The sequence below is a fragment of the Lathyrus oleraceus genome, chromosome 3, assembly GCF_024323335.1.
Source record: "Lathyrus oleraceus cultivar Zhongwan6 chromosome 3, CAAS_Psat_ZW6_1.0, whole genome shotgun sequence".
Classification (NCBI taxonomy): domain Eukaryota; kingdom Viridiplantae; phylum Streptophyta; class Magnoliopsida; order Fabales; family Fabaceae; genus Lathyrus; species Lathyrus oleraceus.
In genome coordinates, this window is record NC_066581.1 from 179,953,080 (window position 1) to 180,025,168 (window position 72,089).

General features: G+C 36.7%; 3 protein-coding genes across 3 annotated transcripts; 2 read left to right on the forward strand and 1 right to left on the reverse strand.

The window, feature by feature from the left end:
* The first annotated feature begins 14,704 nt into the window (after positions 1 to 14,704).
* LOC127129041 (calmodulin-like) lies at positions 14,705 to 15,700 on the forward strand. Its single transcript, XM_051058367.1, has 4 exons — positions 14,705 to 14,850; positions 14,970 to 15,127; positions 15,256 to 15,333; positions 15,442 to 15,700. The coding sequence occupies exons 1-4, from the start codon at positions 14,775 to 14,777 to the stop codon at positions 15,583 to 15,585; spliced, it is 456 nt and encodes a 151-aa protein (XP_050914324.1). The 5' UTR covers positions 14,705 to 14,774; the 3' UTR covers positions 15,586 to 15,700.
* Positions 15,701 to 43,684: 27,984 nt separating this feature from the next.
* On the forward strand, positions 43,685 to 50,942 carry LOC127126117 (uncharacterized). Its single transcript, XM_051054976.1, has 2 exons — positions 43,685 to 44,640; positions 50,399 to 50,942. The coding sequence occupies exon 1, from the start codon at positions 43,956 to 43,958 to the stop codon at positions 44,589 to 44,591; it is 636 nt and encodes a 211-aa protein (XP_050910933.1). The 5' UTR covers positions 43,685 to 43,955; the 3' UTR covers positions 44,592 to 44,640; positions 50,399 to 50,942.
* An 8,068-nt stretch (positions 50,943 to 59,010) lies between these two features.
* On the reverse strand, positions 59,011 to 60,317 carry LOC127130307 (uncharacterized mitochondrial protein AtMg00810-like). Its single transcript, XM_051059339.1, has 3 exons — positions 59,595 to 60,317; positions 59,233 to 59,250; positions 59,011 to 59,073 (listed from the first exon to the last, which is right to left on the reverse strand). The coding sequence occupies exons 1-3, from the start codon at positions 60,315 to 60,317 to the stop codon at positions 59,011 to 59,013; spliced, it is 804 nt and encodes a 267-aa protein (XP_050915296.1).
* Between the last annotated feature and the right edge of the window lie 11,772 nt (positions 60,318 to 72,089).

Here is a 72,089-nt window from a genome sequence, read left to right on the forward strand (position 1 = left end):
TTGGTGTTGCACTGAAGTGGACTTAAGGAAAGGTCAATGATTTGAGATCCTTCTAGAACCCGGTTACTATTCTAAGACAGGTTGAACCAACCAAACTTCAGTGGGGAGGGTATTTACCTATGGAACTCACGCAAGCCTTAAAACCTAGGAATGATTGTTGTGTGACTTGCTTGTGCTTGTTATTTATCTAACAACATAACATCATAACATCATAACATCATGGCATTGTACTAACCATTTCAAGGATTTAGGGATTTAACTCTGCTAAAAAAAACAAAAACAAAAGCAAAAACAAAAGAGAAAAGAAAAAAAAAGCTCTTTTTGTTAGTTTATGCAAAGTTAAATCCCGAAAGTCCTTGAAAACATTTCATACATCGCATTGCATCGCATAACAGGTATTCTAAAGGATCAGTGTTCTCACGATTTTCCTATCAAACAGATTCCAGCAGATTCAAACAGATTGAACAATGGCTCTCGAACAAACTGTCAAAGATCTCCAGGCCCAGAATGCTCAATTCCAGGAAATAATGCTGAGCTTATCTAAGGGGCAGGAAGAACTGAAAGCTCTTTTGATGGAGAAGAAGAAGGACCAGAAACCTGTGGGTTACATCAACCCGGGGAGAAGGCTTAAGGGACAGGTTACAGGAGTCAAGATTAGAATTCCGAAGGATTCAGAAGAAGAGACCGAGAATGATTCGGAAGATGAGAATCCTAATCTCGTCAATTCTGAGGACGACGATGAAGATTATGAACATGAACAGTACTCTCCGAAGGATGATAAGTACAAGTTGCTGGAAGAACGTATGCTAGCTATGGAGGGGCAGAAAGTGCCCGGTCTGGATTTCGAAAACTTGGGTCTGGTCTCTGATGTGGTCATTCCCCGCAAATTCAAGGTTCCCATTTTCACTAAGTATGATGGTGCCTCTTGTCCTCAGATGCATCTAAGGGCTTATGTGAGAAAGATTCAGCCGCACACTACTGATAAGAAACTGTGGATCCATTTCTTCCAAGAGAGTCTGTCTGGCACACAGTTAGAGTGGTATTATCAGCTTGAGAGCTCTAACATCCGCACATGGACTGATTTAGCAACAGCTTTCTACAAGCACTACCAGTATAATTCTGAGTTAGCGCCTACTCGGCTACAGCTACAAAATATGACTATGGGCTCTAAAGAAAGTTTCAAAGAATATGCTCAAAAGTGGAGAGATTTGGCTGGCAGAGTCAAACCCCCTATGACTGATCGAGAGTTAGTGGACATGTTCATGGGTACACTGACTGGCCCATTCTACAGCCATCTACTGGGAAGTTCCTCGTCAGGTTTCACTGAACTTATCTTGACAGGTGAACGGGTTGAAAGCGGCATTCGAAGTGGAAAGATACAGGCAGCTACTTCTGCAAGCACCAAAAAGTCCTATCAGGGAAAGAATGAATCAAATGCTGTGTACAGTGAGAGGAAGCATAACAAGAAGAATCGTGACCATACTGTTGGGGCAGTTACAATTGCCGCACCGCCATCTCAGAACTTCCAACACAGACAAGACAGGTCGAGAAGACAGTTTACCAAGATCAATATGACTTTAACCCAAGCACTGCAGAGTATGTTAAAGGCCAATTTGATTACCCTCAGAGGCCCTCCTGCAAATCCCAACACTACTTCTCCTCGTTATAATCCCAACGCCAGGTGTGCCTATCACTCCGATAGCCCCGGGCATGATACGAATGATTGTTGGTTGTTGAAGAACAAGATTCAGGATATGATCGACGCTGGAGAAATTGAATTTGATCCTCCGGCGACCCCCAATGTCATCACAGCGCCTATGCCTAATCATGACCAGAATGTTAATGTTGTGGACGACAATTCTCACGTTACTGACGTTGCTGATTTAGCATCTCCTCTCCTGATCGTTAAGAAGAATTTATTGCAAGCTGGTTTATTTCCAGGTTGTGCTGAAGATTGCGATCTCTGTGTACTCCGACCCAATGATTGTTTGAAGTCGAAGAACGGCATTCAACGGCTGATGGATGATCGTACAATTCTATTTGAAAGGGTTCCTAAGGTGGACAACTCTATTGAAGAGGTATCTGTGATTGCTAGGTCCAAAGCTCCAGTGAAGATTACCGCTACTAGAGTGCCTGTGAAGATTACCGCTGAGCCCAAAGTGGCTCCCCTGATTATTACCGCACCTGGCCCCGTGCCATATTCCTCCAGCAAAGCTATTCCGTGGAGCTATGGAGGCGACGTTTACATCCATGGCATAAAGCAAGTTGGTAGTTCTGCTAATCCTAATGATATTGTGGGGACTAGTAAAGTTACTCGAAGTGGAAGGATCTACTCCCCAGAAATCTCACCTCCCGCTCCCGAAATTCGAGGAAAAAGACCAGTCAATCCTCCTCAGTCAGAGACATCGGTCGAAGTTACTTCTGAAGATGTTGCCAAACAGGAAATGGAAGAGATGCTGAAAATCATCCGTAAGAGCGATTTTGATGTAGTGGAACAATTGGGGCATACTCCGTCTAAAATCTCAATGTTGTCCTTGTTATTATCCTCTGAATCCCATGCCAATGCATTGATGAAATTCTTGAAGACCGCTCATGTGCCTCAAGAAACATCCGTCGATCAATTCGAACATTATGTTGCTAATTTGACTGTTGACAATGGCCTAGGCTTTTCCGATGCTGACCTGACGCCAGCAGGAAAGAATCACAATAAAGCTCTGCATATCTCCATCGAGTGTGAGGGGACCACCCTGGCTCACGTGTTGATCGACAACGGCTCTTCCTTGAATGTGCTCCCGAAAGCTGTACTCGATAATTTTGACTACAAAGGCATTGAACTGAAACCTAGTGATGTTGTGGTGCGTGCTTACGATGGTGCGAAGAGTGTTGTCTATGGTGAAGTGGTTCTCCCTATCAAGATAGGACCTCAAGTCTTCAACACTACCTTTCACGTGATGGACATTCGTCCCGCCTACTCCTGCTTGTTGGGGCGCCCTTGGATCCATGGGGCAGGTGCGGTAGCTTCGTCGCTTCATCAAAAGCTGAAGTATCCAATAGCAGGCATGGTTGTCACTGTATGTGGAGAAGAAGAGTATATTGTCAGTAGTGTGCAAGCCTTCAAATACGTTGAGATGGATGGTGAATTCTTTGAGACTCCTTCTCAGTCATTTGAAGTGGTTCCTCCACCCAGTCCTGTCCTTAAGCCAACTCCCCTTGTGCCCAAGGTTGTTCGTGCTCCCCCTGTCATGATCTCTCTGAAAGATGCTCAAGCCGCGATTGAAAATGGTGATCGTGCTGGTTGGGGTCAACTGATCAATGTACCGTACAAGTCTGATAAAGCTGGCCTGGGGTTTAACTCTGGAAAGATAGTCAAAAATCAGATTAATGCTATGGAAGATGCTGATAGTGATTGCGACTTGGATAGCTGGATTTTCCCAACAATTGGTGACGGACTCAACAATTGGAAGACTGAAGACATTATCCCGATTTCCTTTAGTCAGGAGTAATTGTTATTGTTTATTCTAGAATTGCAAATTTTAATTTTCTTTTACAATCAAACTTCTTAAAGCATTGTGTCTATGCCCGAGGCACAATGGCTAATTTGTTAGGGGTTTGTCATTTTCATAAGCATATTCATATTCAATAGATCAATGGACTTTTTGCATTCAAATATTGCGCTCTTTATCTTTCCTGTCATTTTTCAAACAAGCTATGTTTCTTGCACACACTCACGTAACAATTTGCCGATCCATATCCACTCTGGATCCTGTTGGTAATGACTCTGCTACTGTTCATTATGACTTTGAAAATCCGATCTACCAAGCCGAGGATGGAAGCGAGGAAGATTGTGAAGTCCCTGGAGAACTTGCCCGACTACTGCAAGAAGAAAAGACTATACAGCCGCATGAGGAATCAATTAAAATTGTAAATCTGGGTACTGAAATAAACAAGAAAGAAGTCAGAGGTTTCTTGGGGCACTCGAATTACATTGCCCGATTCATTCCACACTTGACTGCTACCTGCAAACCCATCTTCAAATTACTGAGACAAAATCAAGAGATGGTATGGAATGATGAATGCCAAGAAGCTTATGACAAAATCAGGAAATATCGCCAAGAACCTCCAGTTCCGATGCCACCAGTTGAAGGAAGACCTTTAATTACGTATTTGACCGTGTTAGAAAATTCAATGAGGTGTGTTGGGGCAACATGACGAGTCTGGTCGAAAAGAGCATGCCATATACTGCCTTAGCAAAAGGTACCGACTGTGAAACAAGATACTCACAGCCCGAGAAAGCTTGCTGTGCTTTGGCCTGGGCTGCTCGCCGACTAAGACAGTATATGTTGAATCATACCACCTTATTGACTTCTAAGATGGATTCTATCAAATACCTATTTGAGAAACCTGCTGTCTCCTGAAAGAGTTATCACTGACAATGGTACTAATTTGAACAACAAGATGATTACTGAACTCTGCACGCAGTTCAAAATAAAACACCATAACTCTTCTCCGTACCGGCCAAAGATGAACGGCGTCGTGGGGACTGCTAACAATATCAAGAAGGTCATGCGAGAAATGACAGTAACATACAAAGACTGGCATGAGATGTTACCCTTTACTCTTTACGGTTATCGCACTTCAGTGCGCACTACGACAGGGGCAACTCCGTTCTCTTTAGTCTATGGAATGGAAGCCATCTTAATAGTGGAAGTTCAGATTCCCTCTCTAAGAATCATGAAAGAGGCGGGCTTAGATGAAGATGAATGGATTCAGACTCGACTCGATCAGATAAATCTGATTGATGAGAAGAGACTTGCGGCTGTTTGTCATGGGCAGATATATCAGAAATGCATGACCCAGGCATTTAACAAAAGAGTTAAGAGACAGGTGTACCAACTTGGCGACTTGGTGATCAAGCGTATCATTCTACCACAAGGTGATCCCAGAGGCAAATGGACTCCCACATACGAAGGGCCATTTGTGGTTAAGAAGGTATTCTCTGGTGGAGCCATGATACTCGCTACTATGGATGGTGAAGACTTCCCACATCCCGTGAACGCGGACATAGTTAAAAAATACTACGCATAAAAGAGACCCGCTAGATCGACGTATCTAGGCAAAAGTAAGGGCATCCCGGCGAACCAAAAGGGTTCGGGCAAAAATTAGGGATATATAAAAAAAAATGTACACCCGGCAAGTCGAAAACCTGAAAAGGCGGCTTGGGCAAAAAAGGGTATCCTGGTGGACTGAAAACCTGAAAAGGCGGTCCAGGCAAAAATTAGGGATTAAAGCGTATGACTATGTCCCGTTCTTAGTCAACTTCATCCAAGTTCAAGGGACTGAACAAGCCAATCACTTCCATCCGACAGCAGGGGATGAGATGCTTGAAGACATAATGACAGTAGTAGACTTAAAATCAATAGGACTTCTTCCACATAGTTTCTCTTTGTTTTCGACAATTTCCTCTTACTAGGATTTCTGTCTCCTTGTACACAAATTGCCTGTTTATAGGCCTCCTTTCAAAATCAATACAACCCTCTTTCAAAAAAAAGATGCTTTTGTTTTTACTTTTCTGTTTTGGTTGTGTAAATGTCCATTGATTTAATTTGAATTAATATGTGCATTTGAATATGATAAATGTTTACCAAAATATATGCGTAGAATAGCAATAGCAATTACTACCCGACTTCAGGATCGAGGAGAAGGTCTAACCATGCTTCCAATGAATCCGCTACCAATTCTATTCCCCCAGCAAGTCTGTTATTCCTCAGAAGAAATTAGCAGTATTCCCCGGCACAGCCAGTTACTCCCCAACAGAGGTCGGCATCATCAGACAGATTGATCATCTCATCCATCCTCAGCCAAGATCTGTGGAATATTTCTACCATCAGACAGAATCAAGAACCCCCTGCCGAGAAAGGGTCATCATTACAAATATCTCCAATCAGTAGATGGGGATTTATTTTCCCCAGTAGAGTCCCCAAGCAGAACTTCTCATACGCATAACTCATTCATTACATCATTTCACAGCATACGCATGCATACAACATTCGCATTTATTTTAGCATAACACGAAACATCTCATACATCATGACATAGCATGAAGCTAACTTTTCTTTGCAGGTTATTTATCCTCCTGATATAGTCAAAATAAAAGGTTCATTCAGACAGACACCTTTATCAATCACATTCAAGATTCAGATACATATTTCAAATACAGTTCATGGGAACATTCATTCTGACAACACTTCGATATCCTCCTAACGATGGCATCTTTAAGCCCATCCCAGACATTTATTGCAAGTACAACATATACAGGTTATCAGATACAGCCTAACGTACGGTTCATTCTGATTCAGCCCAACATATGACTTCTTCAGCAACTCCAATGCGGTCTAACGTACGACCCATTTGGACCTTCAAATCCTCAGATGCTGCCTAGCGTACGGTACATTCAGGGGTGTAGTCTAGCGTACGACTACTTTCTTTTTCAGATGCAGCCTAACGGACGGCTCATTCTACAACTCGGATACGATCTAACGTACGATCCATTCTGAACTTCAACAACCCCAACGCGGTCTAACGTACGACCCGTTTGGATCTTACAACCCTCAGATGCTACCTAACGTACGGTACATTTCTGAAGTGTAGTCTGGCGTACGACTACCGCTTTCATCATCAGATGCGGCCTAACAGACGACTCATTCTGCGACGGTCTAACGTACGACCCGTTCGGATGTCCATCCCCTCAGATGCTACCTAACATACGGTACATTTCTGAAGTGTAATCTAACGTACGACTACCCCTTTCATCATCAGATCCTACCTAACATACGGTACATTTCTGAAGTGTAGTCTAACGTACGACTACCCCTTTCGTCATCAGATTCAGCCTAACGTACGGCTCATTCTGCAACTCAGATACGATCTAGCGTATGGTCCATTCTGATCCTTTATCCCCAACAGCATATGACACACTCCGACTCCCCAGCGAAGTCGGCAGCCTAATGGATGACTCATTATACGGTCTAACGTACGACCCAGTGTGGCACCCATGTCTTCAAATTGGCCTAATGTACGGCTCATTCTGAAGCTTTCGTCATCAAACCTCCCGGATGGCATCTTTAAGCCCATCTCCATCAAGACCAACTGTCGATTCTCAAGTGCAAATTTTTGGGGCATTCTAGTGTTCAATAATCTTCCACCTCCAGACCACGAATGGCATACACGCCATCCTAACTCTCTCGGTTCAAGAATATTGAACAGGGGCAGCTGTCATACCCCAAAAATTACCCATCATTTTTCCTAAAAAAAAAAAAAAAAAAAAAAAAAACGAAAAAAAAAACGAAAAAAAAAAAAAAAAAAAAAAGAAAAAAAAAAGAGAAATTTTTTTTTTTAATTAATTAATTAATTAATTAATTAAATAATTAAAATAAATAAATAAGTAAAATATAACAAATTATTTTGGACTTGGGTCTCCCTCATTCCAAGCCCATTACCCACGAAATTAGTCTATAAATACTGAAGTTTCAGTAGGGGAGTGAGACTTGGAGTTTACACTGGGAGATTCACTGGAGAAAGAAGGAAGAGAAGCAAAACACTCTGAGGTTTCCTTGGAACAAAACCTTGAGGAAAAAGAAAGAGAGAGAACAGAGAAGGACGGATAGAAACTTTGGCATAGGAACCCTGCCTACCCGGAGAATTCAGAGTAAAGAAACCCTGAAGGCAGCCCATCTGCACCGAAGCCATCGCCGTCCAATTCCCGCTGCCTAACTTATTCCGATACTACAAGTGGTCAATCCCTTCAACCTTGAATTGGCAAACAGGTTTGCGTATCTCTATTGTTTATACTTTCAATTGGCCATATCTACATATATAATGCATCATGATTAAATGTTGATATATAATTTGCTTTCGTATGGGAATTTAAATATGCCTGAATACCCTGAATGTTTGACCATGTTATTCCTGTGATAAAATGCCATAAAATTCAAAGTTCCTAACATGGGGCTGTTTTCAAATTCAAAATCCGTGGCCTTCGCTAGGCGAGGCAGAGGCGAACGAGACAGTACCTGATTCTTCTAGTCTGTTTTTTTTATGTTTTTATCATAGCCATGCATTATTCATCCTATCCTATTTATTGTTGTGATATTTCTCCGGTGTAATCTTCGATTGCACCCTGATTTGGTGTTCTGACATGTTTCTTTTTTTGAGTTTCGTAAAGGTTCACATATCCCAGGAAAAGGTTATTGGCTAGGTATTCCACTTTATTTGTGGGATACCCTTGTGGAGTTTCACCCTAAATTAATTTTTAATGTATTAATTTCTAATGTATTAATTTTTTAATATATTATTTTTAATAATTTTAATGTGGAGTTTCATCCTAATTATATAATTAATTGTAAAACTTTGCCTTTGAATAAGTGATCTTGGACCTCTCTTTGTTGCCTTACGATTACGATATTACGGTCATGTCCCGCGAACGTGGGGATACCCTTAGCAAAGACCCTTCGGTTAAATCATCATAAAATAAATTATAGTCCCTCGGATGTTGCCTTCGAATATACAACTTTGTCCCTCGATGACCCTCCGATGTTGCCTACGGTTAAAAGATGATAGTCCCTTCGAATGCTAAGGTATCCTCGTAACTGTTGCCTTCAATGACCAATCGATGACCCTACGATGACCCTTTTACATCCAAAGGATAAAACTACTTATTTCTCAATAATAAGGACAGTTTTACCCTCATAAGGATAGGAAATACTCATAAAGACCTTGGGTCGGTATAACTCTTAATTGCTGGCTCACAACCTAAAACATTTTTTTCACACCTCACACCTTTCAAAATACCTTCAGAAAATCACCACTTGGTATACATTCATACTAGAATCATTACCGAGTTATATTTTTCTAAACAATTTTCAAAACTAAACGAGATAATCACTTTGTATACATTCATACAAGAATCATTACAAAGTTAAATTCTCTTTTCAAAACAATTTTTCTAAACAATTCACAAACACTTTTTTTTTAGACAAAAATAATATAAGTGATCGAGCAATTAAGAGCCCATGGATAACCATGGATACAAAGGGTGCTAACACCTTCCCTTTGTATAATGTACCTCCCGAACCCAAAATCTAAATTAAGGTTTTTCCTGTTCTTTTCCACCTTTCCTTATTGGATAAAAGAAAAGTCAGTGGCGACTCTTGCTAATCGCGACATTGCGATAAAAAACACAAAAAGTCCAGTTCACCGTATGACACTTGGGTGAAACTCTTTTCCATGGCCCTCCATATGTCCACAAGGGTCTAAATGTTGGTATAAGCCCTAGAGGCCAATACTTTTGGTACTTGTATCGAATTATTTATTAATAATAAAAGGCATTTTGTTTATTATGGTTGATTAATAAAGTCCCTGGAATAGATAGTCCGTTTAATGTATTAAGTGTGACTTAATCATGAGAACACATTAAACATAAGGACACTATTCTTAAAGTATCCGTAGTCGAGCTTTAATGTGAAGTGGGATAATATTAAAGCATTAAGACTATTATGTTTGTAGACTGATGATCACATCTCATGGATCATGGATAAAGAGTTATCAAGTCTTAAACATAGGTATGAATATTAGGAGTAATATTTATACCGGATTGACCCGCTATGAGAATACTATATAAAAAGTTATACAAAGTGTCATAAGTTATTCTCATGGTGATAATAGTGTATACCACTCTTCGGCCTGAAACCACTATGGATCCTAGATGTAGAGTCGAGTGCTTTGTTGCTGATCCAACATTGTCCGTAACTGGATAACCATAAAGACAGTTGATGGGTACTCCACGAAGCATGCTGAGGGACATGAGTGTCCTAGATGGAATTTGCCAATCCTGCGTAACAGGATAAATGTCTATGGGCCTAATATTGAACTGGACAAGGGTGACACGGTCTATACCTTGTGTTCAATATAGACATAAGGGCAAAGGGGTAGTTATACACATAATTATTATCACAGGAGGTTTTGTCAGATCACATGACATTTTCGTGACTTGGGTAGCAGTGATGTGTTGCTAGATACCGCTCACTATTTATTATGTTAAATGCGTGATTTAATATAATTGCCAACGTCGCGAAAACCTATAGGGTCACACACAAAGGACGGATTAATGAGAGATAGAATAATTAAGGAACATCGTAAGGTACGGTGTACTTAAGTAGAATACGAAATATGGTAAGGTACCAAATACTTAAGTGATTTTGGCATATTATGAGATATGGGCCAAAATGCACTTAAGTGGATTTTTTGGCTTGAAGCCCACACAAGTGGTTCTATAAATAGAATCCCTTGGGTAGAAGCATTGAAACTCAATGAGACAGAAAACACAACTGAAGAGTTGGAATTTCGTATCTCTCTCTCACTCAAAGCCTTCATTCATAACAGCTAGCACTGCGATTGAAGGAATCCGTTCGTGTGGACTGAGTAGAGACGTTGTCATCGTTCAACGTTCGTGATCGCCCCGTGGATCTGTATCAAAGGTTTTGATCATTATCAGAGATCTGCACCAAAGGTTTGAATCGCCACAAGAGGTAACGATTCTATCACTGATCATGCCCATTCGTAAGGATCACTAAATGGAGAAATTTTTAAATTCCGCTGCGCCTTGGATGGAAATTCTCCTACACTATATACAAAAAATCAGCTCTTTGTTTGAGCTAGAAGTGCTTCAATTGATCAATGGAATCGGGAATCAGACAGTTTGGGAAAAGTCAATTGTGGGGCCAGAAAAGTCAACTCCTGACATTTTGAAAGTGGAATCTCAAAATTCATGCCTAAGGGAGCCTACATGTGAAATTTGGTCAAGGTTGGATCATGGATTCATCATTTAATCAGGAGTTGGAAAAGTTACTAAATTTGGAAATAGTTGACTTTCCATTTAGGGCAAGTTTTTATGGTTGTTGCACCCACTTTAAGCTCATTTTCCATCAAGACAAGTGGACTTCCAACTATGGAGGACCCTTTGTTGTCAAAAAGGCCTTCTTATGAGGGGCTCTCATTCTCACCACAATGGATGAGGATGACTTGCTGATGCTGATGAATTCAGATACAGTAAAAGAATATTATGCCTAGAAAAAAATGATGAATACAAGGCCCGCTAGATTGGCATCTGCAAGAATCAATTTAGGATTAAAGGGTTTTTTTGTACATAAAGAAACACCAACTTCTAGGCTCAAAGAGGTTGACGAGGGATTATCTTCATTATATCTCTGATGTTTGGGAAGTGAAACAATTCCTTACATCGTCAATAAAGTTTTGTTCGAAAGCATATCATCAACAATTTTGGGTATTTTGTTTTCATCATTCTTCCTCTGATTTATGATAAAACAACAGTTTGATAAATAAAAGGGAATAGGAGAAACAATAATATATATATATATATATATATATATATATATATATATATATATATATATATATATATATATATATATATATATATATATATCTTTTTGTGATAAAAATGAAAAAACAAGTGAACACAAAAGGATATTGTCAGTACTAATCTTGCTAGGAACACCGTAGCGACACATTATTTCTTTCTTTATGAATCATGTAACCACTTGTCTTGTAACATTAGCATAGGAAGTAGCTTCAACCCACTTTGTGAAGTAGTAAATGGCAACCAAAATGAAATAATGACCGTTAGAAACTTTTGGTTTGATCATACCAATCATGTAAATACCCCACATGGAGAAGGGCCAAGGAGAAGTCAAAACATTCAATGGAGTCGGAGGAACATGGATCTTATCACCAAATATCTGATATTTATGACATCTCCTGACAAAGTTGTAACAATCGACCTCCATGGTTGTCCAATAATAACCATCCTGAAGGATCTTTTTGGCCATGGTGGGTCCTTTAGCATTTACACCTTCACAACCCTCATGGATGGGCCTTATGATTATGCTTGCTTCGTGTCTATCCATACATCTGAGCAACACATAATCATAATTCCTCTTGTACAACACATAATCATAATTCCTCTTGTACAACACATCCCCATTCAAGAAGAACTTAGCAGAAAATCTTCTCAAAGCATTCTTATCAGTGATGGGTGCTTTCTTGGGATACTATTGTTTTTCCAGATATCTCTTGATGTCATAGAACCAAGGCTTATCGTCAGATTCAACCTCCATTGCAAGAGAGTGTGTTGGTTCACCCAAGTGATCAATATGGATGACAGGTGCTTCATTCTTCCACTTGACTTTAAACATGGATACCAGAGTAGCTAGAGCATCCGTTAACTGATTCTCTTCCCTTGGGGATATGATAAAAAGTGATTTCATCAGAATAGGGAATCAGTGTCACCACGTGTTCTCTATATCGAATCAACTTCTTATCTCGAGTTTCCCAATCTCCTTGAACCTGACTGATCACTAAAGCAGAGTCCTCATACACCTCAAGAATCTTAATTCTCAAATTAATAGTTGCTTCGATTTCGTAGATACATGCCTCATATTCTGCCATGTTGTTGGTGCAGTCAAAGCATAATCTAGCAGTGAATGGAATGTGGAAACCAGTTGGAAATGTGGTAATCGGCCATATCCCATGACCTTTTGTATGGAAGATTAGTACACTTGCTAATTTATCGATCACTTGTACTCGAAGTCATTATAGGACTGTAGGTGGAAGACAAAATAGGTCACAGGAAGCATCACACTACTGACGATAATACGTATTGGTCTTTTAATCTTTTTGTGTAACTTTCATTTCATCTTTACAACGTTATTACTTATGATTCGTGTGTGCCAAACTTTTCAGACTTGGATCCTCCAGAACTTCCTGCGTATCTCCGGTTGGGTGAGTGTACCGACTTACACTGAGGATAAGTCGCGTGCTACTATATCCCCCCCCCCCCCTCCCTCAGAGGGAACTAGAAGACTAATCCATTTTGAGTGTATCTTGATCACTTGGTTGCTGAGAACATGCATTTCAACAGTTATGTCGATCATCCTGAGACGTGACCACTTTACGAGATAATGTTATACTCTTAATGATTGGCCTGTGGATCACGTCTCACTGCTCCTTATCTTCCCAAGTGCGTCATACGGTAGTTCGACTACACTCAGACCATTCTCAAACACCCGATTATGTATGCTCCTCCTATTTTGACACGTAGATAGATGGATGACATGTTTGATGATTATAAGAGTTATCTGGTACCAGAGAATACACAAAGTACCATAACTGAGAGCGAATGGAGCTACGTGGATGGGTACATTAGGTGGTTCTTTAGGATGTCACATCTGTATATGGTGCCGGCTGCTCCAAGAGATCCACCGAGGCCAGCTCATCAGGAGATACTAGAGCAGGAGCAGGGACAGTTAGATCATATTGAGGATGTCTTGCATAGATGTCTTTGCATTGTGGAGATTTCACAAGAAGACATTGACAGAGATATCTTTCCTGATGGGTCTGATGTGTGGCAAGTCCTAGATTCCATCATGACAGAGGCACGAGGGGCATTGATGTACCGGAGATAGTGCCAGAGATCGGGGGGATTGATGGTCGAGGAGCCCGAGGAGGCAAATGAGGCCGATGAGACAAAGGAGATGTAGTTCGATATAGACAGTAGCGCAATAGTATATAGTAGTTGTACTATGGATGTTATTTTATTTTCACCTCATGCTACTTTATCGTTGTATTCGACTTTAACTATATATGACATTTGGACCATCTCGAGTTATATACGTCATTTTTTGCATAAGAATTATATGGTCTATATGGATTATATGGTTTAAATCTTCATATGAATACACGTAAACTAAATACAATATGCACTATTTTGTTCTAATAGATTACAGAAATACATCTCCATAAAATAAACGGCGGTGTATCTTCGAAATATTTTAACGTTAATTAAAGATTGGATGCGTTCGAAGATGTACCTTCAAAATTTAGAAGCATGTAAATATTTTCACGTGATACCTCTCTCTCTATCTATCTATCTATCTATCTATCTATCTATCTTCTATCTATCTATCTATCTATCTATCTATCTATCTATATATATATATATATATATATATATATATATATATATATATATATATATATATATATATATATATATATATATATATATTAAGAAATTCTCTTTATTATTTGATTTAGTTAGTGCTAGCAAGAATTTAGTAATTTTATTCTCTTGGACTTTGGCCCTCCCCTTGATTAAAAAAAATCTATTAGTTTTGTGAGATGGATGAAATTGTACACAATATTAAATTAGTAGATGTTGGATAAGACATATTATAGGAGACAAGTCAAGTGATCGTAGCAATTATTATGACTAGTGTAGTCCAAGATATTTTTTATTGAAAGTTAAAAATAAAAAGCATATATTTACGTGTAACAATGACATTTTTATTTAACCCAAAATAAAAACAAGACATATTTAAATCCATACTATATAAATAAAAAATATATATAAAGCTATATACTTTTCTGCTTCCTCCTAGGAGAACAAGTCCGTTATAGTATATATTTTCGTTGACTTATATAATGAAGTCAATTGAAAATTCTTCCTTCATGAAAAGTTCATAATTTTTTTAATATGGACTTCTATATTGATGTCTTTGACTATTTCAACCAATACTAACTTAACCTATAAGTCCAATGAAGCAGACACGAAGAAAATATCATGTAACACATGCTTATTATTTCTTTCTCACTCTTTCATTAGATAACAAAAATATTCAAAGTTGTCTTCATAATTAATAATGACAGATTCTTTGAGGGAAGATCAAATTGCTGAAATCTACAAAGCATTTTGTCTCATTGACAAGAACAAAGATGGTGTGTATTTTTATATGGGATTTTAATTTCTTCAATTCCATTTTTGGTGTAACAATATATAGTACTTCTTTGAAACTGATTCTGACTTTCTATAATTTTGTGCTTTTGGTGATGTTTAGGGTTTATTACGGTGGATGAATTAACAGTCACAATCCGAACATTAGATGGAAATCCAAGAAAAGAAGAAATTCAAAATATGATTAGTGAAGTGGATATTGATGGAAAAGGATATATGGATTTTGAAGAGTTTTTAAATATTATGAGTAGAAAAATAAAGGTAATATATTCTTGCATCCTTCAAATCTATGCCTAAACCATAAACTTCTATATTAAATTGATTAATTAAATATTTGTTGCTTGATGCTAATGATATTATTATATTACTGTAAAATTAAATTTTAATAGGAAAATATGTATGATGAACTGAAAGAAGCATTCAAAGTATTTGATAGAGATCAAGATGGGTATATTTATGCAAGGGAGGTAAAACATGCAAATAAACTTAAGCATTTAATGTATTAATAATTAGTTAGAGAAATTAATTTTCTTTATTATTTTGTTTTGTTAAGTAAAAATTGTTTTGTTGTGTAGTTGAGATACGTAATGAAGAATTTGGGAGAGAAGCTAACTTATGAAGAGGCTAAGCAAATGATTCGAGAGGCGGATTTGGATGGCGATGGTAAACTTAATTATGAAGAATTTGCAAAGATGATGATGATGATGATGCTAAAGTGATGTAGTTATTATAGAAAAAATGAAAATAATTTAATTTAATTATCCAATGACATAGTACAAATGTTCCTTTGGTCCTCAGTAACCCAATACAATACACCAATATTTACATTATACATATTACAGAAGTGTTAAACAATGCTTTCTTTTCAATATTTCATTGAATGTTCTATCGAAAATAAAAATAACAAAAAGGAAAATGACCTTTAGGGTTTAAAAATTGAAAAAATTTATTGGGGTTAGCTTTCATTGATATATTCTTATATATTCTTATGCCATACATATCATTAATAAGTAATATGCAATTCAACTATTAATATTAATGTGAATTGCTCTCATCGTAGCTCATGTCCGAGTCAACATAAAATCAATAATATTATTCAATAGACGATCGTTCATCCTATTAACCAATACGAGAATATTAAGTTTCAACAGTTCATATGTATACTGAATATAAATACATGTCTAGATATTAGTATATGCAATAGATGAAGAATTTGGATCTAGTAATGACTAGTACTTTTCGATTATCAAGTCATACCATGAAAACATGTTTTAGCTAGCTAATTTAAAACAAGCATCAAAAACAAAGAATTAATCAATATTAAAGCACAAAAAGCATTACATAGAATTCCATCATGTGATCAATACATAAGCATTCAAAGAAAGACATGTAACCCTAACAAAAGAGAAATTAGTTAGGTTTTTACAATTATTCCCTAGAAGAAAGATGTTGAAAAGTATTTGTTGCCAATTTCTCGAACAACGCTTTCACCCTTAATGTTCCTCTCTTTTTCTCTCCTATTATGTTTCTGGTACACAAGGACTTATTTCACTCTCTACTAAGAAAAATACTTAATTACACCAAGTTATCTTCAACTGAATTGCCTTAACTCCTATTTATAGGGTCCTAACTTGTCATTCTCGTTAAGCGAGGTTCAAAGCTTGCTTAGCGCGCCTACTATCTTCAACATTAAGAAATTACAGTTCATCCTACAACTGGTTTTGGCCGCATTTCCTCGCTTAGTGCGCCTCAAGCTCGTATAGCAGATGTTTATTGGCGTTTTTAGTAAACAATCACGAAAAATGCTAAAGGACACTTTGTGTTAAACGTTTGAGAAAATGTATTAATGCTAAAAGGTTTTTCAATGTAAAGATTCAAATAAGTAAATGAAAAAGTGCTTAAATGGATACAACAAATAAAGAAATATATAATAACAAAGCATTTGAATAAAAAATGCTTGAATTAAGAGTGTGTTACCTCGAATTTTCGACACAAGCCTTAATTGTAAGGATTTGACAATTATTGAAGATTGTTTGATGACTTGGATTTTTACTTGGGTTGAAATGGTCATTCGACCATGGAATCAGGTATGCATTTAAGACAAATTGATTCCATCGAATGATATTGGTGATCTTGGTCAAATTTCCAAGCAGTTAGTTAAAGATCATAGATTTGTTAGTTTATTGGACTTAGTAAAATTTTGAGTTTTCAATATGGTGTTACTCCACGCGGTCGAATGACGCAAAAGCGGATAAGATCAAATAATTATTCCAAAACATGTGGAAGCCTATCGAGAACAAAGATTGCATGGAGACGAAAACATGGCGTAATTTTCCGAGTCGACCATTGCATAAGGTTATTTTAGGACTAGTATATAAGTAGTGTTCACTTGTAGTTTTAGGGATCCGCAATTTCACACAAATTCTACAAATTCGAAGTATCGAAGTGTTTAGTGAGAAAAGAGTGATTTCTGAAAATGTGTGTATTTGAGTTCCACTTTATGAATTGAATTCCTTATTTTTTGAGTTATTTACTGCATTGCAAGTTATTTTCAAGTTTTCTTCATTTTTTACTTTTATGTCATTTGTTTCAAACTCATAATTTTTGCACAACCTTGTTAGTTGGGATTTTTAACAAGGGAAAAAATCTCAGTACAATTAGAAGAGTTGAAAAAAGTTGAGGTTAGCTCGATGTTTGTCGAGAAGTTATGTTGCAAAGGTAGAAGTCTCAGGATGAGAGATACAAGTGGGATTTAATATTTTTCATAAAAAAAAGGAGTATATCCTTTAACATTTCAACGACATGGTTGCTCAAGTTTTCGACGTTAGCAATATACGTTGATCAGTAGTTATTTGGGCACGAAGAATCGTTTTATTCAAAATGAATAACTACCTATCAATCTTATCCGAATGAATATATGGAAAACATTCAGAAGCGAGAGGCATGCAAGAATCTACGTGGCGAAGGCTGAGAAGATGAACGCTAGAAAACAGTTATTGTACACATGTATAAATAGAAGTTCTAGTGTTAGGATTCAAGGGATTCATTTGACTTCATTACAGAAAAACAAAAACAAAAACTCAAAGTATCCATCATTAGAGAGAAACGAGTTTCACTAAGAAAATGTATGAATCTTGAAACACCATTTTCATTCAAATGAAAAACTTTTTATTTCATTCTATATTCTTTTCCAATCTACTTTTATTTCTCTTTTAACTGCATTTTCACTTTACATTTTCTTTACCAATTTTTAGCACTTTAACATTGTCGAAATCCTCTTTTACATTACTTTTCTCAACGATTTCGAAGTCGAAATCCTTCATGTTACTACACAAAACTATAAACAAAATCTTTTAGCACTATATCCTAGGATTCTATGGTGGATCATGTAAGTACCTTCAATAAGAGACTAGCGATTTTCTATCAAATTTCACAGTAAACAAATTGGCACATCCATTGAGACTTGTGTTAAACCCTTGTCTTTTATATATATTCATAGTTTTCTCTTATAAACTTGTTATGCGTACATGAGTTATTTTGAATAGTTTGTATGCGTTTAAGAAGTGGGAAGTCTTTACTAAAAATGGTGTGTCCTTCTATAGATAATGCGAGTTCCCATAACAATCCTCAAAATATAGTAGAATAATCAGTCGGATCGATGTTTGGAGAGGCAGTTATTTCAATGCACGTTAGGATAACTGCTCATGTGGTAACGTCAACGCCAGTTGCACCAGTATCGTCGCAGGGGGTAACACCCTCACCGCAGCCAGGGAATACTTTATTTAACCCTAAAGTCGCAAGGCCTTTGTTTGGGTTCTCAATGTCAATGAATAATAAGGAATACCTTTATGGCATGCCAACATCGGTGATGGTTGGCCTTCACACTAATATGTCAACTTTTAGTGACAATGTAATGGCTACTGGGTCAGCATACAATCCACATAATACCTCTGCTTCGACCATAAACAATATGGTTCAGCTAGGAGGGATGGGCTACATCCCTCAGATAACGTCATCTTTAAATATGGCCTTCATGATGGCTATGAGGCAACAGATGGATGAAAGTAACTTAGAATTGGTTAACACTTCGACCCAACAAATGGGAACCATATTTAGTCCTTTGATTTCAAACACAAACCAAACCTATAAGTTGTTGGCCAATCAAATGGGTCGAATAATTGACTTTTTGGTATGCCTCAAGTTCAGACTCGACCAACCCCTCAGATATCAAACGTTAGACAGGTCAAAACGCTTGAAAACGGGATGACCCAAGTGAATTTAGGCCAAAACCAGGGCTTTCGACTACCAGAACCCATCCTGAATAGGGAAGAAGAAGAATACATAGGTCAGTATAATCTTAGACCTTTGATGGTCCAGAGAAACCAAGATGCTGACCAGGTTCTTCAACATGTCCAACAAAACAACTTTGGGGGACATAACAACATAGCCAATGTGGTTGAACAAATTTTGGCCCAAAATGGCCTTAATGTGAGACTTCACAGGCCTAACTTTATATCCTCTTTGTTAGAATACCTTCGACAAACAGAGTTTCCCAGGGGTTGGAAAGTCCCCAAATTTACTAAGTTCGCTGATGACAATAGTGAGTCAACAATTGAACATGTTGTCAGGTATCAAACTGAGGTTAGTGACATAGCGAACAATGAGAATTTAAAGATGGAGTATTTTCCAAATTCTCAAACAAAAACCGCCTTCACTTGGTTTGCCACACTTCTTCCACACTCTGTTTAAACATGGGGTCAGTTAGAGAGATTGTTCCATGAACAATTTTACATGGGTAATTCAAAGATAAGTCTAAAAGAGTTGGCTAGTGTTAGGCGAAAAGTTCCTGACTCAATTTATGATTATCTAAACAAGTTTGGACTTTTTAAAGCAAGGTGCTTTACACAAGTCCCTTAACACGAGTTAGTCGAATGGATGCAGGTGGCCTGGATTATTCCATTAGGAAGAAACTGGATACTCAATACCTTAAGGACATGGCACAATTGGTAGATAGGGTTCGCCAGGTTGAACGCTTGAAAGTTGAAAAATCCAGAATGAAAAGTATCATAAAAAAGAAAAAGGTTGCATATGTAGAGACATATTAATATCTCTCAGACCTAGAAGACGAATATGTCAAAGAGAGGGAGGTTAATATGGTTGAACTTAAGTTAGAACCTTCTTACGTATGTAAATTGCTGAAGTCGCTGAACGACAAGAATCCTGTCGAACCCAACAAGAATGACAAATTCATTACAAAAACATATAATTTTAATATAACAAAGTGTGACGAATTATTTTACTTACTAGTCACTAATCGGCAAATTATAGTGCCTCCGGACCTAAAAAGTCCTCCATTAGAATAGAGAAAAAAGAGAGGTTTTTATAAGTACCATAATTTGTTGGATCATAAAACTTCACAATGTGTATTTTTCAGGGATTTGGTGCAAAAGGCATTGAAAGAAGGCAAATTGCAATTTGACGAGAAGCCAAAGGCATCAATGTAAGTGGATGATGACCCATTTCAAACCGAAGATGCTCACTATACTGAACCAGTCGATATCTTAATGGTGGAAACTACTGATGGATTTGACATGGAGGTCGAGAAAGGTGAAGAAATTTATCCATTTGCTGATGTAGAAATGTAACTGGTGTACACTCAAGATGAAGAGGGGTTGATTGACTTCCTGGAGAGATACAAGTTGAGCGACTCTAAAACGATGTTATGCCTAAGGTGTAGCAATGTCTCCGATGAAGAGGCAACAAAGAAACTTGAAGACACCATGATGTAGGATCTCAGAAGAAGCAAAGGAGGAAATTCAACTTCTAGGTTCACTTTCGGAAAGAGATGTGTTCCTCGCATAAATGAACAATACATGAGGCAATTCAGACAGCCTCATCGGAGAACTTATCATCCCTTAACAAATGTACCCAAGGGAAAGTGGGTCAAGCCTCTGAACCAGAGGGGGAAGATCAACCAAAGTGGAAAATGGTCGACCCCAAGATAGGGTTTTGTAAGACCCTAATTTTGACCCTATGATCCCTCATGGCATCATATCATTTGCTCAATGCATTTGCCTTAAGGATCATAGTGTAACACCCTTCTACCCGAACGACATATTTAAATAGATTATCAGAGTACAACATGTAGAAGAGTTTACATTTCTTACAACATAACAATTATCGCATCACAACATAAAACATATTATTTATTTTATTAAAACTTCGCAGCGGACAACAACATTAATATTATCATTCATCATATAACAATTCATAACAATGGTTCAACATTATCTCAACAAAACATCTCAACATGTTAGTCATCATAAACAACGTAAATAATAATCAATTATCTATCGAATCCCATAACCCCGGTGTCACATGACCAGAGCATTTGACTCGACTCTGTAGAATAACTCTACACTTATTCTTCAAACCTCAACAATAGCTACTCCTCTTTATCTGCACATTGCTCATCATAGATGAACATAAACACATGCAGAAGGGGTGAGAATTACATTATTAAATAATAATATAACGACAGAAATATAAACATAAATATATTTCACATATGCCAACACGGCTCATCATAATCCTCATGATCAACATATTCATGAACATCAACAAAACAACATATCAAATGCAATGCACACACCCATGCATGACTCAACACGACTCGGTATACCCATTTTGTGACCAACTACAGGATCACCACTCCCAGATTCATCACCATAGAATCCGAGTTCCCCGCAAGGAACCAAGCCTCTCAACAAGCCCGGAGTCAACAACATCATTGGAACTCAGTCCGTTCATCACTAGGCATCGGCCTTTCATGAATGCATGCACACCAAGCATGCATCATAATCAACATAGCAACAACAACATCATATAGTCATGTTATCATCATCATTAACACATCCTATCACAAAAGCATATCACATCATGCCACATAATCAAACACAGTATTATCACACTCTACTAATATCTATACCACTCAAAGCAACGGGAAATGATCCCTCATATACCATGCATCAGCTAAGTTACCTCGCTCAGCCTAAACAACCAAAACTGCACAACAACAGCCCCGGAAAGACCACAGTCTGCCCATACGCGTATTGCCTATGCTCATACGCGTACTACCCACGCCTGACCAAATCCATACGCGTATTGCCCATGTCCATACGCGTATGCTACGCGTATCACATTCCCATACGCGTACCAACAGAGACCAAAACACGTTCAAAACATCATCTTCCTCATCCATACGCGTATTGCCTAGTGCCATACGCGTACCAGCAATCTCATACGCGTATTGCCTAGTGCCATACGCGTATGACCAGAAACCAGATTTCCAGATCTGCAATGGCTTTTTCTGCTACGAGATCTATCCAAATTCATCCTTCCACAATCTAAATTTCACACAAAATCACTCATATCATCTAATACAAATAGTTCCCTATTCGATTTCACAAATCCTAACATCATTGCATATAATTTCTACGAATTCCTTCGATTAAAATCCCAATTTCGTTCATCCAATATTTCACCATTTTCAGCATATTATTGTTTAATAAGGTTCAGACCCCTTACCTCTTTGGATTGAAGGAAGCTCTGAGCAATCTTTGGCCTTTTCCTCTTCCTTCTCTTTCTCTTCAGCGTTTCTCCCCCTTTCTCTGACTCTGAGGCAAAACACGTGAAACAACCTGAGTCCTCACTTTGGCCTCTTTTATCCAATTTCCACTTTTACCCTTCCACTCTTCATATTCCATTTATTTTATTTATTTAATTATTATTAAATAAATAACATCTATAATAATAATAAAAATAATCCAATAATTCAACTTTATTTAATTAAATTAATAAAATAATATTAACTCAATTAAATAATTCTCTTATTTTAATCGGGGTGTTACAACTCTCCCCCACTAAAAGAGTTTTCGTCCTCGAAAACATACCTCAAGTAAATAGAGCCGGATACGACTCCTTCATCTGATCTTCACGCTCCCAAGTCAAGCTCTCACCAGCTGGACCTCTCCAAACAACTTTCACTAGAGCAATCTTCTTACCTCTCAGGGTCTTCTCTTCTCGGTTATCTATCCGAATTGGCAACACCTCAACGGTCAAATTATCCCTCACCTGGATATCATCCAATTGAACAACATGCGAAGGATCCGCAATATATTTTCTCAACTGAGATACATGAAACACATCATGCAGATTAGAAAGCGACGGCGGTAAAGCTATCCGATACGCCACTTCCCCAACCCTCTTCAAAATCTGATACGGACCCACAAACCTCGGAGTAAGCTTTTTAGACTTTAAAGCTCTACCCACACCTGTCGTCGGAGTAACTCTCAAGAACACATGATCTCCCTCTTGGAACTCAAGTGCCTTTCTCCTGTTATCATGATAACTCTTCTGACGACTCTGAGAAATCTTCATTTTCTCCTGAATCATCTTAACCCTTTCAGTCGTCTGCTGCACAATCTCAGGTCCGAGTACAACACTCTCACCTGATTCATACCAACACAATGGAGTTCTACACCTCCTACCATACAATGCTTCATATGGAGCCATACCGATACTAGCATGAAAACTATTATTATAAGTAAACTCCACCAACGGCAAATAACTATCCCAAGAACCACTCTGCTCCAACACACAAGCTCTCAACAAATCCTCCAAGGATTGGATAGTTCTTTCAGTGTGACCATCAGTCTGAGGATGATAAGCTGAACTCAACCTCAACTTAGTCCCCAACGCTTTCTGCAAACTTTCCCAAAATCTAGAAGTAAATCTGGGATCTCTATCAGACACAATACTGGATGGAATACCATGCAGCCTCACTATCTCCTCAATATACAACTCTGCCAACTTCTCTAAAGAGTGATTAATCTTCATCGGCAAGAAATGCGCCGACTTAGTCAACCGATCCACAATCACCCAAATAGAATCATTACCTTTCACCGTCCTCGGCAATCCCGTCACAAAATCCATGGAAATGCTATCCCACTTCCATTCAGGAATCTTCAAAGGTTGCATCATACCTGCCGGTTTCTGATGTTCAATCTTTGACTTCTGACAAGTCAAACAGGCATACACAAACTTAGCAACATCTCTTTTCATACCAGCCCACCAAAACAACTTCTTCAAATCTTGATACATTTTAGTTGCACCTGGATGGATACTCAATCCACTCCTATGGCCCTCTTTAAGAATACTCTTTTTCAATTCAGACACCTCAGGAACATAAACTCTACCTTTAAATCGCAGGATGCCATTCTCATCAATCTCAAAATTACCACCATTACCCTGGTTAACCATAGTAATATGATCAACTAGAGCGACATCAACTTGCTGACCATTCCGAATATCTTCCAGAATTCCACTAGTCAACTTCAGCATACCCAACTTTACACTATCGGCGGAAACTTCACAACCCAAACTCATATCACGGAACTGTTCAATTAACTCAAGCTCCCGAACCATCATCATAGACATATGTAGAGACTTTCTACTCAGCGCATCTGCAACTACATTAGCCTTACCGGGATGATAACTCAATTCAAAGTCAAAATCCTTCAGTAATTCTAACCACCTTCTCTGCCTCATATTTAACTCTTTCTGATCAAACAGATACTTCAGACTCTTGTGATCACTGAACACTTCGAATCTGGAACCATACAGATAATGCCTCCACATTTTCAACACAAATACAACAGCTGCAAGTTCTAGATCATGCGTAGGATAATTCCTCTCATGAACTTTCAACTATCTAGAAGCATAAGCTACAACTTTACCGTTCTGCATCAAAACACCACCAAGACCCATCAAAGAAGCATCACAATAAACAACGAAGGACTCACCAGGATTAGGCAAGATCAACACTGGAGCACTGGTCAACCGCCTCTTCAACTCAACAAAACTCGCTTCACAAGCTGCATCCCACACATACACTTGACCCTTCTTAGTCAACTGCGTCAACGGCAATGCCAACTTAGAGAAGCCCTCAATAAATCTGCGATAATAACCAGCTAACCCCAGAAAGCTGCGTATCTCAGTAGCAGACTTCGGAGTCTCCCACTGTAATACAGCATCAACTTTAGCCGGATCAACAGAAATCCCACCACTCGAAATCACATGGCCAAGGAAACTCACTTCCTTCAACCAGAACTCACATTTAGATAACTTTGCATATAATTTCTTTTCTCTTAACACCTGCAAAACAATTCTCAGATGTCCTGCATGCTCTTCTTCCGTCTTAGAATATATCAATATATCATCTATGAACACCACAACAAAATTATCAAGGTACGGATGAAATATACGATTCATATATTCCATAAACACACCTGGAGCATTAGACACACCGAACGGCATCACAGTGTATTCATAATGACCATACCTCGTACGGAAAGCAGTCTTCGCAATATCATCTGACTTCACTCGGATCTGATGATAACCCGACCGCAAATCAATCTTACTAAAAACATGAGCTCCAACCAACTGGTCCATCAAATCATCAATCCTCGGCAATGGATACCGATTCTTGATAGTCACCTTATTCAACTGCCGATAATCGACACACAACCTCATCGTACCTTCTTTCTTCTTCACTAACAATACTGGTGCACCCCAAGGAGAAACACTTGGACGCACAAACTTCTTCTCAAGCAATTCTTCAAGTTGCTTCTTCAATTCAACTAATTCAGTTGCCAACATTCTATAAGGAGACATCGACACTGGACTCGTACCTGGTACTAAGTCAATGGCAAATTCGACTTCACGTTCTGGAGGTAATTCATTTACATCCTCCGGAAACACATCCTGAAATTCACAGACAACAGGCAAATCTACACTCACCACTTTCTTATCCGATTGCAGAGACGCAAATAAAGCGAATATCTGAGCTTCATTTTTCACAAATTCCCCCACCTGCCTAGCAGATAGAAATCTTGCCTCATCATTCTCACCAACTTCAGAAAACCGCACCGTCTTACTATAGCAGTTGATAAACACGCCATAGAATTCTAGCCAATTCATTCCCAGAATAATATCAATTTGGTGCAAGGGTAAGCACACCAAATCAACTACGAACTCTCTCTCAAAGATCGTCAAACGACAACCTCGACAGACAACAGAAGTCTTCACAGAACCATTAGCAGGAGTATCTATCACCATACTTCCGCCTAGGGACGACATAATCACACCAATCCTGGTCGCACACTCATACGAAATAAACGAATGAGTAGCACCAGTGTCAACAATAGCAAGCAATTCAACATTATTAATCAAGCAAGTACCTTTAATCAGATTATCTTCTTTAGGAGCTTCAGCCCCACTCAGAGCAAACACCCTACCAGTAGTATGAGCTGCAGTAGCCGCCTTCTTCGGTTTCGAGCACTGCGAACTGATATGGCCTTTCTCGCCACAATTAAAACATGTCGGACCAGCATCCTTACATTCCGTAACTCTATGACCAGCCTGACCGCACCGGAAACATCTCAGCACTTTCTTGGTACAGCTATCAGCACGGTGGCCTGGCTCGCCACACTTGAAACATTTACCAGCTACGGGAGATCCTCCCCCACTTGGCTTCTTCGCATCTACCACTTTCTGCTTACCTTTACCATTCGGAGATGCATAAGGACTACCACGATCCTTATTCTTCTTCTCACTAAGACTCTTGTAATGAGCAGTTCTAGCCTTGCTATCTTCATCAAATATCCTGCACTTATTAACCAGTGTAGGAAACCTACGAATCTCCTGGTAACCAATGCCTTGTTTGATCTCGGGACGCAACCCGCTCTCAAACTTGACACACTTGGATTCCTCAGCATCAGCATTATTATAATGAGGACAATACTGTACCAACTCCTCAAACTTCGAAGCGTAATCAGCAACAGACATGTTACCCTGCTTCAGTCCCAGAAATTCCATCTCCTTCTTACATCGCACATCAGCAGGAAAATATTTCTCCAGGAAGGCCGTCTTGAACCTTTCCCAAGTCATCTCAGTACCTGGTACTTCAATCCTCTATCGGGTGTTATCCCACCAGTTTTCAGCCTCTTCAGATAACATATGCGTACCAAACTGCACCTTCTGCGCTTCAGTACACGTCATCACCCGGAAAATCTTCTCAATTTCCTTCAGCCAAATCTGAGCACCATCTGGATCATAGCGCCCCTTGAATGTAGGAGGGTTATTCTTCAGAAACCTTCCCAAATTCCTAAACTCGTCGACCGGCGGATTCTGCTGCGCCTGCATAGCCTGCGCCATAGCAGCCAAAGCCTCAGCAATCGCACGGTCATTTTCTCCAGCCATACTCTGCACGACACAACTACAACCGTTAAATATCGACAGTGTCATTTACACTAATCGACCAACAGGGAAAACATCACATTATGACTCGACTGGACTGACCATGCTCTGATACCACTAATGTAACACCCTTCTACCCGAACGACATATTTAAATAGATTATCAGAGTACAACATGTAGAAGAGTTTACATTTCTTACAACATAACAATTATCGCATCACAACATAAAACATATTATTTATTTTATTAAAACTTCGCAGCGGACAACAACATTAATATTATCATTCATCATATAACAATTCATAACAATGGTTCAACATTATCTCAACAAAACATCTCAACATGTTAGTCATCATAAACAACGTAAATAATAATCAATTATCTATCGAATCCCATAACCCCGGTGTCACATGACCAGAGCATTTGACTCGACTCTGTAGAATAACTCTACACTTATTCTTCAAACCTCAACAATAGCTACTCCTCTTTATCTGCACATTGCTCATCATAGATGAACATAAACACATGCAGAAGGGGTGAGAATTACATTATTAAATAATAATATAACGACAGAAATATAAACATAAATATATTTCACATATGCCAACACGGCTCATCATAATCCTCATGATCAACATATTCATGAACATCAACAAAACAACATATCAAATGCAATGCACACACCCATGCATGACTCAACACGACTCGGTATACCCATTTTGTGACCAACTACAGGATCACCACTCCCAGATTCATCACCATAGAATCCGAGTTCCCCGCAAGGAACCAAGCCTCTCAACAAGCCCGGAGTCAACAACATCATTGGAACTCAGTCCGTTCATCACTAGGCATCGGCCTTTCATGAATGCATGCACACCAAGCATGCATCATAATCAACATAGCAACAACAGCATCATATAGTCATGTTATCATCATCATTAACACATCCTATCACAAAAGCATATCACATCATGCCACATAATCAAACACAGTATTATCACACTCTACTAATATCTATACCACTCAAAGCAACGGGAAATGATCCCTCATATACCATGCATCAGCTAAGTTACCTCGCTCAGCCTAAACAACCAAAACTGCACAACAACAGCCCCGGAAAGACCACAGTCTGCCCATACGCGTATTGCCTATGCTCATACGCGTACTACCCACGCCTGACCAAATCCATACGCGTATTGCCCATGTCCATACGCGTATGCTACGCGTATCACATTCCCATACGCGTACCAACAGAGACCAAAACACGTTCAAAACATCATCTTCCTCATCCATACGCGTATTGCCTAGTGCCATACGCGTACCAGCAATCTCATACGCGTATTGCCTAGTGCCATACGCGTATGACCAGAAACCAGAATTCCAGATCTGCAATGGCTTTTTCTGCTACGAGATCTATCCAAATTCATCCTTCCACAGTCTAAATTTCACACAAAATCACTCATATCATCTAATACAAATAGTTCCCTATTCGATTTCACAAATTCTAACATCATTGCATATAATTTCTACGAATTCCTTCGATTAAAATCCCAATTTCGTTCATCCAATATTTCACCATTTTCAGCATATTATTGTTTAATAAGGTTCAGACCCCTTACCTCTTTGGATTGAAGGAAGCTCTGAGCAATCTTTGGCCTTTTCCTCTTCCTTCTCTTTCTCTTCAGCGTTTCTCCCCCTTTCTCTGACTCTGAGGCAAAACACGTGAAACAACCTGAGTCCTCACTTTGGCCTCTTTTATCCAATTTCCACTTTTACCCTTCCACTCTTCATATTCCATTTATTTTATTTATTTAATTATTATTAAATAAATAACATCTATAATAATAATAAAAATAATCCAATAATTCAACTTTATTTAATTAAATTAATAAAATAATATTAACTCAATTAAATAATTCTCTTATTTTAATCGGGGTGTTACACATAGCATGTGTGGCTCCTTAACCCTAGGTTGGGACTTGTGTGATTTGGTTTGAGACTACCAAGCATGCTTGTATTGTATATTATTTCTTTTCTTACTTGTTTACTAACCTAAATCCAAAAAAATATGTCACTAACTCTTTTTGTTTTGAAGCTCAAGTGATCATGTACTCTCATGCTCCTATGAGGCTCCTAAGCTCAATGAAATGGCCAGATGAAGATGAGAAAAAGAATGAAAATGGTCCAAAAAAGCTCTCAATCATCATATATGTCTCCCAAGTATCTCAATTTTCCAATTTGATCAAGATAAACCAAAGGGCTTGAGGATTGTTTCCCAAGGAAACCCTAATTCAACTGTGCATTGACTGTGCCTTGCTCATGAAGCAACCTCAACCTATGATCAAATTCAATCAAGGTAAATTCTTTAATTAATTATTTTATGAATATATGAACTTATGTGAGTATCCTCAATCATTCATTCATCAAGATTTGAAGTTTGGCCTTGAGAAGTTGACCAGTCAAGTCATCTGACCAAACTTTGATCCACTGAGACACAACTTTTGATATGTTGGTCAAATAAAGATGACCCAAAGAGAAAAAAATGTTCTTACGAACCATATAAACAACTTTAATTTTCATCAAAAATCCATTTGAAACTTGGAAGGTCATCATTCATTTCAAAACATTATGGGTCATTTTGACTGAAACCCTAATTTTGGGTCAACTTCCCAAGGACTTAACTTCCTCATTTTTTATGATTTTTAGGTGAGACTAATTTCATTAGAAATCTTAAGATGTATAATTCAAATGTTATGTTGGACAAAATTTCATAATCCTAAAAGAAATACATGTGATAATACAAAACATTATAGGTCACTTTGGACCAAAACCATTGAATTTGAAAAATGTCCAACTTCAAGTGCCAATAACTTTCTCATAAAAAATCCAAATGATGCAAAATTTAAGTCTAAATTTATCATCTCGAAAATATATACAACTTTAATGTTGGAGGTTTTTCCAGTTGGGGCTTGCATCATTGAAACAGAAGGGCTTGAAGTTATTCACTTTTGGGGAAAAAATTAAAAGGAAACCTAGACATGTTTTGTACCTCAAACTTCAAGGCCAGTTTTCACAAATTTACAAACTCCAAATGGATTTTTTTCCCAACATAGAGTTTGTTCCTTATGTCAAGAGATTTCCAACCATTACTCACACCACCATGTTTGGATTTTCTATGTATGACTTTCGAAGAGGTGAATGTTTATGACCAAATATGCAATTCACTTTGTAACTTGATGCATAAGCTAACAGCAGGCCTTTTGCACGTCCAAACCATATGCAAATGATATCAGCTTGCATTTCCATCCAATTTTGGGCCTCACGTGTGCATGTACAGGCCCATGCATGGAGGATCCAATTCTCATGCACACGAGCATTTCACTTGCTTGCTTCATCTCCAGCTATAAATACATGGCATTGCTCATTCAAATCTCAACCTTAAGGTGATCTGAAACTCTGCTGGAATCAAAACCTAACCTCACTCAAAGGAATTCCAATTTTCATTTCTCAATTTCAAGCTTGAATTTCAACATAATCAGTTGATCTTCAAGTCTTATTCCTTAGCCTTGCATTCATATCACATCTCAAGATCAAATTGGAAGAAAAAGCTTGAAGGAATCGTGATGTTCAAAGCTGCTCTTCAAAGGTATAACACCAAACTGTTTTGATTTAAAGCTTGCTATACAATGTGAATTGCTTGTGTTTAAACTGTTTTCTGAAGTCCTCGAGTAAGAGGCAGGCCAGTGGTGGCCTTGATTTCACGATTTGAAGCATTTCAGTTTGCATACCTAGATTTTCAAGCTCGAATTTCTCACTTAATAGAAACATTGAGCACAATCCAAGGTTACAGGGGTGATGTACATCACCCTAGCTTCATTTTGGTACCATGCTTGTTTATTTTGGTTAAGGTTCAAAAACCTGCGCGTGGTGGCCGGAGTTCGTTCTCTGGCCGGAGAAGATGGTGGTTTCCACCACCATCCCCACGTGGATCCACCTGTGCCCTTGGATGATGCTCACACGATCTAATCTTGTCCATTGCTTTAGATGACTTGTTTTAAATAAGTGTGTTGCGCGTTTGACTTTAGACCATGGTGAGACCGCGCCTCTGAACCTTTGGATACAGCCACGTCATTTAATGAATTCAATCCAAGCGCTGCTGATTTTTGGCTATTTCCTATTTTCTGTTTTATTTCTTTTAATCCATTTTAATTTCAAAAATTCATAAGTATTTTATTTGAAGTCACAAACATATGAGACCAAGGGCAAAAAATTTCTTGAAAAATCTAGTTTCATAATCTGATTTTTAGTTATTTTTGTGACTTCATTAGATATTTTTGTGAATTATTTTGTTTTCAATAGTTTTTAATTTATTTTAAATACTTTTTGATATCTGAAAATTCCAAAAATATTTTCTTAACACATATGGATCATGATAAGTCTATGAAAAATATTCTCATCAATTTCTTAATTGATTTGAGATTTTAATTCATTTGTTTTATATTTTATTGTTTTTAATTGATTTTAAATAGTTTCTGTTTTCAAAAAATGTTGAAATTTTTTGTCAAACCTTGTTTGACCATGTTAGACCTATAATGATTCAATTGGACTTGTCTAAGTTTATTTGAATTGAATTTGAGGTTTGACCATATTTTGTCCATTTTAATTTTGCATTTATTTTAATTCCAAAAAATACCAAAAAAATATATTTGACTTGTTGACTTCTAATATTCATTTCTCTTCTGTTTTACAATGGTTGATGATGATTTGATTCACATTTGATCATTGTGTTTTGAGATTCCATTTGAATTCTCCTTTTGTCCTTTCCATTTCATTTCATCTTCATCCTCATTTCTTTTTTATTTTGGCCAATGAGTTAATGATTTGTGGTTGGTCTTGACATATGAGAGGCTTAACCTTCTTTGATCCAAATCAAACTCAACTTGATCAAAGATCAAGTGAGTTGCTTTGTGTCCAAGATATGTTGCTTCTTGGTCAAGCAAAAAACCTAAAGTCCATACAAGGCTTTTCTCTTTTCTTTTGGCATGGCAAGTTGTAGAAGCTTGGCTTACTAGCCATGATCTCTAACTTGTGTTTATTTGCCTATAGTTTTATTGACCGACCTCAGATAGGTGTGACTACTACATTAGTCCACTTACGATTGCTTAACATAGCGCTAAATTGTCTTATGACACACTAACATAACAACTAATCACTAACTTTAAATTCAAGCATTTAATTTCTTGCAATTTACTTTAATGCAATTTACTTTCTTGCTCATTTATTCATATTGCTTTTCCCTTTGCTCACTTGAGCACATATTTTATGTTTATGCTATTTTCCTTTTGCTTATTTGAGCTCATTATTGTATATAAATATATTGTTGTCTTGTGATTGTTTTGTCTTTGTTTGTGTGAACCCAATGCAAAAAGGAGAAAGGACTTAGAATTAGGACCTTACCTATGCTTAAAGGAGTTCAAGAGCAACTAGGCCTCATGCCTTTAGAATGCTAAAATTGTTGAAGAGCAACTAGGCCTCATGCATTTAGAATGCTAAACCTTAAAGTTGACTTCAAAGGACCCCTAATCTAAACTCATCCTTTGTTCATTCCTCTTATTGTGTTGTGAACTTTTTGATGTTTGTTCTTGTGTGATAGGGATTCCATCTTGAGATAGTAAGAAGGATCATTGTCATGAGTAGCCAAGTTAGGAGAGACAAGCCAAATGGAGGTCCTAGGAGCTTGAATCTAAATATTTGTTTGATTGCTTGAGTGATTGCTAAGTCCAAAGGAAAGGAGCATCTTGAATCATCTTTATGATTTCAAGAAAAGGAACTCCAAGGGTTTTATCTCTTCTCTTATCTTTGCATTTTTAGGACTAGCCCTTCTCTTCTTCTCTCCATTCTAACCCAAGCCAAACTCATTTATGTGCAAACTTTGACTTTGTTTCAAATTAGAAACCTAGGCCTTATGCCTTTGAATTTTCAAAATCCTTTCATTAATACTCATTGTGAATAAGCTTTAATTCAACTTTGACCTCATTTTGTAAATACACTTAACTTGTAAATACAACTCACTTCAAGTTATTTTTGTGGTTCCAATGGCCACCTTTGTTAAAACCTTTTTTTCAAAAACATTAGCCATAGGTTTGAGTTATCATAGTGGTTGATGTAAACCTCACCTCATCCTTAGTGATTGGACTATAAGTCTTTCATACTTATTATAGGGTGGATCCCTCACTAGTATGTTGAAGCTCTCCTCACATGGTGGATTGTTGGTTTAGGTTGAGTTTTCTCCCTTTGATAACAAAAGGCCTTAAGGCTTTTGATCAAATCAAGTCACCAATGTTTAAGATTTTTACCCCGAACTACGAGGTTTTGATCCTACCTTTATGATGGTACGTAGGCAATGGGTTCATCCATTCAAACAACAAATTATAAATATAATGTACATTCCCTTCTCATCCCCCCAATCTTGTTTGCACATATTTTTCATAAATACCAACCTACAATACTCATTTGCAAAAAGGGCTCCCTTAGAGTACTAAGGATGTTTTGGGTGCTTAAAACCTTCCCATTTCATAACCAACCCCCTTACCCAGATCTCTGACATTTTTATTAGTTTTTGATTTGATAAAACTTCTTACTTGGTTTTTGTTCGCTTTTTAACCTTTCCTTTGGACAAATAAAAGTGCGGTGACGACTCGAATTGTATGCTTACTTTTGGTTTAATCAATAAGCCACAAGGTAACGAATACCCCGCTACAGGTTTCCATACCAGAAGAATCAGAAGGTATCGAAGGGTCAGTCACATATCCCTCCAAATTAGAAGGGAAATAACCCTATGACATAGACTTGATGGAGGTGTCACCAAAGAAAGAAGAAGGTTGAGCAAGAATCCTTTGCAACAAAGTGTGGAGCCCTTGCAACGAAATGTGATATGGCTTTGTCGAACACTCAGAGAAAACCCTATACAAGGAAACTGAGTGATAAAGATAAGAACATATTCAACCAAATATTGTCCTTGAGGGTATCACATTTGGGCAAGGATGGTCCCAGGGCAAGGGAGAAGACCCTTGAATATACCCCTTAACCAGAGGAGGAAGTCAATGAATACACTCCTCAACCTGAGGAAAAACTCCATAATGTACTCCTCATCTAAATGATGAGATGGTCAAGGACAACTTCGACATAGAATCTGAAGATGATTTTCAAATTAACTGTGGCATAGTTTTCGTGCTCCCAACAGAGTACGATAGAGTGTCGGAGGTATCAAAGATTGAGGAGGATTATATACAAGATGAGGTTGTAAATCAAAATCCTTTATGTTATTAAGTTATGAACAATGGCGTTGTTGAGGAGCAACAAGCCATTTTTGAGAGCTCAGACCCCAGGATGATGTATCATCTCAAACCTTTGTTCATAAGGGAAAATGTGGATAATATAGTTGTCAACAAGGTTATCATTGATGGGGTAACGAATGTCAATTTGATGTCGCGTTTATTGTTTAAAAATATGGGGAAAAAATATGCTAATCTTCAACCTCATAACATGGTTTTATCAAATTATGAAGGTAAGACCAGACACATCTTAGGGGCGATTCAGGTAGAATTCTCAGTTGGCTCTACCACTAGGACAACATTATTCATGGTAATTACGTCTAATGCCAATTACAACTTGTCATTTGGGTGTGAGTGGATCCATGGCATATGTGCAGTCTCTTCTACTCTGCACCAGAGGGTTTCTGTTTTCCATGAAGATGGCATAGTAGAAAATATTGAGGCCTACCAAATCTATTACATGGATGAATTCAGTAAGGTTGGAAAGAAAAATTTGACAGAAACTTGGCGAAGATTTTGCCATGTTATGTAGCAGAAGAGGTTTTCACTCCTAAAAAACATGTTACATATTTCCTTAACCTTCATCCAATTCATGGTTTCAGCTGGGATAAGGAACAGGTAGAAATCAAAATTTCAAAGAAGAAAGTATTCCACCAATTGGGTGGATCATAGATTAAACTCAGCACTTTATGGATTAAAAAAGAATCAATTAAAGTGTGCTTTCTGTGTTCATGCAGGAGACTCCTTGGGATTTATAGTCAACAAAAAAGGCATAAAGATCAATCAAAACAAAACAAAAGCAATATTGGATCTCAAGCCTCCTTCGACAAAGAAACATATTTAATCTTTGTTGGGGAAAATAAATTTCCTGAGAAGATTCATCTCCAATTTAAGTGGCAAGTGTAAGACCCCAATTTTGACCCTAAGATCCCTCATGTCATCTCATCATTTGCATTAGCATTGGGATCACACCTTGGCATCCTCCTCACTTATCATTCAATGGGTTTGCATTGGGAGAGATAACCAAGTATTTGTGATTGTATCCTACTTTCTTTTCTCTTTGTTTAACTAACTAAAATACTAAAAATATGTCTAGTGTAGTATTATTTTATTTTGTAGGTAGTGTGTGCATCCACCAATGCCTCATCAAGTTCACATCTAGGTTTTAAGATCCCCAGTGTAAGGGATAAAGTTAGAAAAGGTCTACATTGATTCAAAGCATCATATATGGATCCCCATGTTCTCTATTTGTCATTTTGATCAAGAATTCATCAAGAGTTTGAAGCATGTTTGTCATGGAAACCCTAATTCATCTGGGTATCTTGTGTACCTTCCTCGGGAAGTTTCTTCAACAAATTGGTCAAAAATATCAAGATACACTCCATTGTAATTCATAATAAACATATATGATCCTCCAAGAGCAAAGGAACTTCAAGTTTGCAAGTTGGTTTAAAGAGGTTGACCAGAAAAGTCTACTAGTCAAATACAGAGGCTTCAAGGGGAAACACGGCCTGTGTCATGGGACACATCCATGCCGTGTTGGTTTCGGGAAATTTATACTAGAAGCATTTCATTTCGTCCGATTTTTGGCCTTTTTCGTCCCGATTCATTGCATTGACCTCTTATTGCCTAGAAATACAAAAGAAAGACAAATATGCATCGAAGTGAACTAAAATGGTGCAAACACACATAAAAACGGAAATAAAACACGGAACAAAAATGATGCATTTACCCTTATCAAATACCCTAAAACTTGAAGCGTTGCTTGTCCTCGAGCAACAAGTTTGCTTAGAAAGAATTAGGATCACACAGTTTTTCGATTCTTAAAAACTAAAAAAGATGAAACTTGTCAATACTCATACATGGTATGTCATTCCGACTGGCTAAGACTCGAGTTCCCCCGTACTCACCAACACTAAAGGCATTACCAGAATACAAAACCATAAAACAGATACAGTCAATAGTTTCTTACTTTGGTTACCTCTCTAGCTACGCTTTGGACTTAAGTCTCTTATCAATTTTCTTCTCTTTTCATTTTGACAATCAATTTAAGGCACTTTGAATTATGATAATCATCACATGCACAAGATTGATTAATTTTTTTTGTTTATATACCAGATAAGCAACAATTGCTATCTTTATTTACTGATGAAATTACACACTTTGTGTGCTTATTTATTGTCCACTTTGGGACGATGTTTGTGGTTCAATCACCGTTGGGTTGAATAACCGGGTGAGGGTTACCCAACTTAGAAGATTCAATTGTTTTTTATCGTCTTTTTCATCATTTTTGGTGCTAAGATCTTTTTATTTTTCAACCAATCATACATACATGTGAATCTAAAGTGTGTCGGGCTGTCATAACAAATTACTCAGGAAATACTTCTCAAAATTCGATTACTATGGTACAAAACACGCGTTAAACTCATGACAATTATGGGAAACTAAGGGTGTTCGAGTAATATCAATTTTATCGATTTTCACGGGGCCCTAAACTTAATGAATCTTCATAACAATCCTATATACTTTCTCAACAAGTCATCAAAATGACGAGTCTTTTTAGATTTTTTTTGTTCAGTTTTTTGGTGTTTTAAGAGTGGTATATGCAACTTTATTCAATTGAAACTATCTCACCAGAACAATAATCACACACATAAACAAAACAAAGAATGCAGTAAAATAAAAGAAATACCCCGCAAACTTAAACTGGAAATTGAGGTTTTTTTACAAAAATAACCCACTTTTTCAAGGAAATTCCCAAAATACCTCTGGTTTCAAAAAAAATCCCAAAATACCCCACTTTTAGGAGGAGTCTCCAATTGAATTGGTGACTCCTCTTAAAACTTGAATGGAGGCGCCAATTGGATTGGCTAGGGCAGGTGCCCTAGCCAATCCAATTGGCGCCTATGTGTAGGTTTTAAGAGGAGTCGCCAATTCAATTGGAGACTCCTCCTAAAATGCATTTTTTATCTTATAAATAGATGCGTTGTGTGACTAATTGTTCCACATCTCATATAATCATTTGGCTATCATGTTTGGTGTTTGTCGTCGATACGGAAAGGTGATTTATGCGAGAGACAAACCTCAAATGCTGATGCTGTTTTGGAACATCACCATGTTTGATCAACTGAAGAGGGAGCTGGTTCGTTGGTTAGATGGGAAAATACCAGAAGGGAAAAAAATCAGAAGTATTGAGAGACTTGACAGTATCTTTGGTTGGGTGCGAATGAAGGCTGATAAGGATGCTAGGGAAATGATGTTCGGTCGAGACGACATCAATTTGATTGTTGTAATCGGTTAGAAATATTAATATTTTCAGATGTTTGGTACTGATGTTTGTTGTGAACCTCATTGTAACAAGAACTTAATGATATATAATGATTGAATGTTACCGAAATACAATGTTACAAAAAGCTTAAGACCTAGATGATGCTCCTCGATTGGGACAGTTGTTCTTTTTGTGTCCTGGTTGACGATAGATACTACATAATCTTATCATTTTATCTGTGGAATCCATCTCTGTTCTTATATGTGTGTTGTTTGGCCTTCCTTTCTTCTTTCTACGCATCTCGTCATTGTGCCAAACAATATCTCCTTCATATGGAGGCCAGTAATCCTCCATTGGTAGTACTGAGAAGCTTTGAGTATATACATTCATGATGGTGTTGGCCTTGTACACATCAGATAAATGGTTGTAAGCGTCTTGACGAGTATAAGCGCATGCTGCTATGACATGGGAGATAGGTATGCGGAAGGCCTGGAATTTTCCACAATCGCACCAACTTCTGTTTAGTCTAACAGCGTAGGCTAAATTTGGTCTCCCCTCGTTGTTGCCCATTGTTTCCTGGACGCTGAAATTTTGTCTATGACAGTCAAAGACTGTTACAACGTGTGTGCTAGCTTTGATGCTCTCCTCTTTCATGACCTTCATGCAACACTCACTGAATACTTGCCCGGACATTAACACTGCACTCCATCTTTCACCTCTGGTTGCGAACATAGAAGCCAACCTATAATAGGTTGATCTTACCAAGGCGGTTATCGGCAGATTTCGAATTCCTTTGAAAACCCTGTTCATGCATTCCACAATGTTTGTTGTCATGTGGCCCCATCGACAACCTCTGTCAAATGCCCTTGTCCACTGGTATGTTATTTATCCATCTCCCTGCGTCTTCATTAGACAGTCTAATTTCATCACGATAATATTGAAATGACGGTTGAGTTAAAGCATACCCAACATTCACCACCTTTTTGCGAAGATTCTTATCTTTTATAGCACGCATGAAGTTTTGTGCAATGTGTCTGATACAGTAGACATGTGTAGAAGGAGGATCATGCTATCCGTTGTCATGGTTGTTGTAGGCACTCTCAATGGCAACATGTCTATCAGAAATCAAACAGAGATTGGCTTGTGGAGCCACATGCGTTCTGAGATGTCGAAGAAAGAAACCCCATCCACCAGTCGTTTCACCTTCAACAAGAGCAAAGGCAATTGGAAAGACATTGTTGTTGCCGTCTTGTGCAACCGCCATGAGCAAAGTACCCTTGTATTTTTCGTATAACCAAGTGCCATCAATTTTAATAATAGGTTTGTAGAATGCGAAACCTTTGATGCACGAGTCAAATGCCCAAAAGAGACGGTGAAATATTCTATTACCTGTAGCACAGGTTCCGTATGGCATCATTGCTGGCACTGTCTCCATAATTGCCACAGTTCCTGGGACATATGTTTTTAGTGCCCATAAAAACCGTGGCAATTCCTTGAATGAATCCTCCCAGTTGCCGAAAACCTGCCCAAAAGCCTTTGTCCTCGCAATCCAGGCTTTCTTGTAAGATGGAGTATAATTATATGTTGTTCTGATATGGGATATAATTATACTCACCTTCACTGATGAGTCATTATTAACCATCGGCAGAATGTCTTGACATATCAAAGCTGCGCTTAGTTTACGTGATCTTGTTCAACGTTAGTTGCAATGCAACTGTGCACTGGGTCTATTGAAGCGATCTCCCAAGAGCCGTTTTTCTTCTTGTAAGACGCAGCCAAACAAAACTTACAAAGCATGTTACGACATTCGATAACATACCTTCTAGAATCAGTGCGTTTCACTGTAAAGTCAGCAGAGTTGTTCATGTGGAATTTTTTGATTGCCATAACACATTCTTCTTTGGTACGAAACATGTCTGCCACCTTTAATTTGCCTTCTGATCTCGGATACGGATTATAGAAAACACTGTTGGATGTTTCATCGTCGTGAAGATCCATATTTGTCATATGTTGAGGCGGATTGTAGACATGACTAGGAGGTATTGGTGGTGGTTGACCATCATCTTCATCGTCGTTGTTCAGCATGTGATCAACCTGTATCTCGGTCTCTTCTTCTTCTTCATCAACGACATCCACTTCTGCCTCTGCTTCTGGGTTGACGTCATCTGACCATTGTCGATCATCTTCACCAGATTCATCCTGACCGGTTAGTTGAGACTGTTGAGATGATATACATGGTTGAAGAGTAATGTAAAACTCAATATAGTTGCAGCCTGAATGTTCATGACTAACAAACATGTATTCAACATCTTCATCGTCTCGTACCTTAAGGGGGAAATACTTGCATTGACCATTCTAAAAAAATATTGGATTTTAATATGTGATCTTTGACACAATACCCGATCCTATAAAGGATTGTATTCTTTTTTTCAAATGCAAGAATGTTGCATTTCTCTTTATCGTGATTCTAATGGTATTAGTGTTTCGAAAACAAAAACCATGTAGCTCAGACTCGTATGTTTCACCGTTGCAGTGAACGTTGACACTGTATAATGATGAAGATGACATTGTGCAGATGAAAACTATTTTCTTACTGCAGATGAATGTGAGTGTAGTGTCTCGGACATGCAAGATACTCTGAGATGATGTGTCAACCATCAAGAAGTGACTTGTTCAACATGCAGGAGACAAGACAGCCACGTGTCAGACATGCAAACACACACTCCAAATGGATTGGCGCCTCCACTTATTCCTTGCACATGGGCGCCAATTCAAGTGGAGACACCATGCATTCAGACCTCGAAACCAAGCAATCAGACCTAGGTCTTGCATGCATGTCCCTATGGAGGCGCCAATTTGAATGGCGACCCCTCTTAAAGGTTATACATGGTCGCCAATTCAAGTGGAGACACCATGCAAGCACAACTTTTCATGCTCCCATCCATTTGCCTATAAATACATCCACTCCATCAACACTTCTTCCACACCATCACTCTCACTACTTCCTCTACAATACTTCTTCTACAATTTCATCTTCAACAACTTCTTTTAGTTTCATCTACACCAACCCCCCAACAAAATGTCTATCCTCACAATGGGCGAAGCACATAGAGGAACGGTTGCAAACATCGCAACATATGTAAGTTTTTTCTTTTGTTAACTTTTTATCTTTCATCTTCACCAACCCGATTTTATTTTGACATACCAACTTAGTCAAGTTTTTTATTCTTTCTTTTATAGGATGTATCAAGGTTTCGAACTCGAGTCCACGAATATGTCCATATGGACCCGATGATTCAACCTTATGTTGAACTCGCCGGTTTTGGTCATATTAGCAAGATTTTGTCTTGGTCCATAGATAACAAATTCATTCTAGCCTTATGCGAAAGATGGAGACCAGAGACACACATATTTTGGTTCCCAACCGGTGAGTGTACCGTGACGTTAGAAGACGTCTACATGCTTTTAGGACTACCCATTAAAGGTAAGGCTGTTAATGGTAAGACCAACTATGCAAATTCAATTTGCATGGAGCTCTTAGACACTGATTTGTTAGATGATAATGCTAGAGGTCAAGGTATACTACTCTCACGCCTTAAGTCATACTATAATAGTTTATACTTAGATGAGCATTCTACCGAAGATGCTCGAATAATAAAAACTAGGTGTTATATTATGCTGTTAATTGGATCGTTTTTATTTCCCGAAGGTAGTGGTTCTAGCATGCATATTATGTACTTACCTCTACTTAGACATGTAGATAGAATAGGAAGTTACAGTTGGGTTATATTTTGTTAACTTTTTCTACATTCTTTATAATCCTATTTTCTTTAACATTTAAGTTCATTTGGCGTCCATACCTTAATTTGGATCATGACCATGAGGTAAACGCTGAAGACGCAGCCGTATGGACTGCATGCACACCGATAATACGGTTCACAACTGTGGAGATGCACAACACCGATCGTGTGAAGCTGCAGTTCGGTATGGTCCAGAATATCCCAGATCCCCCAGCTAGCCTATGAGAATGGCATATGCGTAAAGTTAACGACCAATGGAACTTCAATCCATGGCAAAGCTTCGCAAGATCGGAGTGTCGCAAATGGAAGCACCGTCATGACCATGTCTTAACTGACGCAGTCATGCCAACTGAGGTAAAACCAAGTCGTACTTATATGGCTTGGTACAAATCAGTTGGTTTTCAGTTCATCGCCGAAGATATGTACCTATACGACCCACGCCAGACAACTTACACACAAGAAGGATCAACATCTAACCCCCAACAACATTCTCAGCCCGGTTACTCACAACCCCCTATCCGTCAAACTTTTCGTTCCACAAACACACAAACATACAACCAAAACATGCCATTCACCCAACCCCAATACCAAGAGCATACCCCATACCACCACCAACAAATTGACCATCAACCTGAGACCCAACATTGCTTCGCACCCACACCATCACCCTACCAAAGTCGCCTTAGCCAAAACACCAACCGCCCCTCCTCCTACCGTAGCCAAGAAGCCCAAACATCACAAAACCAAAACATTCAACAACCTTATCTCTACCAAACACCCCAACAACCTTTCCAACCTTTCCTCGACGCATCATTCACACCCATGTCTCCCTTCAACCGTCCCGGTCGCCCATCCATGAGTCAACCACATCCCAACTTCTCTGGCATGGGTCATGAGCTCAGCTACGGTGGTACACCATCAATGCATACTGAAAACTATGCTGACTTGTCTGAATACCTCAACGGACCTTCTCCTGTAGTTGGTAGTGACGCTCCTGGCCCCTCAGATGATCAAACACCGGTGCAGAATCGTCAACGTGGGTTAGTGCCAAGGGTTAGGGTAACTAGAGGATGTGAGACCAGAGGTCGGTTAGGTGATCCCAGTCATCACCATTAGGTTTCTTTGTGTAAACTCCAAACTTTATTAATATCAAGTCGTATTATATCAAATTTATCTTTCACTTATACCATAAAACACAAAAAAATGCATTTTAGGAGGAGTCTCCAATTGAATTGGCGACTCCTCTTAAAACCTACACATAGGCGCCAATTGGATTGGCTAGGGCACCTGCCCTAACCAATCCAATTGGCGCCTCCATTCAAGTTTTAAGAGGAGTCTCCAATTCAATTGACGACTCCTCCTAAAAGTGGGGTATTTTGGGATTTTTTTTGAAACTAGGGGTATTTTGGGAATTTCCTTAAAAAAGTGGACTATTTTGGTAAAAAAATCGGAAATTGACCTCAATGTTCTAATTCAGATAAGGAGAGGTAAAGAAAATACTTATAGACGCCTCACTCGGGAGATGAAAAGCGCCATACAAAATAGAATTTTTAATTTTTTAAACTCTTTTTGTCTTATTCTCTTGAGCTTTCCTTTCTTTATTAGAAAATCAAACCTGCATAAAGACATTAAACAATAAAAAAGGTGAATTAACTACCCACAAAAAATCAATTTTTTTTCTTCGATTTGACTTAATTTGAATTGTTAATTTAATTGGTTTTATAAGATTTATTTACGTTTTGAATGAAATTTTATTTTTTAGATAATTTCTTTTTTTAATTTGTAAAAAAACTAAAATAAGATATAAAAAGTATATTTAAATTATTATTTTTTAAATATTTTCTTTAAAATAAATTTATAAAATAGATTTTAAAATAAAAAATTAAAACATATTCGAATTGCCTTCGGTTTGACACTGTTTAGAAAAATTCTGAAACAACTATAACAAATGTTTTACACATAATCATTTATAATTTTTTATTAATTAAAAAATAAAAATAAAATTTTCTCTCTCCTTTATAATCACAATCCCATAAATTAAAATTAAAAAATAAATTAAATTTTAAATAAATTAAAAATCTGTTTCTAAGAATATGAAATTACTTCTCCATGTATTTCTCCAATGTTTATCTCTACTATTGAAAGACGCGACAATGAAGATGGTTCCCAGGATATAGAAACACAAAACCGGTGTCGGAAGCAGCAGCGGCAGTAGCCACCCTGCTACGGTGTTATCACGATCGAGCATTCAAATTGCTTTTATCAGAAGCCGGATTTTTTCTCAATCATTCTCTTTTGCTCTGCACTATTTATTTTTTGAGTTCTTCTCTCAATTAAACAAACATTCCTTTCAAACCCTAACCCTAACAATGGCGATGGATGCATCCGAAGATCGCACGAATTTTGAAGACGAGTACTCACCTTCATCAACCGTTTTCAAATTCGACCGCCCAATCCCCTTACTTCGAGGACCGTTACCGGCAAGTCCTTCCGATGATCCATCGGCGGGTCCTTACGTTCTGGCCTTCAGAGACTCACAAGCTTGGGCCTCTGCATTCATAGCCTGCGAGCGCAAAATCGTTCAGCAATGCGAGGAAGGGGCAAGGATTGGTTGTGCCATCAATGCTTCCAGGAAGTGCAAGCCTCCTTGGTGGAAGGCTCTGTCTGGTCCCAAACTCTCTGATTTGAAGGAACGAGAGATTTGTGAAGTACGCGAGATGGAGGAGTGTTTCGTGGTGGCGAAAGAGAAGTGTGTTGGCTTAGCTAGGGAAAAGTGTTTGGTTCCTTTTAGGGATGCGAGGATTAAGGTTGGGAAAGGGGTTTTGAGTTCAAAGGAAGCTGTGAAGTTGATTGGATGGGCTTCAATGCCAACAAATAAAATGAGTTCTAAGTGTTTGATTGGTGGTGAATTCGGCGTGAATACTCGGAGGGCTAGTGAGTTGTTGGGTTCTGACGATTGTGTGAAACGGATTTTGGATGAGAGACAACAAGGGACCAAAAATTGAAACAATTTTTAAACGAGGAAGCACGTCCTGCATGATTTTGTTGTCTCAGGTAGCATTTCCATGTTCTAATGCTTGTTTAAACTTATTGGTTTTGTTCTTTGTTATGCCATGCGTGTAGGAAGAACTAGTGATGATATGAAACTTGTTGGTTTGTTGTAATGAAAATCAAGAAATCTCTATTGCATTGAGCTTTGTGGATATACTGTAGACATGCATTTTCATACTTAGAAACCTGGATGCCAATGTTTGAAACGTTAGTAGCATGGGAAATTGGGAATGTAGGATTACTAGGAATCTATGATTTCTATACTTGGGGGTATCTATGTTTGTGTTGAACGGTTTTTATTTTAAATTTGAAAGTTGAAACCAAAGCATGTGATTTGAAATCCCAGGAATTGATGTCTAATTCGGTGCTTTGGTGTGAAAATAACTGTACAATACCAATCACCCTTAGTTTATTTGTATAAATTGATGTCACACATTGAGTGGTATTATCCCTCATTGTCATAGACATTTAATTGTGTTTGCAATTGGGTCATGTGTTATGATGACTTCTACATATTATACTTAGCATCTTCATTGACTGATGCCATTCACCATGTTGCTTTTTCTGGTATGCTTGAAAATGTCAACCATGTTGGTGAAGTGTTTTTTTTTGTTTTTTTTTTGTTTCCTCACATAGTATATTAACACAAATTTGTTTGAGAATGATAAAAAAGAGATTAGAAGATTAATTGAATAATTTTTTTTTGAAGAACACTAACTCCCAAAATTCTGAACCAATGGGGTAGCGAGACTAGGATAGGGCAGAAGATACAATGGATAGTTCAACCCCTGGTATTTGAGAGACCAGGACTCTTCCACAACAATGATCACATTTGATGCATCTTCTCTCCCATGAGTCATATTTTGATTTGCTCCCCTACTAACATCACAACTGAAGTTATCAAACTTGAAAATTTACATAAGTAAAATTAGTGGGACTCGACTTATAGCCTTGACTGGTATCCAGGCACAATTACTATTTGCATTGTAAATATTCACCACTCTAAAATTCAGTAATAAAGCAAATCATATTAACAAAATTTAAGCAATCAATAAACTAAACTAAGATGAGTTCATACATAGACCCAACTAATTCACAAACATAGCATTCACAATTTAAAATTGAGATAAATTCTCAAATTACAAGATAGGCCCGCAACATATCACATAAAAAGAGTATAATAAGTTCAAAAGTCACAGGATAAGTTGATATATAAGATGGTTCAAAATTACCAAAGATTGGATTATGGTGAGGCTGAGCTCTCCTAAGCTAGGTTTCAGCTCATGAGAGTTGCATTCACTCACTCATTGCCTATTGGGATAATTGCAAACTTACAACAATAGGTTTGTTGGTATTTTCTGCTTTGTGACTTTGGTTATGTTAGGAGCTATGAGATTTTGACTCAGTAGACCACTGTTTACCTCTTTTTGCAAATGGGTTCGTGTTTGGATGTTAGATGCATCTATGGAGTCGAGTGCTACAAGTGTTAGGTTAACGTATAGTGCATTATGGACCCTTATTATTCCGTTGGTGCATTTTTTACCTTCTAAAAATGCACTGAACCACAGTCATTTTAGGCATAGGGAACATTTTCATTATGGTGTTAGGTCAATCATCCTCAAACTCACAATTCTGTGAGTCTATACGAGCTACCCAAGTTTATACAGGAGCAATTAATAAGTGAGTTTACTTTACGGTGCTTAGGGTTTGTAACTTGTACAATTTGAAAATTATTTAAGCGTTGCAGAATTTGGACAAACCGCTATTGTAAATGGAAGCTAATTTACTTCCCAAATCCCAACCCCGTAGAGAATAGTAGTCCCTTCAACATTAAAGAAGAATCATGCTCATATAAAGCATTGAATGTCTCCAATTTGGTTGTAAGTTAGTATTGAACCAGAATTCAGTGGCACACAACACAACCTGCCCTGTGCTTGTTATGCAGTGCAATAAATTTTTCAAATAATGATTGACCACTCTTGTTTGTCTGTTTGTTAATGTTACATTGTACTAAATTACAATTGTGCCTGCCTTCTTAAACCGCTAACTACAAAAATGACTCATGAAAATCTGATCTCTTTTCGAAATTATTAATCAGGGAAACCCATCTAGTTGGGCAATTTTCTTTGAAAATACCATCCACTTGTACTTTTGTATTGGAGCATTTGAATTATTCTTCACTCATCAATCCCTAGCTAATAAAATATTTCAGGCTGTGTTGGTATGTGAGTAATAAAATGGCACCCAAACAAGCATGTACGCTCTTTCTGGAGGATGATTTGCGAGCTCCTCAACTCATCTCTTTTAACCCATTCGCAAAATTCCATACAGCTATTTGTTGGATATGATATAAACGGGTAAAAGGAAGGGTGAGAGATATATTGAACGAAACTGGTATTATGATTAATAGTATTCTGATGTATTATCTGCAGAGTTGTATTCATAACAACCTCTAGGATTTACAAAGTTTACTCTCTCCCAAACTAACCAACATTCAAAGTACCAAAGGCCCTCCCTTTTCTCCTTCTCAACCTATATCTGTTATTCTAACTTGCTTCAGCAGTTACTGTACATAACGTTTAATAATAAAATAAGCTGCCTACTAATGTTACATAAATTCTACCCCGACTCTAGTTTTATGCTTCTTTCTTTCATAAGTCCTAATGTTAAGACTTGAAGTAGAGTGACAGCGCAAGGTGTGAAACATGAGAACTTATGCTTGGATCAGATACTCTATTTTGTGCGGCATTTTTGGCCCGAAAATAAAGCATGGCATTAATAGGCCTTGTTTCCACCAAGACCCACTTAGGTGCCCCTTTACTATTCAAAATCTAAAAAAGCCCCTATTTGGTATGGTTGTAAACTGTATCCTTCTGGATCGTATAACTTGAAGCAGATTAATTGAGTTGCACATGAAAATGAAATAGGATAATTTCCTCCACGATCAAATGCTCTATTTTTGGTAGTATTTTGCCAAAAAAAAACATAGACGTGTGTTGGTTCAAATGCTCTGTTTCGGGTGCTACTTTTGGCCAGATAACAGAGCTTGACGGGTGTCTTTTCCATTTTGAGTAGTGCAGAATTTCTGTGTTTCTGAAGTCGTGTTTGGCTAAGTAGATATTCAAGTTTTTTTTGTTGGACAGCATACTAATCTTTGGGCGGAGCTGAGCCCATCACGGAAAAAAATATAAGTCAACTTTTGTGCCTAAACCTTTCCACTGCTTACCTTCCTTATCACGTCCGCGCGTACACGGTATGTTGCAACTCTGGGACGTTCTTACTTGCAACCACACGTATCTTACATTTCAGAGGTTTCGACAATGAAGACTGCTGGACTAACAATTCAGATGGTGGCCACTCAGTCGGTCCATTTCTGAACCATAATTCTCTAATTTTCAATGATGCAAGCTTTCTTAAGTGCAATGGTCATGGTTAAGTCAGCAGATTGCCAAACATGCTTGAAACCCGCACTTTGAAGCAACATTTCTCTACCATCTAACATCTCACCGCATCTTTCACTGGATCCAATAGAATAAGCTTCTCTTTTCCTTCAATATTTTCCTTCATCTTGATCGTTCCCTTGCAATACTTAAATTGGTCTTCGCACACCACATTCTGTGCTGTCTTCTTTTTCGTTGTATTTCCTGATCTGTGTCATTTCATATTCCTCTTCACTTCTGATTTCTTCTTCAGTTTCAGATGTTTCTAGGTCTTGCTTCTTGTCTTGCATTTCATATATGGCTCTGTTTGTGTCCTTCATTTTCTGAATCTAGCTTGCACGCCCACAGGTCTGGTTCAAATTTCTTCATGGCCTTCTCAAAAACTTTCCAAGTTGCCTTCTGATTACTTTGTCTCCATGAAGACCACGATTCAAAAGCTTCTCTTGTCAAAGCAAACATAGTAACCTATATTACCTTCACGTCATGTATTTTGTTGTCTTCAAAATACTGATAAAATTGGACCAGCCACCGATAAGCCCCTCTCTTGTTAAAACTTGGAATTGATGCTTTGGAAGGTTGCCTACTTTCCTGGCTTCCAATCTTCTCATCCATGGGTCATCTATTTTATTCCACTAGCATAAAGGCACTGCTTGTCTTTATGAAAGGAATGACCGGGTCTATATTTTCCCCAAAATGTTGCTCCTCATTGATCAGCATCCATGAATCTATCCCCATTCACGTCCTCTTCCTCCGTAAATTCCTCCATTAACATCACTTGATACTGCTTTTTAATGCAGAAATGATCCTGTCTATATTTTTCACCACACCTAAGACACAGTTTGATTGGATCCCCCATGAGAAGGTGGGCTCGCTCAAAGGGTCAGTTTGTGCATCATTTGTCCAAGCCGATATTGTGGAGAGTTTGTGTTAAGGGAATCGAGATGTGAATTGTGTAAAGAAATTTTTCTGTTAGGATTCTGAGTGAAGAGAGAAACTAGCACTATAATTTGTTGACCCTATCAATTCCATAATCTCCTGAAAACTTAGGAATGCCAGTTTTTCTGAAGATGCTTATCGACATATAAACTAGCACCTTTGCCTGGCACAATGTGCTCCTCTGCCATGGCTTAATATCAGAGCCTCTCTCGCCTCTTGGGTCGTCTGCTCAATGCTCACCAATTGGGTGAGGTTCTCCATTTCTACAAACCTCTTTAGCCTAGCATCTTGCAAACTATGAAGCACGGACACCTCTAAGAGTAGGCGTGTCGTGGTGTCCGACACGCGTCGGTGTCCGACACTTGTATGACACCCGTACGACACGTGTCGGAAAAGTCAGAGAAGTGTCTCCCAAAAAATAGATTTTTTCTTTGTTTCAACACTCTTAGAATCGATGTCGGACACCCGTATGAGACTCATACAACCCATATCAAACAATTCAGACAAGTTTTTTTATAAAAAAATAGTTTTCAACAATACCTTACACATCTTTTGAATATGTATCAAAGCAATATTATCAACGAAAAATTAAAGACTAATTTTGATGACAATATTTTTAACTCTTTTAATTATAAATAGATAAATGAAGCTTAAATACTATGGTATATGTAGCGGTGTCGGAGTGTCCGTGTCGTGTCCCGATGTCCGTGTCAGAGTCCGTGCTTCATAGCTTGCAAATCCTATTTGGTCTCTTGAATTTCTCCCTGTTGCCTTGCTCAAACTTGTTCTTTCTCTCTTTCTCTCATGCAATTCCATTCCCTGAGCACCATCTTCATGGACCCTAATCTTCTCTCCATTCTTATGCCAACTATGAATCCTGCTTCACATGATACCCACAGCTTCTAGATGGATGGATCTATGATATCAGTTTATAAATTGTACTAATAACTGGATTAAAAAAGCAATTGAGTTGAAATTTAATTGAAGAACCCTAATTCACAAATTCTATACTGGTGGGGTAGTAAAACTAGGCTAGGGTAAAAGATATAATGCATACCCTTACGCCTGGTATTCGAGAGACCAAGACTCTCCCACAACAATGATCACACTCAATGTCCTCCCCCTTTCATCTCTTCCCCTTTTATTTCTCTCTCCTGTCACTGAATCACAATTACACATTCTGTTGCACTTTATAATCATCTTAACTAATTCATAAGACAGGGATCACCTGTTCGCATTCTGTTTCCTCACATACACCCTCTTAATTGGAGGCCTCTGCTTGTCATAAAACAATATTGACTTTTCATAATCCGAATGAATTATTATTTTTTGAAGCCCGTGACTAGGTAGTAACTAGTAACTTATTTCTTCTTTGGTTGGTGCAGAACCTTGTCAGAATTGCCATTTCATAGATCTCGGCGAATCAAAGTATCCAGGTTTTTCTTCCCTCTAATTTTTTGCTTTTGCTGGCTTTTTTGCGTAATAAATTACAAAGAGGTATTTGTTTGTGTAGTGGCATCATAACTTGAAAACAAATGCTCTATAGTTCCATCTATTTTGATATTTCATATGGTAACGCAGAGGTTAGATTCTAACCTCTGAATTCTGGAGTCTAACTGAATTGAATCTGTTAATCAAATTTGCCATGTACTTCCTTTATACAAAGTTGTTTTAATGTTCTTCAATTTGGCCAGTTTAAACCCTAATCTATGGAAACTCAAATTTTATGGAGTACAACCATAATGTGTTCACCCCCCACCACATACACAGACATAATGATGAAAGGGATTTTGAAGGGAACTTAAATTATTTATTCCTGTATATGTATAAATCGACTTGGTAGGTTAACTCAAGGTGCAAGTTTACATTTCAATTTTACTTGCTCTAGCTGTTTGATTGCCTTTGGAATGGAGCTTCATTGTTTGTCTATATTCTGTTTTACTATCTTGCTAGTGTCTTTGGTCAATAGTTCCGCCGTATACTCAGATGTGAGATTTGCTGTATTTACCGGTTCTGTCTCTGAGTTGTCTTCCTGTCCATTTGTATCTGTTGGACAAGGATTTATGGCGTTTTTAATTGAGAAATTAACTAGATTAGTGGTACCTTTTAGTCACATGGGAATAGCTCAAGTTATAAGGGACAATTGATGGTTGGGTTAGAATGCTTCCCTTTATGAGCGAAATGTTGGTGAATATGTGCTATATTCTGTTACACAGTACTTTATGGGCCAGATATACTTTGCAAGTTTTGACCCATTAAATAAAGAGTTGCAGGCCGAAACAAAATTTTATACTTTGTGGATCAATTGCACACACTCCAAATTGGTACAGCGGACATCTAGGTATGATTGAAGCCTGTATTGTTGACAATTCTCTAAAGTAGTTTCTTTTTTTATTACTTGGTTATTTTAAATCGGGCCATTTCAACTGTTAAGCTGCGACATTTTTTAAATATCTTTACGGAGCATTAGGCTTGTTATTTGACCTCCCTTAGAGTTAGTAACTTCTTGAGGTTACCTGTAACCAAGGATTTGTTTTTGTTTTGATTTGAGATTCAGAGAGTTTAAAGTAATTGGTATATACAGTTAATGATGAAGCATGGTTGTTTTACATAAAATGATCGACATAGTAGTTTTGATCTGGGAATCAATCTTAAAATATCATGCCGAGTTAGACATTGTAGTTTTGAACTGGGAATCAATCTTAAAATATCATGACGAGCTAATTTGCGAAATAAAATAGCAAGTACTAATCCAAGCATTATTTGCACATAGCAATAATTTTGAAGATGATGTGTATGTTTATGGTGGTGATGATCTAATAGCATCCTAGTCTAAATCCCAAAGTTTGTTTTTTTGCCATACCCCTTTGTCCCGTTCTTCTCACATCGCAAAGGGCATATTGTATGAAATAGACGAGTAAAATAGTTATTTTTAATAGAAGTAAAATTGATTTTCTTCTCAGTCATTTTTTTTTACTAATAGAAGCAGTCGAATGCTTTCGTTCGTTATAAAATATTTTTATTAACTAAATTCGAAGATAGATAATTTATAATTTGAAGTAAAATTTCTTTTAATGTTGTACACAGGGCTGTCGTCTGCGACGATGTGCAAAATAAATTACAATACAAAAACATATCCTCAAATTTATAATTAAATAAGTTTTTTTTTTGTTATGGTTGAATCATAGCTAATCACCGTATTATCTAAAAGCCTTGGTTATAGACATGCTTAACTGAGCCTTCATTAAGTTGTTTCTTCGACTGTATTCTAATATGACCATTTGTTTCATAACGGTCATGCTACTTATCATGGACTGATATTAGATTTTTAGGAGCTCCTTCTCCTATTTGTTGAGTTTTATGAATATTTTTTTGTTGCCTTTGGAAATATTTCTTTCCGTATATAAATTGTCTTTGAAATTTTTTCCTTTGAAGAACAATTGGGTTAAGAGGATTTCTTTACTGAAAATAATTAGTTCCGAGAGATTTCTTTATCTTTTGAAAAATTATTAAAAGTGATAGTTGAGGATTAAATTCCAGAATGATTATTTTAAGTAAACAACATTTAGTCAATAGTTTTTCTCGGTTTATTCATCCTAAGTTATTGGGTTATACACTTTCCCTCCTTATTGGTGTTTAGAGAGTATTCTTTTGCTCAATCAAAAAAGAAAAAGAAAAGAAGGTATTCCTTTGCACATTCTCAAACGACTATAACGACTTTTCCATTTTTTCCACAAAGGGGTTGTTGTAATTTTTTTCTCATACAATTTAATTTTTAATCGTATCTTGTACAAACACTTATCTATCGTAACATTCTCATGCGTAACACCATTCTTATTATCCTGATTGTTCGATCATCTATTATTTACTTTCGTACGACAAATTAATCTTATAGTTGGATGGTAAATTTCCATCTTTATATACAACAATCAAATTTTATCTCATTAAATTCAATCAATTTTTATTATAATATTCTATCATATATCATGATTTTATCTAAATATCATGATTTTATCTAAATTATCAATCTCGAGATCTTTTTAAGTAATTTTTATATACTTTTTAACTGTTTTGTTCCTCTCAATCTAATTTATTCAACTTACTAAAGAATTCACCGGTCCATTATTTACATATAACAACTGTGTACAACTTATTACAATATTTTTGCGCGATAATTGCTGCAATTGTATTTTACGTGTGGTGGAGGTGCTAGAATTTCCATGATTTATGTTAATTATTAGAAAACAAAGAATGGGTCATCTTGAAAGGGATGTTTCCTTTATTATTTCCTATGCTGTCGACATTGTAAGGTGCTGCGAAGTTGCAGTGAAGACAACAGGGCATTTATATTGCTTGTCATGTTCCAAGTCTTATTCCAGCTTGACATTTCAAAAATGTCATTTTCTTGAGATTACTTGTTTTTACTAGCTTCTTTTCTGAAAGTCCGAATATACTGCTAAATATGTAAAGAAGTCAATAAATTTTTTAGGTACGAAGTTACTAGGTAGTTTCTCTTAGTCAACAAAGACTACCTATCCTAATCCTAGACATAGTCCTAGTCATGAAATGAACATAGTGATCACTAACTAGTGTTTGAAGAGGTAAAAATGGAAATATGAACATGTGATATGACAATATGACACATCACTCCTTTTAATCATAGTGCAAATAGAGCAATCTTTGGGAAGTAGGATAGAAAATAGAGTTCTAGATGAAATTAAACTTGTAGGAATAGGCATTGTACTTCTCGAATTAATGTATGACCTCACTTGTTTCAATGGGAAGATTTGTTTAGCTTGTCATTTATGATATTCGACATAGTTTAGTCATTGGCGTGGTCTTTATGGAAGATAGTTGTTGATCTTCTCATGTAAATTGTCTTTGGAAATTCATTGCATTTTTTTATTTAAAAATTCATTGCATTTTTCTACCTACTACACATGTCATGTTTTCGCTCATTATTACCAGCCTTTTCATAGTTGAAATGACTTATTTTATAAATAAATTGTTGAAACTATAATGATGTATTTCAATCTTTGCATTCACGCATTTGATCGAACGGTTCCTATTTAAAACAAAAACTAATAGTTTTGAGAAAATTAAATCTGTTCTTTTTAGCAGTGTGATCAAGATTAAATAGTTGATACACACTTAAGCGGCAACAGCCTATTTCGGTTTATAAGATGATAGTATTAAAAAATATAAGTGATACGCACGAGTTTACTTAGGCATCAATTTGATGTATAATCCATTGTGAACAGTAGGGGTGTGCATGGATCATAAATCAAACCAAATTGAACCATATATATGGTTCGGTTTGGATCTTAAAATCATTTTCATAAAATCAATTTATTTTCTTAAAACTGGTTTATAAGTGGATCGATTCGGTTTTAAATCGATTTTTAACAAAAAAAAAAGTAGTTAAAAAAAATAGTTTTAAATCAATTTTTTTAAAATTAATTTTTTATTTTCTTAAAAAAATTAATTTCAAAACCAATTTTTTTAAAAAATAGTTTTTAAAACTATATTTTAAAAAAGTCAATTTTATATCAAAAATAATTTTATTTTATTTTAACTAACTTTTTTATTTTCACTAATTATAAAACTATTTTATATAAAAAAATATTTATTTTAAAAAATTATTTTAAATTTGACTTTTATAATCACCATAAATAATATCTCGATTAAAAATAATCCAAAGTATGGTGTGTTACATAAAAATGGTCATAAAATAAAATAATTATGAATCATATTTCTATAAATCATAATTGTTCATAAAATAAATAATTCATAAAAAAATTGTTCAAACTTATAAAATCTCTCATAATTGTTCATAAACAAATTTTATGAGATTTTAAAATATATTATTTTTAAAATTTAAAAAATATAAAAAAAACAATTTTTTTTAAGAAAAAAATATCAAATATTAAGAAAAAAAAAGATTGAAAATAATAAAATTATATTCTGAAAAAATCTTTAAAAAAAATTATTCCAAAATATAAAAATAACTGAAAAAAAATTATTTTAAAAAAATGAAAATCAAAAAAAAGTTTTTTTTGAAAATAAAATAATAATTTCTATTCTGAAATTATAAAAAATTAAAAAATTTTAAAATTATTTTTTTTCTGAAAATAAAAGTTTTTTTTTATTTTGAAAATTTAAAAAAATAACCTTTTTGAAAATCTATTTTTAAAAAAAAAACATTCTTTTACTAAAAAAATACAAAATATTTTTGATAAAAAATATCTTTTTTATTTAGAAGAAAATAATAATTTTATTTAGAAAAAAATATCAAATATATTTTTTTTGAAAAAAAACATCCAAATGTAATATTTTTTGTAAAAAGAAAAAAGAATTCTGAATTTTATTTTTAAAATAATTATTTATGAAATTTTAAAAAAAATTAAAATATAAAATTGATTTATAATATGATAAAACATAAAAACAGACGAACATAAAAATTTAATGCATAGTAAAATTTGGATATCAATAACAAAATCAAATTTTTATAATGGGTAAATTTTTATTTTAGCATTTAGTTTGGTTTTTTAAAAGTAGAACCATTTGGATACCAATTTGGTTATGGATAATCGGTTGTTTTTCCACACACCTAATAAAAAACAGTCTAATAAATCCTCCCAATTTATATTAAGTGCCACTTTATATAAATAATTAAAATAGCAGTTACTTAATTTTTTTCAATGTAAAATTATAATTTTAATATGTATATTAATTGTATTCTAATTTTATCCCCAAATTAATAATATGTATATCATTTTTGAGTTTATTATATTCCACTAAAACTTCTTTATAAACCTTCCATTCATTATTATATTTTTTTAAAAATCATTGAATATTTGATCATTATTATATAACATATGTATCAATTATTCAATACCGATCATGAATGTTTTTTTTTCAATTAATCTCAATGATTTTGCACGCAATCTCATGTGAAATTCTCACATACGAATGGGAGTGCATCCTTTCTGGTGAAATATATTTATAGGTGAAATATGAACTATTATTTCGACTTAATTTATAAGAAAAAAAATAACTTTTATGTATATTTAAAATAATAGTTAAGTATATTTAATTTTTTGATTTTATGTAAAAAAATAATATAACTATTAATATATTCTTAATTAAATTGTGTTCTACTATCAATATTAAATAATTAATACATATATTTTTTAAAACAAATGAATTAAATGTAGATATATTTTGTTAACATTTAGATACATTTATAATTAAAAAATTTAGAAGATTTTTTTTATAAATAAGGTCAGAGGAAATATATTTTAAAAAAATAAATAAAAAAATAAAAAAGAGAGAATTTTAAAGGTTAGAATGTTTACTTCTCTGTTCCTATACCAATGAGAGACATCATTTTTAGTGAAATATTTCTGCAGTAAAATCTGAACTATATATTTAAAAAGAAAATCAAAACATAAAAGATAGAATTTTAAAGGTTTAAATGTTCACTGCACTCTTAGTGAAATTCTCACGTGAAAAACCCCCCTCCTTTACACCAATATAGAGAGAGTATACCAAATTTTGGTTAACATTCTTCTTTAATGTTGATTATCTAAACCCTTTTATTTATAATTTTATCCTCCTTTACCTAATAAAATAATTGAACATTATTGAAAATTTAAATCAAATTCAATCTTAACAAATCAAATTTAAACCTATCTTATTTCTTTTTTGAATAATAGAATTTTGTCCAAACGAAGACGCCTTCATTGCACACAAAACACACCCTTATTCGACCTCTTAGAAGAAATCAATCCATGTCTTTGGGCATTTTCATCCGGTTAGACGAAGACGACTTATTTAGAGGCGGTGAATAGATCTCAAGTTAAAAAATATTATAGATAATATTTTGAAAAATTTAACGGTTAGTGGAAGTGACCCGAATCGATTCGTCGAAACCGAACCACTATAGAAAAGGTCAAATATGCGTATATAGAATCGAGTTATGATACTAAGAACAAATTTGACCAAAATACTTTTAATCACAATCACTTGAATGCTACACTAATAGTAAAGTCCATTTCCAATGACAAAATACAAAAAAACACAATAGAGACAAATTATCGAACACCTTGTATGTAATCAATTTAATTTAGAATTTTGTATGATTTTGTTGATTTGCAAATCCAACCACAATCTAATAGATTGTGATCAACTTAACAAAATATTTTTTAAAAGGTTATCAAAAAGTTTATCCAAACGTATTGATTGCATAATCGATGAATTCAATAATTTGCAAATGAAAAGTAATATATATATATATATATATATATATATATATATATATATATATATATATATATATATATATATATATATATATATATATATATATATATATATATATATATATATATATATATATATATATATATATATATATATATATATATATATATAGAGAGAGAGAGAGAGAGAGAGAGAGAGAGAGAGAGAGAGAGAGAGAGAGAGAGAGAGAGAGAGAGAGAGAGAGAGAGAGAGAGAGAGAGAGAGAGAGAGAGAGAGAGAGAGAGAGAGAGAGAGAGAGAGAGAGAGAGAGAGAGAGAGAGAGAGAGAGAGAGAGAGAGAGAGAGAGAGACAGAGAATTTGTTTAGGTAGTTCCTTAATCGGCCTCACTATGGATACGTCTTCCTCAATTCGAACTTGAATTGAGATATTGAAAATTAACCTTTGTAATTGTAGTTTAGATGAGAAATGTAACAATACAATCCCACTAACTCTAAGTTTGATGTTGATTCTAACACTTTCTCTTCCCTTGATTTAAGATTGATCAAGCCACCCAATAATATCAATTTGATCCATCATCTCACGTTACTCATTTTCTAGAAACCTCTTTTCTTCAAAGCTTTCACTCGGTCGAATCCAAATTACGTATTGTTGTCACCAAATATTTACCAAGATGATCCACTGTCTCACGCTACTCCTTTGCAAGAAACCCATGTTCTTCAAAGCTTTCACTCGATCGAATCCAACTTGCATAATCTTATCCAAAACTTTTAAATCCCTAATTGATTTTGAAGGAAAACCCCATCTTGATTTTCTTACTTGAAACTCCCAAAGATCCTCAATCCAATTTACAATTCAACAACCTAAAATGGACGTTATCAACACTGATTCTAGATGACACCCAAATAAAAAATAATTATGTGTAGTTTGTTTGTATGTATGCATAGAACGTAGGTTGAAGATGAAGAGAACTCTTTGCATATTCTTGGTTTTATATCTTGAAATAATACATGTACGAAGTATATATATGTGTACAGGTTGAAGGCAAAAGGAATGCAAAAGATTTGAAAAAGTCATGAATTTTTGGAAAAATATGTTGCATGTGTCGATCTATGTAAGTCATATGTCAACATATTTGATGCATGTGTCGACCTATGTGTCGGCACATACAAATGACACATCAAACAGAAGCTACATGCTTTAAAATTGACCTACATATGTCGACTCATAACTCGTATGTGTCGACTCATAGAAGAATTTTTCTTCTATGTGTCAACTCATAAAACAGAAGCTATAGCCTTTAAAAATGATTCACATGTGTCGACTCATAACATGTATGTGTCGACACATAAACCTATTTTTCACATAAAAACCTATTTTTAATTATGAAACCTTTTCTAAATCATTTCCAAAATATTTTTATGTTTCCTAATGCTAAGATGCACATTAAGACTCAGAGGATACCGTCCAATATACTTAAACGCTAACGTATCATAGTTTTGACATCATACAAAATACATCTAACGGGAAATTGCACTCACATACTCCCCATTTTTTATAATGGAAAAAATTGAGACGATGCGTTTCGTGTCTTCATGAAGGCTCCCCCTGAATGTATGCATCCCAACTTCATCTTGCAGATGCTTCTCCCCCTTTGACAACATCAAAAAGAGACACAGCAGTCCACGAGAAGTATCTTATATCACACATATACTAATATGACACACATAGGTGTTTACAAAGATAAAACCATCAATAAAACAACATTCACATAGAATGATGTAAATATTGAAAACGCCTAAACATAAATAAAAGGAATTTAAGCAACAATATAATATAGTTGTCACAAATCATGCCAAATAACATATACAATAAACATGAAAATTGAAGGATGCAATGCAATCAATAAATCTAGAGTTGCTTCAAAAATGACACGTTTACATGACATGACATATACCTTTATTGCTCCCGAATGCTGCACACATATGTGTTAAAGCAAGGCGATTATTTAGATTTATCACGACTCAAATCAAAAATAGAAATGTTATCATAACAATGACACACTACAAGAATTTTGTTGACATTATAACATGTTCAAACATATTTCATGCCGGTTTAGATAAACAATAATCTCACGTATATCATGCAAGAACTAATAATACATAACATGCGTATAAACAACAATCTCACATATGTCATGCAAGAACTCATAATAGATAACATGCTATCAACATGCTTGAATACAACACCTTTTTTTTCAACATGTTCACGTAGGAAATGATGACATATCTCAATATATTTAGTGCGAGAGTGTAACACCGTATTTTTGGTTAGATCAATAGCATTAGCGTTGTCGCACATAATAGGAATACATTGTAGTTTAATATCAAAATCAAGTAATTTTTGTTTGAGCCACAATATTTTAGCACAACAACTATCGGCTTCTACGTATTCCGCCTCGATAGCTGACAAAGAAACAAAAACATGTTTCTTGCTATACCAACTTACTAAGGAGTTTGAAAACACGTGGCAAGTTCCACTAGAACTTTTCCTATCCGATTTGCAACCGATAAAATCTGAATCGATATAACCTACCAAATTACAATCGCTTCCCTTGGAATACCAAAGCCCATACTTAGATATACCATGAAGGTATCTAACGATACATTTTACGACTTTTAAATGTGATTCCTTAGAAGTCGATTGATAACGAGCGCACATACACACACTAAACATAATGTCTGGTCTAGATGCAGTAAGATATATAAGAGATCCAATCACATCTCTATACTTTTTGACATCAACATCCTTACCATTTTCATCTTTTTCCAAGTTTCCATTTGTGGGCATTTGAGTGTCAATTGACTTTGCATCTTTCATACCAAATTTCTCTAGCAACTCATTGCAATATTTTGTCTGACACATGAACATACCTTCGTTGAGTTGCTTGATTTGAAGACCGAGAAAGTAGTTCAACTCCCCTATGAGACTCATCTCAAACTCACCTTGCATTAGCTTAGAAAACTCCTTGACTAATTGCATGTTAGTGGAACCAAAGATGATATCATTAGCATAAACTTAAACTAGAAGAGTATGTTTTCCTTAATGTTTAATGAAAAATGTAGTATCTACCTTCCCTTTAGAGTATCCTTGGTCGATTAAGAACTTACTAAGTCGCTCATACCAAGCCCTAGGGTCTTGTTTGAGACCATACAAAGCTCGTTTTAGTTTATAAAAATGATTAGGATACTCATGATTTTCAAAATCGGGAGGTTGTGAAACATACATTTCCTCATTAATATATCCATTAAGGAAAGCACTTTTCACGTCCATTTAATATAACTTGAAATCTTTGGAGAAATCATAAGCTAGTAAAAGGCATATAGCCCCGAGGCGAGCAACCAGAGCATAAGTTTCCTCATAATCAACGCCTTCCTCTTGGTTATAACCTTGAGGAACTATTCGGGCTTTGTTTCTAGTCATCACTCTATTTTCGTCGAGTTTATTTCTAAAAACCAACTTAGTGCCAATGACTTGATGATCTCGCAGATGAGAGACAAGGTCCCATACATCATTTCTTTTAAACTGGTTTAATTCATCTTGCATGGCCATAAGCCAATGCTCATCAAGTAAGGTATCTTTTGCGTTTTTAGGTTCGACTTGTGAAACGGATGCAAAGTGATAAGAAAAATTACTTATCTTCGAGCGTGTTGTCACGCCTTTGGTGATGTCTCAAAGTATGTTGTCTATTAATTGATCCTTGGAGGTTCTCCAATCCAAAGGAAGATCGTCCACTGCATTTGAACTTTCAACCTCCTCATTTTCACAACCGTTATCTTTTTCTTTCTCATGGTCCACCGTTTTAGGCTGATCAATTTCTTTTTCGGGTTCTTTGAGAATGTCTTGTGAAGATACACCTACATCATGAAAAGATACACCTTTCCCGACACTTCTCGGATAAAATTCATCAAAAGTGACATGTACCGACTCTTCAATAATAAGTAATCTTTTGTTATAAATCCTATAAGCTTTGCTCGATTGAGAGTATCCAAGGAAGATACCTTCATCGTATTTTGCATCAAACTTTCCAAGATTATCCTTTCCGTTATTTAAAACAAAACATTTGCATCCAAAAGCGTTCAGATGCGGTAGATTTGGTTTTCTACCCTTTAGTAGTTCATAAGGAGTTTTGTCTAAAACATGACGTATTAGTATCCTATTTAATACATAACATGTCATGCTAATGACATCGGCCCATAAATACTTAGGTAGATTACCCTTATTGAGCATAGTTCTAGCCAACTCCTCTAAAACACGATTTTTGCATCCACAACACCGTTTTATTGTGGAGTTCTTGAAGCGGAAAAATTATGCTCAATGCCATGTTTATCACAATACTTCTCAAATAGGTGGTTTTCAAATTCACCTCCACGATCGCTTCGGATAACAATTATTTTTAAATTCATCTTATTTTGGGATAACCTTGCAAATTGTGTGAAAGCTGAAAAAGTCATATTTACTATGCAAAAAGATGACCCAATAAAATCTCGAGTAATCGTCTACTATCACAAAACCATAGTAATTACCACTTATGTTTTTGGATCTTGAGGGACCAAAGAGATTCATATGAAGAAGCTCAAGATGTCTCAAAGTTGAAACAATGATTTTGGGTTTAAACGAGACTCTTGTTTACTTACTCATTTGACTTACATCGCATAAATGGTCTTTTGAAAACTTTATTTTTGGTAGACCGATTACTAAATCTTTTGAAGTCACTTTGTTTAGTAAATCAAAGTTGACATGAGCTAGGCGTCTATGCCATAACCAAGAGTCTTCACTCATGGTCACTAGACACTTAGTTCCTGTCAAGGATACGTCATATAAGTTAAGCATATAGGAGTTATTAACCCTCAAGCCTTTAAATATACAAACTTTCTTTTCATTATGTTAAAACATGCAACACGTATTTGTAAAAGTAAGTTTAAATCCGTTGTCTCATAGTTGACTAATGTTAAGAAGATTATGTTTAAGACCTTCAACTAACATAACATCGAAGATAGTAGTAGACGAGGGATTACCTATAATACATTTTCTAAGTATTGATCCCTTGTTGTTGTCTCCATAGGTAACAAAACCCTTCTTGTTTGGCACAAAGTCAATGAATAGAGAGATGTCACCCGTCATATGTCTTGAGCATCCACTATCGAGAAACCACATTTTTTTTCCGTCGAGCCAATACATTCAACATTCTTCTTCTTCTTTTTGTTGGCCATGAAGCAAATCTTGGCTGACTCAACATTTGAACTTGAGCTTTAATCACTTGAACAATCACTTTCACTCTCCCAAGAAATATAGTCACTTCTACACTTGTTAGATTTCTTGTAATGACCTTTCTCATTGTCTTTCTTGATCAATGGATAATCTGGCCTATGATGACCAACTTTTCCATAATTGTAGCATGAACTTCTAAGCTTACCCTTCTTATTCTCATCTTACTTTGAGGAGTTCAATATCCTTATAGGGTTGATTAGATTCTTATCGGAGTGCTTGACTCCATTTTCCCTTATGTACCTATGGTACCTTTTAACGAACAACCACATTTCTTCATCATCAAAAAATTTGTCATATCTTGTTTCACAATCACTTTGCTCATTGGTTGAGGACTTTGAACTTGAAGCCTTTAGAGAAATAAAATTCTTTTCTACCTCATTGTCCTTGCCTTTCTCCTTCTTTATATTCTTCTCATGCTTTTTCTTATATTTTTCCAAGCAAGTGAGTTCTTGCTCGTGTTCTTCTAGCTTGCCAAATAAAGTAGTGAGATCAAGTGTTTTAAGATCACTCGCTTCTTTGATTGCGGCGACCTTAGGTTTCCATTCCATATTAAGACACCTAAAAACTTTATTAGTAACAATATCATTGGAAATAGGCTTAATTAAAGCATTCAAACGATTTATAAGATGTGTGAACCTCTTTTGCATATCGGCAATGGTTTCACCATGCTTCATGCGAAATAGTTCAAAATCTTGATTTAAGGTGTTAACCCTAGCTTGTTTGGCTTCATTAGTTCCTTCATGGGAAACTTTTAATGCATCCCACATAACTTTGGCGGTTTCACAATGGGAAATACGATAATATTCATCAACATCAAGTGCAGATATGAGATTATGTTGTGCCTTCCAATCACGTGACCGCTGGAATTCTGGTATCAGATATGAGATGTCGAAGGTAATGTCACGACACTAATATCTGAACAATACAAACAAGATAAAAGATAAAGTACAGTAATGCAAGAGACACAAGCAATTGTTAACCCAATTCGGTGCAAACTCACCTACGTCTGGGGGCTACCAAGCCAGGAAGAAAATCTACTAAATAGAATCAGTTCAAAGACTCTCATTAAACAACTTCAAGTTACAGTCTTTTCACCTAATCTTTACCCATGTGACTTCTACCTAAGAACTCTTAGATATGAGATCCTACTCACTCCCCCTCAATCACAGCAGTGATATAAAATAAGACTTACAATGAAAAGAAGACACTCTTTAAAGACACATACTTGATCTTACTTAAAAGCTTCAATCAAGTAAACACACACTCATGCTTCAAAGCTTAGAGTGACAAATTACAACTAAAAAATTAGACCAATTCAATCATCTATGGATGAATTGAATGGCTTACAATTCACACGACCACACAAGACTAAAACCCTTATTCTCTCTCAATATTCTGTTCGTTATTTCTTGTGTATCAAATCAGGTTTTCCATGTCCTTTTTATAGAAGAAATTGGCTGGGCTTGGACATAATAAAACCCTAAAATTATTTTCCATTCATATCTTCTCATGACAGTTGATTAGATCTCTTTGGAAAATAAGTCAATCTAGTTGTAATTACTGATTGATAGCGTGTTCAATCATCTCATCAATCATACACAGATTTGCATTAAAAACGCAATCACATAATACATAACATTTAGACTGAATGTTCTGTATACAGATGTCATGATATCGGGTCTGACATCTCAGTAAAATCCTGCATATTCTCATTTTAAACATCCTGCAGGTACATGTTATCTTATGTCAAGACAACACATGTGACAACTTGTGGACACTCTAGGTTTTACCAAATTGCTGCCAACACATAGAACCAACAAACTCCCCCTTTGGCAAATTTTGGCTAAAACATATATCAGTCTATTTATTCACAAGAGTACAAAACATATCAGCAGTTAAGCAGCAACAGAAGCAATAAACCACACATTTACTAGCAACTATAATAGCAACTAGTAAAACACACAATAAACACATAAGTGCTTCTTCTCCCCCTAAGTCTGTTCAATGCAGACAACTCCTTCAACAACAATAACACCTGTAGCATCCAGAACCACCCATCTGACATCTCCTTAAACATCACATGTACAACACAGAACATTATTCTGTTCAACATCAGCTGTCATCTGTTTAGCCTAGCTACTTCAGCATATATTAACTGCAACTCTCCACATATTAACTTCTCCCCCTTTTTAGTCAAAATAGACCAAAATGACTAATTAGACAAAATAAATGTCAATTAGTCCAACAGAGAATGTCATAACATATAAAATGTTAGAACATAATGTCAGGTGTTACAGAACCATAATTATACACAGCTATATGAGCTGAGATAAAAAGAAATCCAGAGAACTCACAAAGAACCCAAAAATTACATCATGGCATCAAACAAGACTGCCAAAAAAAACATCAAACATCAAATCATCAAAGCATCCAGAACAACATATCATCATAACAGGGGGACCATCTTCACCACAACTCAATCTGAGGAGCTAGCATCTTCATCAGCTTCAGATCCAGAACTGCCACTTGATTTATCTTGAGATTCAGACCTCTCACTTGAGGTGTGGGCATCTGTTTCCTTGGATTCACCAACATTATCCATATCTCCTTGCTCCAAGCTATTAATTAGAACCTCTAAAGCTTCTTTCCTAGCCTTAGCCACCCTAATCCCAGTCTCCAATTCCTTACAGGTCTCTTTCAATTCAGCAATTAGGCCACCTTGAGAAGCTGGCTTCTTCATAGCAGATGTCATGACAATGTCATTGACATGACTGCCTTCAAATAACTTGTAATGAACTGACAATGGAGGTTTTCTTCTACTAGGGATATCACTTGTGCTCAAAATACCAGGTTGCTGGCTTAGGATTATCCCACAAATTATTGAGGGAAAAGCAATTGGCAGCTTCACTGCATTTGTGGAAGCATGTTTGACAATTTGTTCAAACATGAACCTTCCATAATCAAAGTTAAGCTTGGTTCCAATGGCAAATATGATCCTTCCAAGCGCATTAAAGATTGTTGAGATGTGGTTTGTTGGTACCCAATTGGCTGACCCTATCTTATGCAAGATAGCATATTTCACAATTAATTTTCCAGCAGAGAGATGCTTTTTGCTTGACCATTCCTTGACTTGTCCAACAGTTATTGTCCTACAGACTTCATTGTCTGTGGCCTCTAATTCAACAGCTCCTTCTGTTCCTCTTCCTAGGAACTTATTGATCACAGTTGGAGAGAACCTTACACACATTCCTTTAACAAACACCTTGTAAAACTCTTTGTTGTTCTTGTCAGCAATGTCCTCAGGGATGTTCACCACAAACTTCTTAACAAGACCTTCAAAACATTGGGGTAATCCACTAACTGTTTTCATTAAACCAGTAGACTTGATCAATTCCATAACCTCCTTAATTTCCAAAGTATCCTTTCCCAGTTCCCTTTCCACAGCCACTCTCCTTTGTATAACAAATTTCCACTTGGCTACACCATCTTCCAGATGGAAGGAAATGTTATCCAAATGCACAGCAGCAACCTTAGCAGGGGGTTTTCTAACAGTTTACTTTTTGATAGGAGAGATGTCTGGGACATCGTCTTCAACATCATCCTCTGACTCAGAACTTTCTCTGACCTTTCTCTTCTTTATCTCCACTTTACTCCATGACTTTGAATGACCTACAACAGTAGCCTTCTTACTAGTTCTGGCTGTCATCATCTCAGCCACAGACCTCCCCTTCCTGGTCTTCATTCTCTTAGCAACCCTTGGCTCCAAGTGATGAAGAAAGGTGTCATCTTCATCATCTGAGCTTTCTTCTTCCAAGTCAATCACCTTCTTACCAGAGTCATGCTTCTGAGAAGCATCTACAGATTTCTTACTAGGCACGGTTTTCCCTAAAGAACACAGTCCCTCAGCAGCAATATCTTTCTCTGACCTAGATAAATCGTCATCTTTCTCATTGTGAGGTTCCACCTCAGGTGAGGGGTCCCTTCTAGATAGAGGAGTCGAAACTCCCTTGACTGAGTGTCCTTCATTTAGGATACTCGTGACCAGATTCCTAATGACACGATCAGTATAATGCATGTCATCCTTAGAGGGAGGGTTATCAGAACTATTACCTTGAGTATTTCCTGCCGTGGAAGATGGACCAGGGGCGTTGCCTGGGATGACTGATAGGGGAATAACTTCCAAAATGTCTTCGTGAAGAAAATCCATGGAGGGTGTTCTTGCTTTGTGCACAGGTTTAGAACCAGAGGATGAAGGATGTTGTGACATCTTGTTGAGCTTGTGAAAGAATTTTTGTTGCCCTAGCAGAGATGGTCGATACAGTTTGATGAAGATGGAAGTGGTTGAGTTGAGGTTGCGTGTAGAAATGCTATAGATGGTAGTTCCAATACTAGGTAATGATTTACCATAAATGGGGCACTTTCTTTTAAGTGGGCAGACAATATTTTTATTACCTTTTCCACTCCAAATTAATTGCTATAAATTCTCATGGATATAAATCCCTAATTTCCCTCTTAAACATTCAAATTGATTAGCATCCAAAGCCTTTGTAAATATGTCAGCTAATTGCATTTCAGTAGTAACATGCTCCAGGGCTATGATTTTCTCTTCCACTAGTTCTCTAATAAAGTGATGACGAATATCAATGTGCTTTGTCCTGCTGTGCTGAATAGGATTCTTAGAAATATTTATAGCACTCAGGTTGTCACAGTACAATGTCATGACATCTTCTGTGACATTGTATTCAGTCAACATTTGTTTCATCCAAACCAGTTGAGAACAACTACTCCCAGCTGCTATGTATTCAGCTTCAGCAGTGGATAGGGACACACAATTTTGTTTCTTGCTAAACCATGATATCAAGTTGTTCCCCAAGAAGAAACATCCTCCTGATGTGCTTTTCCTATCATCAACACTACCAGCCCAGTCAGCATCATAGTATCCAGTCAACATAGATCCAGAACCATGAGTATACAACATCCCATAGTCACTGGTGTCATTGACATATTTCAATATCCTCTTCACTGGTTTATGTGACTGACTTTTGGTTCAGCTTGATATCTAGCACAAACACCTACAGCAAAAGCAATGTCAGGTCTGCTTGCTGTGAGATATAGCAGACTTTCTATCATGCTTCTGTAGAGACTTTGATCTACAGTAACACCATTTTCATCTTTGGAGACTTTTAGATGTGTAGGAGCAGGTGTTCTTTTATGACTTGCATTCTCCATGCCAAACTTATTAACAATGTTTTTGGCATATTTGCTTTGAGATAGAAAGATAGAATCTTCCATCTGCTTGACTTGTAGCCCAAGAAAATAGGTCAGCTCTCCAACAAGGCTCATTTCAAACTCAGACTGCATTTGTTTAACGAAATGTTCTACCATCTGATCTGACATCCCACCAAACACAATATCATCCACATATATTTGAGCCACCATGAGTTTTCCTCCTTCATTCTTAACAAATAGGGTCTTGTCAATACCTCCTTTCCTGTATCCATTGTTAGTGAGGAACACTGTGAGTCTCTCATACCAAGCCCTAGGAGCTTGTTTCAAACCATATAGGGCTTTCCTCAACTTGTACACATGCTTTGGAAGATTTGGATATGTGAATCCTTTAGGTTGTTCAACATATACTTCCTCATTTAAGTAGCCATTCAAGAAGGCACTTTTTACATCCATTTGGAACAGTTTGAACTTCAGAGTACATGCCACTCCAAGAAATAGTCTAATGGACTCCAGACGAGCTACAGGAGAAAATGTTTCATCAAAATCTACTCCTTCAACTTGAGTATATCCTTGTGCTACTAATCTTGCTTTGTTTTTAGTAACCACCCATTGTTCATCATATTTATTCTTATACACCCACTTTGTACCTATGACATTTATTCCTTCAGGTCTGGGAACCAGTTCCCATACTTCATTCCTCTTGAATTGATCTAACTCCTCCTGCATGGCATTGATCCAGAGCTCATCAGTCAAGGCTTCCTTGACATTCCTAGGCTCAATCTTGGACACAAAGCAGCCATGTGAGATCACTTCCCTTGATCTAGTTATGACCCCTTTATTTGGGTCTCCAATAATGAAATCTTTGGGATGATCCTTCTGAATTCTGATGGAGGGTCCCTTGTTGATTTTGTCATCCTCAGGTTCAGCTTGAGGAGGTTCACTCTCATTATTTTTGTCTGAGACATCAGCTGAGGGATCAGTTAGAGATGTCTCAATATCATTTGTGACATCAGTCTGTTGATCATCAACCACAACATTGATAGATTCCATCATTACTTTTGTTCTGGAATTTAAGACTTTATAAGCTCTGCTGTTTGTTGAGTAGCCCAGAAATATTTCTTCATCACTTTTGGGATCCATCTTCCTTCTTTGTTCACGATCAGTCAGGATATAACATTTACTACCAATCACATGGAAGTATTTGACTGTGGGTCTTCTCCCTTTCCAGACTTCATATAAGGTAGTAGGAGTTCCTTTCTTCAAGGTTACTCTGTTGTGAACATAGCAGGCTGTGTTCATAGCTTCAGCCCAAAAGTGGTAGGGCAATTTCTTTGCATGAATCATAACTCTGGCTGATTCTTGGAGAGTTCTATTTTTCCTTTCTACCACACCATTTTGCTGGGGAGTAATGGGAGATGAGAACTCATGACTGAATCCTTCTGATGCACATAATTCAGCAAATTTTCTATTTTCAAATTCCTTCCCATGATCACTTCTGATTTTAATAACTTGACTTTCCTTTTCTCTTTGAAGTCTTAGACAAAGATCTTTGAAAACTTCAAATACATCGGATTTTTCTCTTATAAAATTGACCCAGGTGTATCTGGAGAAGTCATCCACCACTACATAAGCATACTTCTCCCCACCAAGACTTTCCACCTGCATGGGACCCATCAAATCCATATGTAGAAGTTCTAGCACTCTGGAAGTGGTGTCATGTTTGAGCTTCTGATGTGACATCTTTGTTTGTTTTCCAATCTGACATTCTCCATAAATTCTTCCTTCATCAATCTTCAAGTTGGGAATTCCTCTAACAGCTTCAACAAATATAATCCTCTTCATTCCTTTAAGATGAAGATGGCCCAATCTTTGATGCCATATCTTCACTTCTTCTTCTTTGGCTAGAGAACACATTGAAGAATAACCAGTTTCTTGAGAACTCCACATATAGCAGGTGTCCTTAGACCTAACTCCTTTCATGATCACTTCATTTTTTTATTAGTAATCAGACATTCATATTTTGTGAAGTTTACAGTTAAACCTTGGTCACATAGTTGACTAATGCTTATTAGGTTTGCAGTTAGTCCCTTAACAAGTAGGACATTGTCAAGATTAGGAACTCCAGGGCAATTAAGCTTACCAATTCCCTTGATTTCACCCTTTGCTCCATCACCAAAGGTTACATAGCTAGTGGCATGAGGATGAAGGCCAGTTAGCGGTTTTTGTTTCCAGTCATGTGTCTGGAATACCCACTGTCAAAATACCAGTCTTCTTTGGCTGAAACTCTGAAGGAAGTGTGAGCTATCAGGCTTGTAACACCAGTCCTTGGAACCCATTGTTTTCTGCTGACAGGTATGTGATGTTTAGGTCTAGGTTGATGATAAGAAGGACTAGGATAGCCATACAACTTGTAGCATAATGGTTTTATGTGGCCAAAATTTCCACAGTAATGACATCTCCATCTTTGGTGTTTCCCTTTCTGTTGTCTTCCTTTATGATGTTGTGACATATGCTGTGACATCTCTGGTTTGCTACCAGTATGACTACACTTAGGTTTGGATTTAGGTTTGCTACCAGTGTGACTGCATTCAGGTTTAGATTCATTGAACCCAATGCCAAACTTGTCTCCTGCCATTTGTCCAGTTTGGAGAATTTTGTCTAAGGTGTTAGTTCCATTATTTAGCATTCTGACATACTTTGTCATCTCATCAAGTTTAGAATTCAAGAACACTGCTTCGGTTTTTAACTTAGAGATGGTTTCCAAATGTTCTGCCTTCTCATTCTCCAGCTATGCTATCACCTTCTTCTGACTCTCAACTTGTTGACACACTTCTTCACTTCTGTGACACATCTTTCTGTAGGTAGTGGCTAACTCATCAAAGGTCACTTCATCATCACTTGAGTCTTCATCTGACCCCCATCTTCCAGTCAAGGCAGTCACAAGATTTGCAGACTCTTTTGATTCACTTTCATCAGACCAAGTAGCAACAAGACTTTTCTTCTGTTTCTTGAGGTAGGTTCCACATTCAGTTCTAATGTGTCCATACCCATCACATTCATGGCACTGGACTCCTTTTCCTTCTTTGGGCTTTTCATCCGATCTTATTCTTCTTCCAGCATTGTTGGACTTACTGATGTCAGATGAGATGTTCTTGACATTAGCCTTAGTCCTTACATCCATCTTTTTCAGAAGTCTGTTGAACTGTCTTCCCAGCAATGCTACATCATTTGTCAGATCTTCATCAATATCTTGACCACTTTCCTCCTCTTTCTCCTTAGTGTTTGACATGAAGGTTATGCTTTTGACTTTCTTTTCAGGTCCATCACACATTCCCATCTCAAATGTTTGGAGGGATCCAATTAGCTCATCAACTCTCATATTGGAAATATCTTGAGACTCCTCTATGGCTGTCACTTTCATGGCAAATCTCTTAGGGAGTGACCTGAGTATTTTCCTCACTAGTTTTTCATCTGACATCTTCTCACCCAGGGCTCCTGAGGCATTAGCAATTTCAAGGATATTCATATGAAATTCATGAATATTTTCATCTTCTTTCATCCTTAAATTTTCAAACTTGGTAGTGAGCAACTGTAGTCTAGACATCTTTACTCTAGAGGTGCCTTCATGAGTGGTTTTGAGAATGTTCCAAGCATCTTTAGCCACCTCACATTTGCTTACCAATCTGAAGATATTCTTATCTACTCCATTGAATATAGCATTCAATGCTTTAGAGTTCCCAAGGGCTAGAGCATCCTCCTCCTTGGTCCATTGTTCCTCAACCTTCTTATCAGTTGTAGCTTCTCCATCCTTAGTAATAACTGGATGTTCCCAGCCTGTTAAAACAACCTTCCAAGCCTTATTATCCAAAGATTTTAGGAAGGTTACCATTCGATGTTTCCAGTAGTCATAGTTGGATCCATCTAAAATAGGTGGCCTGGGAACAAATCCTCCATCTCTCTCCATATTACCAGAAAGTAACGTCCCTAGATCTCACCCAGAACTAGAGCAGGATGCCTGCTCTGATACCAATTGAAATTCTGGTATCAGATATGAGATGTCGAAGGTAATGTCACGACACTAATATCTGAACAATACAAACAGGATAAAAGATAAAGTACAGTAATGCAAGAGACATAAGCAATTGTTAACCCAGTTCGGTGCAAACTCACCTACGTCTGGGGGCTACCAAGCCAGGAAGGAAATCCACTAAATAGAATCAGTTCAAAGACTCTCAATAAACAACTTCAAGTTAC

What these genes read in the sequence shown, in the direction of transcription:
- LOC127130307 (XM_051059339.1), bottom strand. Translation starts at nt 60,317, where the DNA reads ATGCAATTAGTCAAGGAGTTTTCTAAGCTAATGCAAGGTGAGTTTGAG.
- LOC127129041 (XM_051058367.1), top strand. Translation starts at nt 14,775, where the DNA reads ATGACAGATTCTTTGAGGGAAGATCAAATTGCTGAAATCTACAAAGCA. An exon ending in TTATGAGTAGAAAAATAAAG is followed by an intron (nt 15,128 to 15,255) that starts GTAATATATTCT and finishes AAATTTTAATAG; the next exon opens with GAAAATATGTATGATGAACT. An exon ending in GGTATATTTATGCAAGGGAG is followed by an intron (nt 15,334 to 15,441) that starts GTAAAACATGCA and finishes TTTGTTGTGTAG; the next exon opens with TTGAGATACGTAATGAAGAA.
- LOC127126117 (XM_051054976.1), top strand. Translation starts at nt 43,956, where the DNA reads ATGGCGATGGATGCATCCGAAGATCGCACGAATTTTGAAGACGAGTAC.